Consider the following 72,089-nt stretch of genomic DNA (forward strand, 5'->3'; position numbering starts at 1 on the left):
GTCGCCCACTTACTGCTCGAACAATCACGCATTCTGATAAAATACAAAACCACATTGTTATGGCTTCAGTCGCTAATCTCGGAGCAATAGCAGATAACAAAGAAGTTGTATAAATATATAAGTATATGAGTAAAAGATACGCGACATATTGCCGGTCATTTACATTACGATGAGATGATGTTCTTCACAATGTCAGCATAACTTTATCATGATGTCATTCGGTACCAAGGTGAAACGATGACATTATCATTATGTTTAAAGTCAGGGGACCGGTGAGTCAATTAGGATGGAGTTTCAACCTCATTTCTAAGCAACCTTCCCTGGCCTTCCAAACCTTCTGATGATCAAAATAATTCCCAAAATTATATTTAATTGAGGGGTTACATGCCCAAAAATTATTCACCATCACTTTCGATCGTTTCAATTTGAAAAATCGTTCATTTTTTACTTCGTATTATGTGAGTAATGTAACCCTTAATACTCCAGTTAAATCAATTTCATATATTACGAAACTGAATCATGGAGTTTGAAGGCATGAGAGACGACCGGGCCAAAAAAAAGTTTCCTAAATTCGAGAATCCTTGCCGGCGGGTGTAAACAAAAGCCGTGCGGTTGTTTCCGTGTTGGGAGGTCTGTGACTCCTCGTTTTTAACTTATTTTTCTCGGAAATCCTTTGTTACAGACCGTACGTGAGTATTTGATTTGTCGTAATGGATTTAATTGTTATTTTTAATTATCTAGGGCTGGCACTGTAATGTATTGGGCATTTTGAAATTGGGTTTGAAAGGGCCAGGTCATAGTCTAGGTCTAATTTGTTTGTTGTGTAGGATTTGTTTTGAAAACAAAATACCTTTACTGTAATTTTGCAGTTTTTCTATTAAAAGAGTTAAGTACGAACACCAAGGTCTAAAGGACACAGGCAATAAAACCTTGTTTTTCATTTGTAGGCCTAAGTGATTTGAGGTGCACTGTAGGCATTAATAAAGGTGATTTTCTGCGTTCATTTGTTCCTTAGTTACACCAGTCTCTATATTTTTTTTTTTTAGCCCTTTATTTGCCCTTGTTTCCGGCATTCTTTCATCCATCTACCATTCAACCACTCAAACTCCTCCTTGCCACTGTCATAAGCACAATCGTTCATTTCATAGCCTGATTATCATCAGTCAGATCATTAACACTGGGTAGGATGTTTTATGGCAAATCAAAGTGTCACTAGTGATCAAGGGGTTAACTATATACTAGTTTATCCTATTGGCTTGATAATATAGCCCAGGCTAACCTATTGGTATCCCCCCTTGACCCTGAACTTGAGCTGACACTAAAAGTGTGATTGTACAACAGAGTGGTATGTATGGTGTTGTATAACAGGATAGGCAAATATTTATGGTGGAAACTAATCTTAGCATTGTCAGCATCATAAACTATAAGAAAATCCTTTGGCAATCTATGGTCGTTAACGTGCATGTAGTTATCGGAAGGTTGGGGTAACCCTCATCGTGGCACTGAATAAGTTGTATAATGTATTGGCTTCAATAAGAAGGTTTTAGGGTAGGTTCCCTTTCACATTGTGTAAGATTGAATGCATAAAACAATTATAAAGAAACCTCCAAAAACTTCACGATGCCACCTGATATGACATTTTGCTTATACACTACGCAATGAAACCCCCTCCTAGTTGGTGTCTGTGGGCCAAACTGAAGAAAATCAATAAACCAACCTAAATTGTAGGTTGCCATCTTGTTTGTGTATAGCTTATTGAAATGGCCAATCCAAGGAACTTGAATGTCAATTTCCTAGTGGTAGTGCTAATTGTATTTTAGGCAAGCTTCAAATTGATCTTGAGTTTTAAGTCAATTAGTCTTCGTTACAGGTCAGCATGAACCTTTCAAGCTCGATTAGTATTTGGTCTGACTGAAATAACTCCATGAAGTGTAATGATTACCTAAAAAATCAGTGATGAAGTACTCTTGCCCCGTTTTTGAGGTTTAGAATGTATTCTTAGTATTATATTATTAGGTTCAAGAGGAAGTGGCTTTGGTTTTTCTTTTCCATAAGATGGCTTAAAATGCCTTGCCAGTCATCTTTGACCTGGGTAAAAAATTTAGTAACATTTTTTGTTCTTTGACATAAGATAGTCATTTCTTTGTGGGTTAGTTGTGTTAGCTATGGCAAGCCCTTGACCTTTGAAAACTACAGTAAACCCCCCGTATTTGCGGGGGATGTGTACCGCAACCCCCCCCCCGTGAATAGCTAAAATCCACGAATACTTGAAACCCCTCTAAAATCACTTAGAACTGCCTATTTTGATAGCTTAAACACAAGAAAAACCCTATAAGAATGCTTATATCTGAGTATTTTAATAGTTTTATCACAAAAAGTGCAGTCGTGAAAGTATGAAAATACAGTAATTAGTGATTATTTCTCAGTGAAAAATACCGCGAATGGGTGAATTTTCCACGATTGTGTAGATACGTTCCACAGAGAAATCCGTGAATCATGAGAACGCGAATACAGGGGTTTTATTGTATGGTGAGTTTTTGAAAGTGGGAAATTAGACCATGTCAAAACAAATTTAGGCAAAGTGACCCACTGTACTTCTAATCATTTTGGATGTGTAATAGCTAGGAATACGAGCAGCCTGCTTAGGAGGGAAGTGATTTTAAATATTAAATAGACTAAAGCTTGGGATTTTGACCATCTTCACAGGAAAAGTATGTTGTATTTGGATACGTTTAGGTTCTGAAATTGACCAAGTCAGTGGTTGTAGATGTTTTAATAGATTGGTTAAGGTTTTCACAGATTTTGACACTCATTTTTGTGAGACATGGTTTGTGTATTACAGCCCCCATCTCTAGGTCAGGTTAGGACTGCAGTGTACTCATTGTGGTTACTATGTACTGTATTCATATATAGTGCTCTCTTAGAGCATTGGAGGTCAGGTTAGATAGAGGCAGTCCGGGATAGCTTACCCCTCCCCCCCCCCAGCATGGTAAGTACCTGGCATGCTGGCTTAGGGTAGGATCCATCATTGTAACAGTCCTTGTTGTTTTTTCAGGCATTATAAAATTGTATCTTGTAATATTCAAATAGCCATCAAGTTTGAGCCCTTGCATAATTTTGTTTCAGAAAGCTTATGTTTACAGTTGTATACTATGTGGTTTATTGTTTTTTTTCCTTTGTTTTGTCAGATCACCATTTTAATGTTTTTCAAGTTTACCTTTCAAAAATAGTGGAAGATATATCTGGTTGTGAGAAAATAGCTCCCTTTTAATGTTTACTTTTACTCTTGCAAATAAACAACCACCTATTCTAGGAGACTGCCCTAAGGTACCACTTCTTGTTCTAGCTAAATGTACCCTTACTGAACTTTGTAGGATGCTGAGTCTTAATCAAAGCATTCTAACCTGGGATTTCTTTTCATGTAGTGGCCTCAGCTGGGCTTTTCCCCCAGGATTTCACAAACACGGCCTTACAGTACCACTTACAGGTACAGTACTTAGGAGTTTTAAATTAGAGGTTTAAAGTTCCCTCTTTATGAAACACAAGTTATCTTTTGCTAGAAAATTGAAACTGCAGTTGAAAGCGCTACTGTTTTTAATTTTGAGAAGAATCATGAAATCTTCATTTGTAGATGTACATTTGGCTGAAAGGACCTAACATAGACTATTGCATGATGGGAAGCAGTACTCCGCTATGTGCACGTTCAAAAATGAGACCAGAGTTAGGGACGGGGTCGAGTGTTTTTTCTTAAAAGTCAGGTTTCTTGCAATTTCATAAGAGTGCCATAAGAAGGTAAAATATAGACAGTATAATGAATATTTTATCAGTCTTGAATGTACAAAGGAGACTCTAAGTTAGTGTAAGCTAAGTAGCACATGAGATTAGGTACATCTGAAAGTATGAGGAGTATTGAAGCCTCTAAAAGTGTGCAAGATTATTCTTTATTAAGTTACGGGAATGTGATGTAGTCTAGGTAGCATGATTGAAAGGGAACATAAAATTGCTAAATACAGTACAGGCCCAAACAGAAAGCCTAAAGGGAAAATGTAATATATTTTAACATCATTGGGTTGAGTAATGCCAGTAATATGGAATTAGCTTAGAATGTAAAGGTGAGGATTCTTAGCTAACAACAGCTGATTGAGGGCAGTAGGTGGTTGTGCTAAGTTGACTGGCATATGCACCAAGGCCAAGTCATGAGGAAGAGGCTCATGGTTTAGGAGCCGTCATTGTTGAACAAAACAAACTTGGGCATGGGCCAGTGATTAAATGGGTATTAAACTGTTGCTGGAACCAGATATTTTGGCCAAAAAATCCAACACCAGAATTTTTAGCTCTCGAGACGACAAAAGGTGGCCTTTCTAATCAAAGTGTGTCCGTACGTAAAATTTCATACTTTTCACATCACTAGAACTGCAAGATTATTTTGAGCCGAACTTGATGCATAGGAATAACGTTTGTTTGATGCTACTCTCTCCCTCCCTAACCCTTCCAAGGCAAGAAAATTTTTAGTGAAAATAGGCATTCATATAAGTAACTTACCAAGTACTGTAATTACATAGCTAGAGTTTCTAAATAGCACGGCAGCCTTTATTTAAAAATCCCGTTATATAGTTTAGTGTAGGTGACAAGCCCTGCAGTGAAGTATTATAGCTTATTTGAGTAGCCTTCAAGCTTTAATAGCTTTCAGGATACTGTAGTTATTGTCTTCTTTCAAGCGCCCATCTCCTCAAGGGCACCCGACGCCAGCTTCTTAGTGTCCTCTGCCAGTTTCTGAGCGCCCATGCCAGCTCCCAAGCACTCGGCACCAGTTGCCAAGCACCCGGCGTCACCTCTTCAGTATCAGTCTGCTGCTTGGAGCTCCAAGCACCCGTTTCCGACTGCGGATCTCTTAGCCTATGCAGCTCTCCTTCAATATTTGTGGGCGAGCTTTCCACCCCCTTTTTGGCTCCAGCTAGCCCCTGGTCTCGCCTACCCTGACCTTTTTGATGATTAGCCATCCATATGACAGACCTAGGCTGTCCACAATGGTTCTTTCCTCATCTTCAAGGAAGGCACACGAGAAAGCAGTTTGGTTTCCTGCTAAGAGGGAGCAAGGTAAGGCTTCCTTCGTCTTTCCACCCTCGCGCTTACTCCATAGGAGGTTTCTTGCGTACACCACTGGGGAAGCTCCTTCCTGACACTCTGCGTTTTTGTTGGCGAAAAATGTTTTTTGTCGCCAGAACTTGACCTCCTTTTCAAAGACCTTTATGAGTTGTTTGAAGCTTTCAGTTTCTTGGACTGAATGGTGAGAGTGCTACCCAAGAAGATTGAAGATTGCATGATTTAATTGGAGACTTCGCATCGGACTGGATAGGAGTCCTCTCTCGTGCATACAAGACCATCAGGGATGGCTCTCTTGAACTTGTGGCTCTTTTCTCTTTTGGGGGTTTTGAAGAAAAGAGATTTTTTGGTGTTCCCGTTCCGCTAAAGGAGTCACTCGGGTCCAGAAGTTGGACTCCCAGTAGAAGTCAACTTACGATCTTCTGGTGCATTCTTCCAAGTGCATTCTTCCAAGCGTCTCAAGGATTTGTCCACATTTGTTCGTAAGACACTCTCCTCACCAGTAGCAGCCCTTTTGTGGGAGTAAGCCTAACTGGGACCTGCTCCAGTGTCTGCTTCTTGGCTAGAACTATCAAGAGGAGCTCAAGTCCTTGCCCAAGAAATGAGGAAGAAGTCCTCCATTCACAAATAGATGCCAGTCTTCTCGAGTTTTGGGAGAAGTGGAGTATTAGATGGACAGAACAGTGGATTGTTAAGGTTCTGAGGGAGGGCTACTCCATTCCGTTCATGGAGACCCCTCACCCCCTTTGGTCCCTTCTATCGTTTTGATGACTTACTTAAGTTCGGCCCTTTCAGAAGAGATCTCCTCTGTCCTTTGAAAGAGCCATAGAAGAACTTGAGGACATCAACTCAGAGGGTGTCTACTACCATCTGTTTGTGGCCCTCAAATCATCGGGGTTTGCAGACCAATCCTCAACGTAAGTGCCCTCATTCTCTTCGTCCAATAGATGAAGCTCAGATGAGACGAACCAGTCAGTCTGTTCATCCATTCACCAGGGTGAGTGAATGATAACCTTAGATATGCAGGACACATGCTTCCACTTCTCCATCCATCCGGACACCAGGAAGTATCTAAGGTTAGTCTTTCAGGAGACACTCAGGCGCTCCATGTCAGCATTTAAATGCCTGTCTCCTCTTGGAGCACCTGGATCCGCCTGAGTGCCCAGTGCCAGCTAAATCTTCCAGTTTTGGGCTCTCTGCTTCGGCCTCTCTACAGCACCTCAAGTGTTCACTCGAGTCCTTGCTCCTGTAGCTAAAAGACTTCAATAAATAGGCATAAATGTCAGTCTGTATCTAGAGGTAAAGAACTTTAACATTTCCTTCCTCAGGAACTGGGAGTTATCCTCTACCTTCAGAAGTCCTAGTTGGCCCCGTTGCAAGAGTTCCTCTATTTGGGGAGGAGTCTCAACTCTCAGACTTTTTGGGCTTTTCAGTCTGCCAAGAGAATCACCAGCTGCCTTCAGACAGTCAACAAGTTTCTAGCCCCTTCATCTTGTTGAGAGTTTTGCAATTCTTCCTCAGGGCCAACTGGGACAGCTGGACACCTACGCATTTCCCATAAACCCAAAGATCAAGTTGGATCGGCATATTAGCAGTGTGTTGTCCTTCTTCGTCAAAGACTTCATTTCTGAGACGTGCACTCAGATTCAGGGGACATTTTGCCTCCATTTAAAGTGAAAGCTCTTGACGTCAGGGCAGTCTCTACCTTATCAGCTGTCAGGTACATACGTGCCTCACTTCCATTCTGCAGTCAGCGTACTGTAAGTTTTGAAAGAAGTTGAAACAATGTTTGAAAATTGCAGTACTTTGGGGTCATTCTCAGTGGCTGGCATGGTATTCGGGGAGGAAGCATGGGAATCTCCCTTTTTCTTCAACTCTCTTCGCCTTGAAGTAAGGTGTCAAGTTTTCGGGAGCCAGGGTGTACAGTGTACATGGAGTACCCACCAGTCTCGGCAGATGGGTTGTGGTGTTTTCATTTTAGGTGAAATCATTGTCTGGTTGTTTTTTATTTTGGTACTGCGCCCAGGGCAAGGGCCTTGTGTATGTTTTGCCGGTGATCAGACCTATCCTCTGCTGCAAAGCTCCCACTTGAGGAGAGGCGACCCACGGCTGAACCGCCACGCCATTACAGGTTAAGATGAGCACCACCAGAGGCAGTATTCACCTGCAGTAGCTCTCTTACCACGTATGGAAACGACAAGCATTGTTTCAATGCTAGTAATTTTTCTGTTTCAAAGTCATTACCATGCCTTAATATTTTGGAATAGAAAATGTCCCTGTATCCCACCCCCATTCAATGTGGGATTCAGCTATGTAGTTACTTGGTAAGTTACTTACAATGATATTTTCATAATAAAGTTGTGTCATATATACTTACCAAGTAATTACAGAATCAGAGCCCTCCCTCCTCCCCTCTCACAGACATATGGGCACTAACAGAAATGAGGTTTTCTGCCAAGTCATTTCCAGTACTTCCGAGAGTGGGTGGGCCTTGTCACCTACACTAAACTATCGAGGTACTACTGTGATTTATTAAGTAAAGGCTACCGCGTTAATTAGAAACTATAGCTATGTAATTACTTGTTAAGTATATATGAAACTTAATTTTATTATGAAAATATCATTTTGGACCATTTGTGAAAGAAAATCTGCGATTCTCATCAGAAATGACAATTAGTGAAGGTTTCATTGTCTAGTGTAGATCAAACTTTGTTCAAACCTTGGCCCTTAGTACCAGGTTGGTCTCTCTCTCTCTCTCTCTCTCTCTCTCTCTCTCTCTCTCTCTCTCTCTCTCTCTCTCTCTCTCTCTCTCTCTCTCTCTCTCTCTCTCTAGTAAGCTAAGTGAACCCTTTATCTTATCAAAGGCATTACTCTTCAAGTATAGTTTATAGTCATGGGTGGTATTGACTTGCGATATTCCATGTAATTTACAGTAAATAACCATACTGCTATACTATTTTAAAGAAAAGTGTTATTATGATAGAGCTGTTGCAAAGTATTTTCATGTTCCTACATTAGCAAGTTTTACCTTTGATGACATTATACTTGGAAGTACAGTCATTTTATTTTTATATCTGCAATGCTTTTCTTATAAATTTTGGTAATGTGTGGTGTTTGTTTCATTGTTCTTTGTCAAATAAAATATTATTCTCATTTACAGCACGATGCCAGCTTATTTCATAACTTCGATGTTCATGTTAACGCTGGTTTCAGCTACAAGGCCATTGGTGTAAGTGGTTTTATCTCTGTAATTTGTCTTTTGTAGGGATTTGAGGGATCGGTTTTATCTCCAGTGTTGGCTTCTGGAAGGTCAACTATATCAAATGAATTTGAAAAGGATTGAGCTAAACATTGGAGACCAAGATAAAATGTACGGTTGTCTCAGAATGTTAGAATGTGTTTAAAGTTGAAGCTTGTTTCTTCTTATGAATTGTTTCTCTTAGTTTTTGGTAATTTAATGATAGATTTCTGTCGCTTTTTTGACAGGTTAAGAGAGTTGAAATAGAAACTTTGTCCTCACAAGTTTGAAATATTCCTTTCCCATAAGCCTGTCAACACTGGTAAACACATTCTGGGAACTCAAAGGGCAGTAATTATATCTACATAACTGTAACACCCTTCATTCTTTTTCTTTTGTAAATATTAAAATGCTCTCCTAAGTAGGGTCTAGCTCTCCGAAGTACAGTCTACTCCTCTGGATTAAAACGAGTGAACTCATACGGTGCTGTGATATTGAGTATAAAAGGAAAATTAAAGTTGGAAGGGCATTACAACTTCCACCAAAGTTGTCTTTCCATTTTAGGAAATAAGGTAATAATTCCAGACAATATTCCTTAGTATTGTGCATCAAAGTTACATTACTTATAGCCATTGAACACAGTACAGGTAGTTGTTTCTGAATGGTGCCATTTATCAAAACCGCCTGAGTAACTTATATCAAACACACGCATGCTGCAGTATGTAGCCTGCAAGAAAAAAAAATAATAATAAGGTTTTGTGGTGAGGTCATGTACCTAAAGCAAAACTGCTGTTGCATATAAACCTATAAACACACACATACTGTACATTGTACGTTTATTTATGGCTTGTCACTATGCAGAAAAAAAAGCTTTATACCCGGCTAAAAATAGCTCCTTACCCCTCCAGATAAATGGTGAAATCAGTGCTTCTCTCTATGTAAGCAGTTGTAAGTACAGTACACTTTCTCACTCTAAAATGAAACGGGAAGCCTGAATACTAATATGTAGGCCTAGTTATTCAGGGCAAAATTAAAAGTTGTATAAAAATTGGTTGGCTTGCAGTTTTTGGAAAGTAGAAGAAGATGGAGTGTATTCAAGATCATCTATTAAGGGGTCAGAATTTTTCATTAGAGGTTGCTGGGTCCATGGCAGATAAACTGACTGACTCTCTCTCTCTCTCTCTCTCTCTCTCTCTCTCTCTCTCTCTCTCTCTCTCTCTCTCTCTCTCTCTCTCTCAGATACTGTATTCATTGTACTGTAGTTGATGAAACCCTCTCTCTCTCTCTCTCTCTCTCTCTCTCTCTCTCTCTCTCTCTCTCTCTCTCTCTCTCTCTCTCTCTCTCTCTCTCTCTCTCCTCAGATACTGTATTCATTGTACTGTAGTTGATGAAAAACCTCTCTCTCTCTCTCTCTCTCTCTCTCTCTCTCTCTCTCTCTCTCTCTCTCTCTCTCTCTCTCTCTCTCCTCTCAGATACTGTATTCATTGTACGGTAGTTGATGAAACCCTCTCTCTCTCTCTCTCTCTCTCTCTCTCTCTCTCTCTCTCTCTCTCTCTCTCTCTCTCTCTCTCCTCAGATACTGTATTCATTGTACTGTAGTTGATGAAACCCACTCTCTCTCTCTCTCTCTCTCTCTCTCTCTCTCTCTCTCTCTCTCTCTCTCTCTCTCTCTCTCTCTCTCTCTCTCTCTCTCCTCAGATACTGTATTCATTGTACTGTAGTTGATGAAACCCTCTCTCTCTCTCTCTCTCTCTCTCTCTCTCTCTCTCTCTCTCTCTCTCTCTCTCAGTATTCATTGTACTGTAGTAGAAGAAAGTACTGTACATACATTAAGTCTTCTGTAATTAGTGGTGTGTCTTAGCGTAACTTAGCATACAATAAAAAAAAGTTCTTGTATCACTCAGGGACCAAAGTGGAGGAGGGAGGTTTGGAAAAGTTGTCGCACCACCCGAGCCAAAGAAAGAAGTACCTGTGCCAACAGCTGATGAGGAAGTTCACGAAACATCCCTCGAGGAGGAGGTTGATGAAGTTGTGAGTTAGATTTTCCTTCATGTTGGCTGAAGATGTATTGCTCAAGTAAAGGGTTGTTCTTAATTTAAAGCTGATTGATAAGAAAAAGAGTTCAGATGGTTTGTTCTAAATAAAAAGCTTGAAAAGTTAAACTTGAGGTTTTAACCATGGAATGTTTCTCTCTAGTTAATTGATGTACTGTAGTTAATTGAATATTGAATCGATGAATATAAAATCTTGCATGTCTTTCATGGATTCCTTAGATTTTCTATCTATTCAAAAACTATGCATATATCCCAAAATATAAGCAACATGCAATAGTATACAGGCAGTCCCCGGTTATTGGCAGCTTCGGTTATCGGCGATCCACTTTTACTGCACTTGTCTAGCGACAATGATAACTGGATTTTTGGCACCGATATGCGCCAATCCCCAGCCGGTTATCGGCACGCCATCGGGAATGGAACCCCCGCCGATAACCAGGGCTTTCCTGTATAAGATTGAAAGGTCCATAGAATGCAGTCTATGCAAAGGGATTCAGTATGAGATCGGTTTTCTGCAGTATTGTTTAGAATTAAAAGCCAGTTGTCAGACCCAGTAATGGTTGTTTTCATGCAAAAGTTGTTTACAAGATAGTCAGCAGTTGATAATTGAGAACATGCCACCTCAGATATTTTAGTTTTCATTGTCTCGAGAGGTATTTTAGAAGCCCTTCAAAATTATCATAAAAATCCCTCTGTTCAACATTTAATTTTTCATGCCATAAATTGTATGAAACTAATATAAACATTGAAATATGTTGGGTTCCTGCATGTTCAGGCAGTAAAGAAAAGTGTTGATAAGGCAGCCAGATCTGCAGTCAATATGACCAGATCAAAACTGTTGTATGTATATATATTCTTGTTTGTGATTTGCTATTAAAATAGTATACAGTATTTATAACCCATCAGTTAATGGCTGTCGTTATGGAATAATGAGTCTGAAAATAACAAATTACAATATAAACAAACTGCTATGTTGTGGTCTTCATACCTAAAGGAAAGCCACACTGAAGTAATATTATCCAGACTTTGGATAGGTCACACACAACTGACTTTGATGAATAACTTCATATGACCCAACCCTGAATGCAGAAAATTGATAACACACAGTCTAAAATATTTTGTGATTGTCCAGTTTTCAACCAGCAATGTATATAGAGTATGAGAAACAAATATGTGAAATATTTTGTCATTCCTGATTTTCATTTTATCCGTTCATTAAGAAGTTAAATAAGGTTTCGTATCATAAGAACAAATTCTTTAGGCCTGGCCTATGAAAGTTGAGATTGGGGACTGTGCTCTCATTAAATGAATTATCATAGTAATATGGCCATCGGGGATTTTTTAAATTGTTAGACTTAATTCTTTTGTATTTGTTAATTAAAATAACTGTATTATCAGCATTTTATATACTGTATTCATATTGCATTTTTACAGCCTGTCGAAACTAAGGGCAAACCAGCAAGGTCGTGGGACACTCGCGTGAGAGAAATAAGCGGAAAACTCTTGAACCGCTTCACTTCAGACTTTGGCTCAACTACAAGCACAGTTGCAAAGGCCCTTGGTAGAGCATCAGCTGCTGTGCAGGGCATACCACTTCCAGGAGCAACTTTCTTCAGTACTGTGTTAGCTGTTGTCATAGGCTCCAGCCCAATTGCCAGAACGGTATGTATTATTCCTTTACTTATTTTGTACACTCCTAAGAATTTTTTCTGTTCTGTGAAGAACAGATTTTCAGGAAACTCATATGGGTTCTAGAAAGGGATCCTAGATCATCATCATGCCAGCTTAGTCCCATTTCTATGCAGGGTAGTAATTTTGGATGAGGCGCCCCCTTTTACCTCTGTGGTGCGCTTCTTCTTCGTCAAGTCCCTTTTCTCTCAAGTCCTCCAACTCTTTCTTGGTCTTCCTCATCTTCTTCTACACTGCACTTCCATCTCCATAGCATGCCTTCCAATATGGTCTTCCTCCCTTCTTAGTAGGTGTCCATGCCATCTCAGTCTCCCCTCCTGCACTTCCTTTGATATTTCAACCACCTTTGTTGACCCTCTGATGTACTTATTCCCAATCCTATCCTCCCTTGTTATGCTAGACATCCATCTTAACATTCTCATCTCTGCTACGTCCATTTTCTTCTCCTCTCTTTGTCGTACTTGCCTTTTCTGTACCATGTGTAGCATAGCTGGTCTTACCACTCCCTTATAGTAGAACTTTCCCTTTAGTCTTAATGGCGCACTTTTGTCACAAAGGACTCCAGAGGCAGCCCTCCAATTGTTCCAACCTGCTTGTATCTGATGTTTTATCCATTTTTCCAACCATCTCTACTATAGACCCCAAGTCTTTGAACTTGTCTGCTCTCTTTATTTCTTCTCCATTCAACCTTATACTCTCCCTGCCATCCCCCTCAATAGTGGTACACACACATTCTATTTTTGACCTTATCTTCGTTCCTCTATCCTCGAGTGCTACTCTCCACTTCTCCAACTTTCCTTCCAGAACCTCCCTCCTCTATGTACACAACACAATGTTATCAGCAAACATGCTCCATGGCACTGTCTCACTTGCCTCCCCCGTCATGCTATCCATCAAGATGTTGAAAATAAATTGCTAAGGGTTGATCCCTGGTGTAATCCAACCCTCACCTCAAATCTTTCAGCCTCTCCAAAACTGCTCCTCACTCTTGTATACGCATTCCGATATGTCTCCTGTACATACTTCTGTGGGACCATCTTCCCCCTCAAACTCCTCCAAAGTTCCTGTCTTGGAATGATGTCATAGTCCTTTTCAAGGTCTCAAGTGTAAGACCCTCAGCTTCTCTTTAAATTAGAAAGTGAATCTAGATCTGATGTGTTAATTGGCTGAATCCTTCAGCCTGTAAACGTGGCAGATACTGAACCTTCAGTAAATAAGGCTTTTGACATTACAAATTCATTCCTTGGTTGGCGATAGTATCTTAATTGCATACAGAACTATTTGGCCATTTTTATTTTCCTCTTTTACAAGGTTGAATTTGAAAAGATGTTAAAGCAACACAATAGTAAATAGGTAGGTGCAAACAAATCTTCGCTTAGTTCTCCATGGCTTAAGCTGTTTAAAAGTTGAAATGCATCACATAAGAGGCTTGAAGTATGGTACACAGATCAGCCAATCTTTGATCAAGTTATTAATCAGCAAAAAATAAATATTATGTAGGTATAGTTTTTCAAGTTTATATAATCATACAAAGGTCAACCCATTTACATTAAACAATGGACACACACACACACACACACACACACACACACACACACACACACACACACACACACACAACAGGTCAACCCATTTACATTAAACAATGGCACACACACACACACACACACACACACACACACACACACACACTAGCTTGAGTGGAAAGTAAAGTGAGAGATTACAAGACCAATTTAAGTAGGGAAAAGTCACTCTGAATTCTACTAGTTCCGAGAAATACGTTTCCTCCCAGGAAGTAAGTGTATTTTGGAAGTAGGCCAAAGGAAGAGAACAGTTTTCCTGCCTGAAAGTGTTACCTGGCCTTGTAGACAGGGCAGTGCCGTCTGGTCTACAGGCAGGATTAAGAAGTACGGTAGTTAGGGAAGCATGCAAGGCACTGACTTATCTCTGGGAGTGGCAGAACTACTCTCCAAATGATTTTATCTTGTTTCCTAATCTGCCTGATAAATAAAAGTATATGTACAAAAACCGGGAAAAATGTGCCCTGTTTGAGGAAGTGAGATGGTCCATGTTTTCCCCCAAAACTGATGGTTTTTCTTTGGGGAACCTCACTTGCCTTTCCTAGGCAGGTGGTAAAGCATTGGTTTGAAGCTATGGTTTGTAGCTGTGAAATATTGTGATATTTTTTAAGGGAATTTTTTGTATGAATGAAATTCAGTGAAGATAACTTTATATTGGAAGGAAATTTTTATAATACCCATTGAAATAATTGAAATTCCTGTAATTACTTATACTTAATAATTTGTATTACAAACTGCTCTCTGAATTTTCCAAAAGGTAGGGTGTATAAATTAGGTGCCAATATTTTTGTCGTAGATGGCTCAGGAAAATATAGTAATTTTCAAATCTTTTCCCAGTCGGGTATGTACTTCTTGGGCAGACTCTTTGGGGTTGTGGAAGACATTTTAGCGTACTTTGGAGGTTACGGATTGAATGACAGGTATAATCCTCTTATAGGCGACCCACAGACAGGTTACCCAGTGTACAGACAGAGAAGAATTGAGGCAGGAATTGAAAATGTCACAGATTATAAAAAGCCATTAAATTTCTCTGAGGCAGAAGAATTCAATGCTACCTCATATAATGATACTTCATTCAATGATACCTCATTCAGTGATGCCTCTCCTGACCATTCATAATGTTCAATGTAAAATTTATGTTTCAAGTTTAAAATACATTTTGTTTTTCTTGAAGGCTTTAATGGTAGCCTCAATAACTGTGTAAATGTATTAAGTGAAAGTAAAACTGAAATGTGAGGTGTTCATAGAAGTTTAGCAGTGAATTTTTTGTCAATAAGTTTTCATTCTTTGACAAAGACTAATAGTAAAAGATTGACAAAAATAATTTAGCAAGTTCACTTTTGAAAAAAGTTTTGCTTTAAGAAAAATGCTACAAGTCACACAGCACATGGGGAGTTTAAATTTTCACAACGTACATTGCAAAATTAAGCTGTAAATAGTCAAGATTACATTGAATGGGTATGATTTGCTTTGCATATAGCATTGAGTAAAAAATGCCCTCATTTTAATGCTCAGTAATATACTTGGAAATGCTGTTAACATTCACTGCTATACTTAAATTCTTATAAAGAGTGCAATGGTGTTTTATTGACGTAAGCAGTTGAGGTGTAAAAGTTTGTTATTGTACTCTGGCAGTAGGATTAAATTTGTGACTGATCCTTTTTAGTTTTACTAACCCTTCTTTATTGACTTGTATACATCCTCATACATTGGCTTGAATCTGCATTTAGTAAGTGCTGGTCAGCCCTGGCTTAAAAATGCGTCTAGTAAGTGCTGGTCAGCACGGCATTTCCCATGCCATAAATTTACTGGAGCATTGTATTTCAGTTAAGGTTTTAAGGAACTTTTAAAAGATAACCAACTGAGAGAAGTAAGCTGTAAATGGCAGTGTTTGAATGATTATATAACAATCTCAAGTTAGCCTTACAATTTTATGAAGGTCACTTGTCGCGAAGCATCCCTTTCTGAGGACCTCATGTGGTGTTTATACAAAGATTGTCACAGTCAATAGATGTAGAAGTACTCTCCTTGACATTCAAGTGTGGAATTAAACCATAACTATATCTTGTAATGGTGGTATTGGCGATTGAAGCTTTCCTTTTGTTTTCTCAGGTAGGTGATGGTATTGGATCAGTCGTAGCAGATGTTGTGAGAGGCGTTATGAGTGTGTTTACAGGAAGTGGTGGCTCCCAGGATGATGAAGCTCTCGATAAAGATTACCCGGTATTTTACCAGAGTAGATACAAAAGGGATATAGTTGATGAGAGTGTCATCCAGGATTTCATGAATTTTGTGTCCGAATTGGCTGGATATGCTTTGGATATTGTCGAGGAGAAATTAGTGTAGTATTTAAAATTTTAATAGAGATGAATTAGTTTTGAAAAATATAGCATTCAGTTCTTTTTCATGTTCTAATATAAAGTAAAGTTTAAGAAATCTGTAGTAATTCTGAAAAGATGGAATAGAGTAATTTTTATTTTGTAAAAATGAATTCTGAATTTTAATTGATATTTCCCATAAAGGAATTTTAATCACCAAATGTAAAAACTATTGAAGTGAATATTAATTCCAGTGTCACATGTACGGAACTGTCTTTGTTAATTATGACCTGACGTAAGAAGTTTTGATATGAATGCTGGCCTAATGCAGCTTCCTTATATACATATTTAGATTGTTTCAGGATATATATGGTAATGCATTGTAGATATTTTCTGATAAACATAAAACCATTTTAAAAAAAGTGCATGAAGCTTCATGTATTCTTTATTATACTTTAATAACATTAGGTAGCATTTAAAAACTACTGCTTGGTTAACGTACCATAGGGAATGTGTGAGCAGTCTGAAATACAATGGTCATTAACTTTCGAGTAGGGCTTGCATAAATACAGTTGTATTATATTGGCCACAGATCATGTAATTAAAGTGACCTCTAAGTTTGGTTAGGTGTAAACGGGACAAGTAGATATGTAGTATAAAAGTAGAGAGTAAAGCTGTCAAAACTCACCACAAAAATGGACTGAAGATCAGGTTGTAGGTTAAGGCTTTCACAATCACTCGCCCTCATCTAAATCTGCACATACTAAATGCTAATATTTGTAAGGAGTAAACCAAAATATTACGACTGTAATGAAGAAACCCCAATTCTAGAAATGTGTTTCAGAACTCTGGTTTACAGAGTCCCAGCTCCAAATAGACTTGGGGAACTAATTCCAATTCCACAAGTTAAACCTCTTGATGACCCAATTGTGTTGAGTACTTCTGACAGGAAATTGTTTTAAGGGGATTGCACTGAATTCAAGTTATTCACATCTTACCCCAAAGTATTGCACGTACAAAACTCAATGCCGGAAAAGGTCATGATATTACCAAGGATACATTTGAACAATTTCTGTAAATTAAACCACCTTTTATCCAGAAATACTTTATTTTACCAACCTATGTTATAAATGAACTTCATAAAATACAAACTAAGAGTAACTGGTGTTTAAAATATTACATCGATGTATATACAGTAACAACGTTAAACCAAATGCAACACGGGTGTTTCTATATCCAGGTACTTGGCTCTGGGAACTTTTCACTTGAAATCACTTTATGCCTTCGAGGAATTTTTAAAAATCTTTGAGCTTAAATGAATGTCCAATAAGAACTTAAAAGAGATAAACATTTGAATAGCTGCTAGCCTCACACTCATGAAACATACAAAATGAAAACTCACTTCACTTGAATTTTTTATAGTATACTTTTAATCTAATTTTATTTCCCGTTGTCTTGAACCACACAAAACAATCTTGTGAAACTTCATTACCTTTTGGTGCAAGAACTAAAGAGTTAGTCATCCATCCACCTTAATCTTCAAAACTTAATATTCATGAAAAAAAAAAGCTGGAAATATACGTTTTAGAAATTTAAAGTTCCCCTAAACCTATTTTCAGATCACAAGCACTTGACTCATGTTACAAAAAAGTCTGTAAAAATATAAGGCATGTTTTTAAGCATGTTCATAAAAAAAAAATCCAGCATCAATAAAGATATACATAAAACTTATCATTCACGTTTATTTCGTGAAATGTTACGCCGACTATTTCAAAAAATTAAAATCTCATACAACTAAACTTGTCCATTACACTACACGTACAGGAGCCTAAACAAACGAAAGGAACTTCAGCCTCTGATGAAACACGTATTCATGAAAGATCCTATATCACTAGGCATGGCAATATTGCTTAACAAAAATTTACGATCTACTGTCTTCAGCATTTTAAAAACCAAGGCCACAACAGCAATGGTCACATTACTCTAAAATGAAATGCTGGATTAAAATGAACTATGACAAAATGCAAGAATAATTACCAATGCACTTGAAAACAAGTGAAAAAAATATGTACTGCATCACTTCAATACCATATACTGGAGCATTTGGGATTACACAACAACTGCGGGGAAGACAAAATTGTATGGGAGCGCTACTTATGAGTCTACTTTTCATCAATTTCGTTAAAGCAGAATCAGAAAAAAAAACCTCAGGAATGGTATAATTTTGACTACTATAGTATTTTAAATCATAGTATCAAACAACAAAGCAAAAAAAAAACCTGTGAAGAGGGAGACGAATAAAAATATTAATAATGAAACTAATAAACTTGTCTACAATCTATGAGTAAACATTTTCTGAAATATAATTGAAAGTAGGAATCTGTAGAAATATAATTTGAAAGTAGGAATCTGTAGTTTTTTCCTGTCTTTTGATATATGTTGACCTTCGTACAACATACTTTAATGCTGATAAAATTATTTTTGCTTCTGATGCTTACCAAAAACAAAAATGCTAAAAAGTTTACTGTGGCCATGGCTGGAAGTTAGAACCGGGTTGACCAGGGTACCTGTGGAGAGAGAGAAAGATTAAACTGCAATGCACGACCACTGTTTAAACCAATACTTGCTCCAATTCTCACTAATTTACACACACAACTTTTGGGCTGGCCATATTTTACTTTGTAATAATAATAATAACCATTAAAATGACTTGTAAAATATGATAGAACATCCAGTAAATCAGCTAACTACCATAAAAGGTACATATGAATATCTCGTGGATATTTATTACACCATATACGACAAAAACTACCTTAACCCCCTTTCATGGCAGACGTTCTAAAGGGTGTTGACAGTGACCCTTTGTTCCGCATCCACATTTCAGCCTTTTACTTTACCTCCGTTCCTACTTCCTTTCTTCAGTCTTGCTGTTCAATATCTCTTAACTATAAACTTAGCACACGTGCAGGGTTTTCTCCGTTTCACCTTCAGATCCTTGTATTTCGTCTCGCTTGCTATCTGGATCTGTGTACATTTCTGTTCATACACTATAACTCCCTCTTTGCACTCTCTTTTAAGAGCTGAATGGCAACAATTGCTTGGTTTGACAGTCTAAATTTCATAAAATCAAATCAACTGGAAAACTAAACTATTGTAAAAGCCCACCTCTTACACCCAAAAGGCCTTAAGAACAGCTGTCTGGTATTTTCTTTACCATAAAAATTTAAATTTTGATTATGTATAGGGCATAAACTACAGTATAAACCTTAATTAAACAAATAAAGACAAGAGATTGTTGAAAAATAAGCAGACTATCAATTATAAATACCAAGTTAAGATGGGTGCCTATGCCGTTAAGGTGGGTGCCTATGCCACGAGTCCCCAATGTAATGTTTGTGAGCACTGTGACTTTACGTTCCAATCACAGAATGACATTTTTATGATAAAGTTTTCACTCGCTGGCAGCTTAAAAATGTTAAAATTCACAGTGGTGCTTGTGTTGGTGTAGGTGACTAGTCCCTGCCCACTTTCGGGGTACGAGAGGAGCGACTTCAACAGTGTGATTCAGTTGTTTTTTGCCCTTCTTTCCATATGAGGGGAGGAGGGAGGGCTTGATTCATAATTACTTGCTAAGTATATATAAAACTATTTTATCATAAAAATTTAATTTTTATAATCCCATTACACCAAAGTATATCCTGTTATGAACAAAATACATCCTTAATAATGTCTTCTGTTTCACAACACAGACTACAGTAACAAGCAATGCATAAAAAACTAATAGTGTTATTACATCCTAATAGTGCTCACCAAAAGATTTAAAGTGTTATTACATACTAATAGTGCTCACCAAAAGATTTCTTAAATATGTGAAAGATGGCGCAAAGTAATGTCAAGAAGTTGGACAGTTGAACAGAAAGAGACCAACAATCAACACATTATCAAGGTGTACTCCCTACAGTGTGCATTACATGGTGCACTACCTACAGTGGCTGTGATCAGGCGCATGACCTTTGGCTGCACTATCCTTTTTCCTCTCCCATTTCCTTTGCTCCATCACCACCTGGCTACGCCTTCTCCAACTCAACTGCTGCCTGCTCTGATTTTAGATCAATCACTCGGGCCATAGCAACAGCATATAATCTGACTCAGCGGTCAGGATATACAACAATATTCACCTATTGACTGCCGACTGTGGTCCAGCTGGGACCTGTGAAGACTGGGACACTGCAACTTGTGATGGGGCCCCACCTCGAGGTCCAGCTTGGCTGAAATTTCCAGGATAAGGCTGGCCTGGGTATGCCTGCGGGAAGCCAGCACCAGGACTCCCACTCACACCGAACCTGAAATTTATACTTTCAGTAAATGAGGGGACCCAAGAGATGAGAAAACATCTTACAAACACCACTTAGGGAAATAGGAATGAACAAAAAAAGTCATTTGCATGAAGTTACGCTAACTGAGCAGATGCTGAACATCCCATAGCACTCAAGAGTGATAGTTAACATAATCTCGAAGACCCATAAAAGTGACCGAACTTCACTAAGATAAGAAAGAAGACCCATCCCTGGAACCTTGCCTAATACCTGTAGAGGCTTTACTGGAAATCTGAAGACAGTCTGCTTCTGAATACTGTATTTATGAAGCTATGTGAATACATTACCTGTCTGAAAGACTACATAGTTACACTACTTTGATACATGTTGAACTAGTATATACCTTCAAGCAAAAAGATAAGTAGATAATTACAAAAGAAATGAAAAGGATAATTTCTTTGCACATCTGAATGGCTGAAGAGCGGTCACTTGCCATGATTTAAATTATAATCTCTTAGATAGAGAATCTTATTACGAGACAGAAAACATCACAAATGTGGCAAGGTGTAAGGCAGATATAACAAAATATACAAGTCTATTTTTTAACAAACTTCAAGTCTACTATAAAAAAGAAAAGAAGATACCAAGCTGTGAAGCAACTAGATTTTAATTTCAAATCTAATCATACATTTAACAAACTTGGAGGTTTTATCCAACTACATAACACAGCACCAATTTTTTCATAATTTAATAATGCAGTGACATCGAATATGTGACTTGGTCCCATTGATAGTTTATACAATAATAAATATTCTGTGGCATGAATACAAAATCCCATAACAATTACAGGAGTAACTGAAAACCTATTCTGCCTCCACTGCTACTGTGACACAGGTTCGTAAAGAGCGGCAACAAATTTTACCCAACAAACTGTGTATTAGGGTAAGGCCTAAACCCATTATGGTTAAAGAAGTTAATTTTTAATTTTCAATATTTTTGACAGTTCATGTCTAGATAAACATCTTACAGTGCCTATACTAGAGCTCAAAGAAATTCTCTGGCAAGTTTCTAGACAATTTTCTGAGCCTACATCCAATTTTGTGACCTGTCAAGAGTTGTCAACTGAGATTTCACACAAGTTACCTTCTTAATAGAGTTGTGGTAACTGTCTATGTTAAAGAAAAAGAAAGACCTTGATATTGTGACAGGACTATCAAAAAATCTTTTTTCTTAAAACACAAAATTCTGTACCAAACTTCTGAAAAAATTAATATATATGACTATGACCTACATACACTGAATAACAATAATTATATGTAATCTGACAAAGAAATATATTTCTTCTCTAACCAGTTTGTCAAAACACTTATCTTGATGAATCAAAACTACTTTTCTCAGGCATGAGAACGAAATTCAATCAAACTTTTCATCACTTAATAAAACTATTCAATTTACACAAATGATAAGGAGAGCATTTCAGAGCAGTAAGTTTCATAATTAAAAAATAAATTTTAGACTTTTAAAATGTACTTACATGTCTTAAAGTTATCAAGGTCAAACTTTGGGGTTTCCTTATCTATATAAGCTACGTATGGGTGGAATTATATTTTTAAAAATTTGAAGCAAATCCTTCCAACCATATACTCAAAACTTAACTTATATTACTCTATAATGGACCCCATATTATGGGACTTACCTCACTCCAACAAACTTATCTATGGCTAAAGATTAACCAAAACATCTTTTTTGATGCAAGATTCAAACGAAATAAGAAAACCACTACTGAAACCGCTAAGTTACTGACCCTGCGTACTGAGGATACCCATAAGCTTGGTAATGCTGTGGTTGTTGACCAGCTTGTACTGGTCCGGCACCCATCGACACCGACGTGGATCCAGCTGGGATGCTGGTGGGAGGCATGCTCCCCCTGGGAGCGCCACCAGCAGACCCATCGCCTGGGGAAGTTCCGTACGGTTGCCCTGGAACAGACAACATTTATCAAGGAACCTGGGTGGCTGATTTTACGACAGATGTTGAACCAAGTCTCCGTTCTTTAGGTTTGAAGCATGCACCAAGAACGTAAGCTTACAGAGAAAGAGAGAGGGCTTTTCACTTCAGTTTTAAGATGCATACTCAAATGCATTTGCGTAAAGTTTATTTTTCACAATTAAGAGTCTCCTCAGAATTACATGGTACCTGCATTTTTTACCGTTTAAACTGCCCTTTGACCTACTTAGCTTACAAGTGAGGTTGGAAGACCACAAAACTGCAATAACCTTGTTTTCCCATACTTCTAACTATTTACCCATTTACCCTATAACCCAACACAATTTATCTACCTACATCTTTTAAACTCCCAAAAACAATAACCTTATTGCACTAGTTGCAGTTACTGACCGATAACTGATGAATCTAACAGACTCATATGGTAATGTCTATAAATCTGCTTATAAAAAATGCTTCCATGATATTTAATATCTGTCATTAATTTTTTTCATGCCCTTAATAGTCATCTCATTCTTTAAGACAATATAGTTCATGAATTTCCAGCCCCACTGCTTACCTGTAGAATTAAGGAGGTTGGTTAGCAGTGCAAGGTAGTCAACACAATGTAAAATATTACGTACTGCAGCATTTAGTAACTCACATTTTACTCCATGTTTTTAGAAATGTTGCAATAACAGCTTTTGTATTAAATATCTCAAAATAAAAATATTCTGATGACTGAGGAGACTGGGGAGGATTAATTTAATGTCTAATGTTAAGGTGAAAGATGCCATTTACTAGAGCAAAACCAGAAGAAACCTTCACACAAAATGTCAGTCACACCTAGTGTTAAATTAACAAACTGTGCTTCAAAGTCACAAAATGTCTCTGCTAATACAGTAGTAGAACTCCTCAAAGATACTCTACAATTGCAATTTGTAATCAACTGTCTCTCAAGTCTTTAATGAGATGGCAGAAACATACTCAGCAAGTGAAATTTGGCAAGTGAAATTTGGCAACATCACAAAACAATAATTCCTCTGACTACACTCTTAACAGCTTGAAGATTTCCAAGAGGTGAGTATAGTTAGTGCAAAACACACTGTCGGTGTGCATGAATGAAATTTCTGGAATAAAATTTCTCTGAGTGCTATTACTGCTTTGCTCAACAAAAGGCCAACCACAATAAACAAAAATGTTCTCTGTGAAGCAAAACAGAGTGCTTTTATAAGGCTATTCTGATTTCAAATTCCCAAGCTGACTACAATATTGCTGACAGCAATCCATCTCAAACTCTAGAGGTATGTATTCCACGCTTTCCACTTTTTTTATTCAAAATAGAGAGCTTTGATCTGAAGCCTGTACGACTCGCTCATTTTTCAAGGGTTTCTGGGATTCTAAACTTTCTGATGCCTTCACCTGATTGAAAAAATAAAATCTGTCCTTCACTTGATACAGTAATTCAGTCAAATTAATTGCTCAGGACAGAATGTGGATAATAAGATTTAGTTTTGACACTAAGATTTAATGAAATGGTACTGCGCCTTCCTCTATTCAAAGGACGACTGTGATTTGTCATCATGCATGTTTACTGCTGTTAATATACAAATGATGACAATTACTGTGAGGGTTTGCAAACATTTGTGGTCAAAATTTAGACAGGGACTGTTAGTATTAACATGCAAGAAAGTGTCAACTCTACCTTACATACTGTTTAGATGCTTATGAAGCCAGAACGACATATACTTATGCATATCTGTTAAGCTTATACCTATGCATATCTGTTAAGATTAACGTGCATAACTGCTGCAAGATAAAAGGCTTGGAAACCGAGCTAAACAGAAACGTTCTTCATGCCTAGCCTCATCTACGTAACGTTAGGAAACCATCACTTAAGGCCAACACCATTTAGAACACAGTGTGTAGAAATGGAGTCCAGATTTACAATGATTTACACGTAAACAGCCACTCTATGTCTACCAACGAGAGACAAAACGAGACGTTGGGTTTACCTGGGTAGGCCATATAGGGACCTCGCTGAGGGACAGGCACTCCAGCTGAAGGGGAAATTTAACACAAATAGCATAAAAAAAAGGGTTCCACCAAGAATGTGCACAATTTACCTAAGCGGCCAAGCAAGGATAAATAACGCTTACATGGCACGTAACTTCGTCAACTTTCACTTACGCATTGCTGATAAAATTAACAAATCTGAGGTGAATCTGTAATGAACTATGCACATTCTTTTCATGATGGGAAAAAGGAAAATGTTTTGAAATGAACTCTAACAGGTACAGTATTCAAGTCTGTAAAAAACATATCTATACAAACTCTTATATGTAATTAACTAAGGGAAATCATATTGAAGAATAACTCTAAAAAACAAGTTATCAACATAATTTTGAAATTAACATCTCACAAACAAGGAAAATTATTTGAAAAATAAAATACTGGATAATACAAGTAGCATGTCAATGATCTAGAAGAAGCCACACTAACGTAAACACAACTACTGTACAGGAAAACAACTATGCCATCAAACACTTCAATAAATAATAAACTTATGACAAGAGCAGAGGCTAAAAAAATAAAACATGTCATTTATAGGCAAAAATAAAGTAAAGTATCCATTATCAAAGAAGATTTTTGTTGGCTAAGGAAAGTCTGACATTACTTGTAAGAAACAAATATGAAAACATACACTGGAGGAAAGTTATAAAATATTTTCCTGAAACAGAAGATCTTAATCATCAAACCTACTGCTTCACTGTAAAAACATAAACTCCCAACTAAGGAAAAAACAAAGAACTTATCAAAATGTTTATCAGACTTCAAGTCATATAAATATTAATCAATTAGGTGACTGACAAAATATTACTAGCCTTAAATTTCAACAAAAAGGGCAAAACTTAGAGTTTAAAAGTAAAGTCTGACATCAAAATATCTTACAGCAACCATGGTGGGTCATGTACACAGGGCTCAAATTAGGTAGGTTCTTTTTCTTACAGCACAAATGTTGTTATGGAACGCCCACGAAGATGAATAGTTTTGGCTTGTACCTGACTCTTTACTATAAATCTACCCTAGAGCTGCCCAAAAACTCTCATGGTTAGGTTATCACACTGTAATCAACTGAGTTTATATCCCCAGCAAACTGGACAATATAATAAAACTAAATTTCAAAGCAGCCACTTAATTGCCCCACAAGCTTAACACCACAGCCTTCTGCTGATCAATGTGGTAGCCGTATATTGGTCAGTTTGTATCCATTAAATTTAATCTGTATCCATAAATCAAATGATTAAATTTTATTGTCAAACTAATTAAATGCTTTAAAAAAGTAACTGTAAAATCTTTTTTTATTTTTGAGGTCCTTGTTTCTCTCATTAACAATAATGGTAACTCCATCTCATTGCAGGTTTGATGTGGTGGGTGGGATTACTATTACTTTAATGTAATGACTGGTTGCACTGTCAGAAAAATACAGTCTTAGCCTCTGGAACCATGGAGCTGTTGGCCAATAGTTGTGAGAGACTAGCAGAGTGGTGCATGCACGAAGATTATACATAGTAGTGTATGTCATGCTTGGCCTCTGCTTGTAGCAATGTTTGTGATTGTTAAACACTGAAATATCTCCAGAACCCAATATGATTGTAGTATGATACATATGCTGCCTGTACATTCCTGTTTGTTTTTTCTGTCTAAACACACAATCCATTGGTACCTCTGTGCAAGACTTAGTCTGCAAGGGAAATAAGCATCTTCAACTGTGTGTTGGTGCAACAGAAGTTATTGGTGAAATAAATGTGTATTTACATGATGTGTTGAATTCACAGGTAGGTTCAGGTTTTACAAATGGTGATGCACAAGAGCATAATGGAGTTAGTGGTTTCAAAGGGAAATATATCACATTGATAATCGATATAAGCAATGATAATTCTCTAAATCCTTCCTATTAGTCTTTCACATTAATGTTGTCACAGCTAATGCATACTGTCTAACCTTTCAACTGCATCTTGCTAAATAATGTGTTGACTCAGTTTAAAATATGTGCAAACAGCATTAAGTGTAAAGTGTAATGTCCTGTTACAATTTTCCCCACAATATTTATTTAGCAATACAGTGACACCAAAATATTCAAGTTCTAGATATTACAACAACAACCAATGTATGGAAGAAATAATCCAAATGCTTTGTAGCTCACATGGGTGGGGTAAGTGTTACAAATAAATTATTGGGTGTTTATGAGTATTACTAGAAATTGCTTGAATTGAAAAAACTATTTCCGACCTGCCCCTTGACAGGTTACAGTAGGTCAAGTCAGTCATGGGGGAAATTTGAGAAATTTGGCAGCTTAGTGGAGAATGAGGTGAAAATTTCGACCTCATGGATAGAGAGGCCTGCTACTGTGTACATAGAAGTTTACAAAACAATAGACACTAGCCACAAATCAAAGATGAATTTCAACACTGAATATAAATACATGCTACAATACTTTCTTACATCAGTGATACCAAACATACAGCACTACTTTCTGCTAAATTCATTACATAAAAATTCACAACATGACTTGCAGATGAAACAGTGGATGAAACTTGCACTAGACAATTACAACTGACTACTAGTGACCCTCAACTGAGGTAGCCCTCCTTATCCGCCCTTCTGGACGGACAAGCGACGGCCAAAAGCCCCGTGATCACATTGAGGGCATTCCAAATATGCAAAGGGATCAAGCACAAACTGATGGAAGTCTGCTGAGAAGCTCAGAAAACGCTTACCTAAAGCGACACAGAGACAGCCTCGTCTTGTTTAACTGAAAGTTGATGGAAAAAATTCCAAACTACAAACCGCCACTGGTTTCAAGATTGCTTTACCTGTTGGAGGGTAACCCTGATAACCAGGATGAGGCTGCTGTTGGGGTTGCTGTGGAGGCTGCTGTTGCTGCTGCTGGGGCTGTGCTGGTTGCTGTGGATACGCAGCTGGAGTTGACTTGCCCGATGCACTTGAGGCTCCGTCGACAGGAGCAGCTGCAGCAGCGGCTGCTGTTCCTGCAGCATCTGCACCTGCAATGACCATATTTGAATGCATTCTTAGATTGTATGTATTAATAATTTCAGGTAAAACAATTTTCCAAATTTCATCAAATGTTTATCAAGTAACGACTCAACTTACGTCCTAAACTTAGCAGACTTCTATACTTATCAGCTACAAAACTGATTATTTTTTCTTGTGCTACCATTTCAGAATGATACCATTTTAGATAAATCTCTTAAATTGAATGGTAAGTGTAAAGTACAGGTTAGTTGAACTTAGGAACTATGTGGAATTGCTGGTAGCTTGAAGATATCTTCAAAATATCACGTGGAGGCTTTAATATAGGGTCTTTGTACTTATCAGTTCGAGGTTATAATGGTCTTTAGTTAAAAGTACAGTAGCACCTCAACTTAATAGAAACTCTGGGGTCTAGCTTTCTGATTAGTAACAGTCTGTTAAATTACAAAGTCTATATTATGGCCTGCACTTGAATATTTTCTAGATATCTAACAGTTAACAGCAATTCCATATAGAACTTAGCCTAAACTAACATGAATTTTACTTTTAACATTTAATTAACAATTCATTTTAAATGTATCACATCTCAAGTGGCAGTATCACCAAAAATAACCATAAAATGTAGCTGGTAAGTGTAAAAGTCTTAAGTTGTGGTCCACTACACTGAGGTGTTACTTATTTAAGTAACTGTTTTCTTATTCAATGTAGCTTAGGTTCCTAGTACTGATAAACTGTCCATAAAATTTTAACAATATAACACAAATAATGTTCATTAAACATGCATGGGGTTACATGTTAAGACTGTCATACAATATGAAATTTCCATTTCTGTTCAAGACATGAAATCTGACAACCAACAGCATGAAACACAGGTTGGTAAGTCACTTTAAACAGACCTGAGAAAAGGTTTCAGTGTTAAGGATAAAATACAAAAATGAAAAAGACTATAAACACAAACCATAACCTTAGATAATCTTGCACTTTAGTTTAGTACTCAGTGAGAAATTCTGGTCCCGCACTTTCCCCCAAAGCAAAAGGCTATCTAAGGGTATGTTTTGTACTAAACACATCAAAGGTGAGATTCAAAAGTACAAGGGGCTGCTCAGACAGAGGTACAAAAAAGTTATTGAAGACCCTGGCATAAAGTTCTCAAACTGATAAGTCTAGATTAGTATAACAAACTCATGCATTCGCCACTGGCTCAACTTATTAATAAATACATCTGAAGCTGTTATGCCATTGGACCATTAAAGGTGTGTAGTCATTGAAAAATGTTAATATGCACAGATTACTTTAAAAGTTGCTGCAGGTATTAGAAATTAGATGTAAGTTTACAACACAAGTATTAATACTCCAGTTTATTGTTATTAGTTTTATTAGTATATAAAGCTTATATTTCATTCTTATTACTGGCCTTTATAATGCTACATAATTCTTCTTGGGAACAACAGCCCTATCATTCCTACAGTTTCACAGAAATGGCTTATATAATGGGTATCCCTTTAGATACCTTTTTAATAGAGGCCACAAAGTTCAAATTTATTTCTCAGCTGCTTAGAAAAATTACTTATCAGGCTTTGATACTGCTTTTGCATATGGGACAATGTCTTTGGATTTTTGTCAGCACTTTTATTGTCCCTATAATTCTTATATCATCATCAACATTAAACCAAGTTTTTCTTTTAAATGGTCAGATATCTTTCTGCCACAATATCAATCTGAATCAAGTCTTCATCCATGTATTTACATCAATTACATCTGGATCTTCTAACAGATCATTGTCCTGTGTTTCTGCATCTTACAACCACTCCTCACCCAAATCAGTACATGCCGTGTAAAAATAAGTCTAGTCCTTTGGGCCAGCCCTAGGAGAGCTGTTAATCAGCTCAGTGGTCTGGTAAAACTAAGGTATACCTACTTTTAGCATACGCTCTTAATGACTATACCAAAATAGAAATAGCATATTCAACTGCTTATGGAAATTTCACCTCCTTACATTTTGTGGAGTTAAGTATACCTTAGTTTAACCAGACCACTGAGCTGATTAACAGCTCTCCTAGAGAGGGCTGGCCCGAAGGATAGACTTATTTTATGTGGCTAAGAACCAATTGGTTACCTAGCAATGGGACCTACAGCTTACTGTGGAATTAACATTCATAGCTGTGCAGATGAGTATATTACCTAACCAAAGTCACAATCCTTTACATAAACCCTTACTGCTACATGCTACACAAAAAACCTTTTAATATACTATACAATTCATGCAATCCTTCTAAACCACACTTGATAATCGGTAGAAAACAAAAGTAATGCCTTTAAATCTATTTATAGCAGATTTTCATAGAGCACACTTTCCTGCTGGTCTTAGATAAACCTAATTAGCAATGCTGATGACCTCAGAACAAAATTGGAAAACCAATACCTATTCCATCTAACTGTGAGAGTTAAATAATAATTTGAATTACGTAGTGCTCATAAGATTGAAGGTCTAAATCTAAAAGAATGTAATGGTAATCTAATTCCGTAGGGAACCTGTGAAAATTGAAAAATCAGAGAAATAACTGTCTTGACACATTTCATGACAGAGGAACATTCCTAGTCATATTCATAGCAGCATTTGTCTTGTACCTTGAAAAATTCAAGTTACTTTTTAATACCTTAGGTTAGTTACAAGAGCACAGCGTCAATCTGAACTAAGCTTTCCAGACACACTGTATACAACAGACTGTAGAGTATTTGACTAAATTAAAAACAAAGATGCATTTTTAGTAAATGGCATGCAATACCACTTGCTAACTGCAACGCAATACCTTCTGTAAGACCAAACGAGGAGAGCACTTCCTGGTATGCACTACTTTCATCGCATTTTGTTGGAACTAAAAAGATTGATTTTCAAATAAGGTACACGAGAAACTTAAAAGTGTGTAAGAAAACATCTATTATATGATTAATCCATATCAACATTTTGCCATCAAATACAGCCAATGTTTTTTCAACAAAACGTTAGGCTTATATATTACTACTCATTTTAATGTGATGTATCTATTAAGTGATCTAAGGCAACTAATGTATATGTACTGTATCACACAAAAGTTCCCTGTGAGTATGTTCTGATATAAAGTCTGTTAAAGAAGCATCTTAATATTCAAATTAACATATGTGGCTTCTGTAAAGGCAACAGCCATTCATATCTCTTTTCAAAGAACTTTAGATGTTGAACCTACTTAATATCATAGACATCTTTGAAAATTACTAGTTTCCGAGCATTTAACAGTATTGCAGGCTAAGCACAATAATGTGAAGATTATCACAACACGATGTTTCCTCTTCAATACACACAAAAACTTTCAGTTGAGCAAACTTTGTTATCTTATGGCAAGCTCCCCAAACCACTGTCAGCCTTTTAGACCAAAACAAAAGACCTAAAGCTCATGTCACTATCAAAGTAGAAAAGGTGAAAATGTTTTCGCAAACATTCCTATGGGTTACCAATGAAAAACCCAAATGCTAATCACCAAAGCGTCACATGAAAGTATTTGAGTAAGAAGCTCCTACAGAAAAGGCACATAAAGTCAATTTTAAAATGACAAATTCACTGCAATACTGGTACATAAGACTGAAGACTGTATACATCTGTAAATCCTACCTTCGCTTGGGGCAGATGTTGAGGAAGCAGGTGCTGGAGTGCCTGCTGCCGGTGGAGCCTGTGTCGCCCCAGGGGCGAGGTGTGTCGGCTGCTGGCCCGCCTGCTGTTGCGGCTGTTGCTGCAGAAATTATCATAATTATTATGTAACAGAGATAGATACAAAAATTGGCATATTGACTGAATCAAAAATGATATACCATATATGCTTGCATATCATGTGATTTTTGAAGACCTAATTTTGAAGCTAATTTTAAGAGGGTCACACATACACAAGATTTAAAAGGAGCTTATGTAATACAGTATTCACAAATTAATAACGTATTATAAAATACAAACATAATATGCATCTTTTTCATGGATCTTTTAAAAAGTTATGCTTTACTTCTCTGTATCCAATAACATTGTTTGTATTCCCATATTACTATTGTATTATAAAATTTAAAATACAAACACAGCGATCAATGTTTTAGTTTGGAAATCAGCTGAGGACAATTATGAGGTAAGTTTATTTTGCTGTATTTAACTCAATTCAGAGCAATTTTTCTCTTTTGGTTAGAGTAAATGAATCTCTAGATACTCTTTTTATAAGAAACAAGGTTATTTTTTGTTATACGAAGTGTTTTAAGTTGAAATATTTAAATATGTCTCATTGTGAACTAAATTGCTATTTTTTTCGTTAAAGAGATGTTGTTAGGGGTATGTTTTTTATGTAAAAAAATTAACAGATTCCATTTGCTATTTTCACTTGATTTCATCATAATATGAGCTTTATCAGCAAGAAAACAACAGTAAAATGTGTTCTTTCATGCCCAGTGGTTTTGATTAAAATACTTTTCTCTCTAATTTTATTTATGGTTGAGTTTCATCCATGTTGCCGATGAACAAAAATTTATAGTCATTAGCAGCTTGAACATTGTTTTCTCAGCTTCAGCTACAACTTGCAGCTTAAATTTAGCAATATATTTCCTTGCAGATCTTTTCTCTAAATCGAATAAGGGTATAATGTAAAAATATATCAGTCTTATTCTACTTAACATCATTTGTAACATAACTACAGTAATTGTTTACTATCATACAATGGTTGAAATCCAAGCGAAACAACTGTTATCCAATTTCAGTTGTTCATAGCAAAACAGCTGTTTCTCATTCAGCTGTTTATGGCTGTACACGTTTACGCAACATGTATAGCGTTACTAACGATACTTTTATCATTCTCTTTTACTTTTTTTAACTTATTTAACTAGAAGATGGGATAGATAAAGAGACAGAGGAAAAGAGGTTAGTCTATTGTAATTTGGTCTCTCAAAAAAGGAACTCACATGATACACGAGACACGTGATAAAATAATTTTTTAAGGGTGAAAATTTGGGGTCACATAATATGCAAGATCGCAAGTTACACGAGTATATACAATAAACAAAATATCAGAAAACTGATGCAAAGAGATTTCCCACCTATTAGAAACTGTTTTTTATAACATAATCTATAACAACTCAAGAAACTTATCCTATTTCAGTATAGTGCCATTATGTTGCCCATTTTGCTTTCAATACTTTAGTATTATATTATTTTGTAATTTTGATTTAAGCCGTTTAGGCAGTAATTTGTAACTTCTCTTGTCTCCTCCTCGGCTGTTGGCTTGTTTGACATTTGTATTAACAACAATGGTTTGTTTTCCCCCGTGTAGAGGGGTGGTCAGAAGTTCTTTTACAGCTAATCTGCTGTTGTTAATAAACATGGATTTCTTCCTTCTGAAATTGTTGCTTTCTGTTGCATTTAATACAGATTACAGCTGTCCTCCTTCTAATTATCCCTTTTTGGGTATTTAATCAGCATTGTTGCTTAGTGTAATCTGTGTTTTTGGATGTTTGAAGTCATCAACAAGGTTCAGGCATTACTGCTGCCTTCTGTCTTACCTGGGTTTTGCTCCAGATGTGAGTTTAACACTGACATTATTAAATGTTGAAGCCCTTATTTGTATGGTTTTTCTCTTTGTTTAATTTTGGCCCCTGTGTAAGCGTGGATGTGTTGTTTTCTGTATTCAATAGTGTAATTGTTTTGGGTATTAATTTGTAAGGGTAACTGTGTTTTTGGGTGTTTATTTCAAAACGGTGTTATTTCTGTCACTGAGTGGTTTTTTTCTCTGTTTGTTTGTTCCCCTTGAATCAATTTTCACACACTGGTATTTGTATGCACGACTCCACCCACTGTGGACTTTGTTGCTGTATGGTGAATAATGGTGTTTAAAGATTTAGAAGTGTTTTTGGTGTGTTGGCTAAAGAGGCAATTACATAAACATCATACATGTAAGTTTCAAAGATTTCAATAACCACATTACTTCACAACATCGATGTATCATTGATTCACTTGTTCTGCAAATGTTTGTTGTGGGGGAAAACATTGCTCATAATAGCAAACTGTGAAACTAACTTCACATACGATGAAACTACATAACAATTCATACCTGTTGGAGAGGATCAAATTCCCTGGAATTGACATTCAATTGCATATTTGAAGGCGTGGCTGCAGCAGCTGCACCTCCAGCATTATTACCACTCACATCTGAAACATAAAAGGTGAAAGATGGAATTTATCAAAGGCAACTTTATTTGCTAGTTATGGTAGCTAAGTGTAACTGTGTTTGCGTTCAATCTTGTTACCATTCTGACTCCATACAGATCATTACAGAAATGGTTAGTGCTCTAAACAAACAGCCGACATCTCAAAGGAAAGGAGAATACACTTGTCCCCTTGGCTTTAAATATAATACACAAAAATGGTTTGTCTTCTATGCTAATGATGGTTAATTTGATGTGGAAAACTACTGATTGGGCTCAACCTGAACATTATACTTCTGTATGTTCATAGTGCAACACTAAGCTTCCATCTATATTTCACTTAATCAGAATTATTGGAGACTAAACTAAGGGATTTTTCATCACTTAAGAGTCTCTAAGTTGTGAATTGTATTTTTAAAGTGTTTATTGTACCTACTTGAGCTATTTCTCCAAATTTAAGTTTCAAAACTATATAAAATAAGAAAAATCTTAAAATCTTTTTCTTAAAACTTATCTGAAGTTTAACTATAGGACTTTTTACTGACATAATCTCCTATGGAAGTAGTAATAATTGCTGTTAAGCACTGCATGGCGGCAATGACAGCATTCCTTCCTAACATACCATGAACTTTTACTTGTATAAGTGACAACTGATGCTGCAACTCCCCCTCACATCAATAAACCCGTTCAATCGGGAAGATTCACTTTAGCAAAGCAATAGTCACGGACGTATAAAATCTAAAACTGAAGTACATTTCAGTTGTATTTTAAAATATAAATCTCAATCTACATTTACAACAGGGCTAAACTGAAGCAAAAAAAAAAAGCTTTTACACCTAGCATCAGATGAAAGGCTTCTGAAATTCATTTCTTGCTATAATGTGGTTCGGATTCCACAAAAGCTGTAGGTCCCGTTGCTAAGTAACCAACTGGTTCTTGGCCGTGTCAAATAAGTCTAATCCTTTGGGCCAGTCCTAGGAGAGCTGTTATTCAGCTCAGTGGTCTGGTAAAACTAAGATATACTTTTTTTGCCTACAATATCGAAATACAGTATGGAAAAGGCTGGAGTACCACTAACCTGCATCTGCAACTGGAACAGAAGTGGGCAGAGGAACTTCTAGACCATCAATCAACGATGTTAGACGATTTCGAATCTCCTGGAGTTCTTTCTTGATGGCATATGTCTGTAAAGACAAGATGTGATATTCATCCTATGTACAAGCAATAACAAAAATTAGACCAACAATATCTGGTTATTAGGAAATTAAATTTGATGGCTTTATGTTGTATTACAGAAATACTGCATCACTAGAAAAGTTAAAATGCTGACCTGATGAAAATAAGAATCACTGACAAAAAATCGGTTATTTTTGATGTTCTATACACAGAACTGGCGGTACTAAGGTTATTATACTCTAACTTTTAGTTATCTACTCAAATATTTTTATAGTTTCCCTTTGCTTATATCCCTTTAGCAGGAAACAACAGAACAGAAAATATCAAAACCGTACGTGCTGACACAAATCTTGACAGATTCTCCAAAACTGACAAATTTTTAATTACCATATTTTTCATAGCTAGCAAACCTACGGTCTTAATGATAGGTTAAAATCTTCTAGCACCAGCTGGAAACCAGTAAAAAACATATAAAATTGTAGAACACACAGCTTGACGTTCATTAAACAACTGATTAACTCAACAACTGCTTGACAGATCCTGTTTCCCTGAAATTCTGATAAAACTTTATCCATGAATTGAGCTTTAAAAATCATGGTGCGAATCAAATTGCGAGTGTGTGTGTATAATTACACACCAAAAAATACATTCCTTAATCTTTGTACACCCAATTCAATACTGACATCAACAAACAGAAAGCAAGAATTTGACAAACTCACTGTCATATCAGGTCGGCGTGGTTTTGATTTTGAGTTGCCTGAGAGCAAAATGGTTAGTCGTAAAATACGGCTGCACTGGATGGCAAATGATAGATCCGATGTGTCGAAGATAGTCACCAAATCTCCATCTTCATCCTGAAAGACACTCGTGAATATTACTGACAGACCGTAAAAAAATTTGTTCCATCTCATGAAAACTAGAAATGGATTGAAATAAATACTTTTCAAAACATGGTGGTGTAAGTTTAACTGTACATTGCATTTTGATAACAATGACATTTGGTACATATTTTAATGATAAGGTTTTGTCAGATCATTAAGTCTATTTCTGGACCCTCACTGCACTGGCCTGTGGGATTTGTCAAACAACAGTTGTGGGGCAAGATAAAAGCAGGAAACAACGCAGCTGTGATTGAACACACTGCAAAAAATCTATGGCAATTCCTACAGTCCCCTACCATAGGCAGTTTCATCAAGTGAGTACTCTGCCTTTTCACATTCGAAACTACAAATGGATAAGATTGACCCCAGTCCTGACCTAAGTTAAACTTCATGTGGCATCATATTCACTGCAAAGGATAGACAGACTGTGATGTAATCTTCTACCTTATATTTAAGGGTGATTTCATCTTCTGGGTCCAATGAACACCTGAATACCCTCTGCATCATGAGGATCAGCTCGTCGTACGTCATGTCCTCATTATGAATGGGAATTCGTCTGATGTCATCACCCAGCTGAGCCTGTGGACGAAAAGAACGGTTATCAATTGTAAGTTACAACACACCTAGCACAGTGCTTTCTCGTAAACAATTCAAATAGGTTAATGACTGCATAATTGGCCATAAGAAAACACATATCACCAAAATTCCTATAACTGAGACTGACTTACCGTATTTTGTCGAAGCCCCTAACATCTTTATATCAGTAACCATATCAGTGAACACCCATACACACTGCAATAATTCTGTATGATGACAGTCATGGAGCTTAATTGTAAACTTTGGCAAGAGGACTTATGTTGAATTATGACATTTTTATGATAAAATAGTTTTATATATATTTACCAAGTAACTACATAGCTATTATGTGTCATTTATCGGCAGCTTAAATTTGAAAAATTGCGGTAGCATTCCAATATTTTGGTGTAAGTAACTTGCCCTATCCACCCAGGGAAAGATAGGTACAACACTACTAACGAGCCCAATTCATTTATGCCCTATGCGCATGTGAGGGGAGGAGGGAGGGCTCTGATCAAGTAGCTACTTGGTAAGTATATATAAAACTTTATAAAAAAATGTCATTTTTATATAAGTAATTTACCATATAACTACATAGCTGAATCCCACATTTACAGGAGGTGGGATGCACTGGCACATACTACTTAAAAAACACTCATAGATGGAGATGAATTTTGAAATAGCAAGTAGTTAACATTGATAAAATGTTAGAAACTACCTGGTGAGAGCACTACAGCAGAAAAGTACTGCCTCTGACAAGATCATCTCGACCGTAGTGGCGTGGCAGTAGAGCCTAAGGCACCTCCACATCAGCGGGGCTTTGCAGCCGAAGAGTACTCCGATGGCTGCCAAAGCATACAATAAAAAACAAAAGCCCTTACCTGGCTCTCTCTTCTCCGTCATTCACGGCCTTCCTTGAATAGGAGAAAAGAACCATATTAGGGAGCCTGGAACTATCGTCAGGCTGGTTCCTCTCACGAAGGCCTAGGCAGGGGCAGCTGGAGAAAAGAAGGCATGAAAGCTCAAGAGAAAGTACTTCAGAAGTGCTGCGTACGCTGTGGTACCAGCTGCCTGGTCTAAGACTTCACTGCCCAATGAGACCGGGGAAAGAGACAAGTCTGAAGGAGCCTTAGCTGCAGTGGGTGTTTTCTATAGTTTTATGTGCAGGGTTAACCACTCATAAAATGGCCAAACCCCTGCAAATGAAGTGCAAATGGCTGCCCACATAGCATATTTCTCTCATTTTGTTCTTCCTATATCTTTCCTCCTCTGCCCCCAAAATGTCTCGTGTTCCAGGTTGCCACGAGAGAGCCGCTAAAAAGATTGGAACAAGCTACTTGAAGCAGCAACCATACTGGACCCTGAGGTGCTCTGGCCTCCCAAGTTCGGCCACATGCACCTGGGTTTGTCCTCAGAAGTGTTTTGGCTCTGGTAGCGAACAGACTTCCATTGTTCTCACTCGCCCATTCCATAGGTCTGCCAACCCTTGCCCATGTGCGACAGACCTCAGTTCAGGATACCCCTATGTTGGATCGTTGCTTTGGGCTCCTACGAGGGATACCTTTACTGTGAGTGACCAGGTAACTCTCGGCTTGCCCTTGCACTCATCACCCATCCACGTGTGACTAGGAATCTCATCTTTACGGCACCGCCATATCTTTATAATCAACTTATTTATTGTTATTCACATGTGCCCCTAGTATTAATTTGTAAACTATTGTTATCAATTGTTGAGTAAATGTAATTAATCGTTAACTGCGGACAATTATGCCTTGCAGTAACTTGACTAAAAATAGTACCAAAGGTTAGTAATCTTTCCATTTTCCTCTCAGTTTTCTGTATTACTGTCAGCCATTTTATAGCGTTCCATAAGCCCAAAATGTCATTAGTTGGAGCTGAACGGGCACCAGAGATGGATCAAGCATCAAAGGCACAGGCAGACGCGAAGCAGGCAGCTGATGAGGCGGCGCTGGGCACACGGAAGCTGGCACCAGGCGCTTGGAAACAGGCGCCGAACACTTGGGAGTTGGCACCAGAGGCTCCGGAGAAGTAGATGGGCACTCATGAGCCGATGGGCACTTAGAGGAGGACAATGGGCGCTTGCGAGAACTAGACAGGTGCTCAGGTGCCAAATACTGGCACTCTACAACAGAGCGCTGGGGTAAAAAGCACTCTGGACTGTCCCAAGTGCTGCAGGAAGGTTGCAGGCTGCGAAAAGGCTCTTTGAACCGTTTACAGGGCAGCAGAGAAGAGTGGTCAGCATGGGCTGCGCACCTCTTCAAAGGCCGAGACTTGTCCGGAAAGCACCACAGGTGCCTCTTATTAGGAATGGAATCTTCAGAACCAGAGGACAATTGATGCACTTCCACACTGACGCCTTTCCAATGACTGTCTGTCGAAGCCTGAGGTCGATCAACAGGCTCAACTACACATGGGTAAACCCCACCGACCTCCCTTAGACCTCCAGTATGACCCCTCCCAAGTTTAGAGGAGTATGACAGGGACCTTCACCTAAGAGAATCGCCAGGACAAGTAGCCACCTCCTCCGCTAGCACTGCACTATCACTAGAAACTTTGTCTACACACACACACTTTGTCCATCAGGACTTGTAGGGACGACCCTAATTCGGCCCGAGTGTTCACTACCAGGTTAATTTTCTGGTCAAATCTGGATTCAAGACTGGGAAGAGATCAGGGTCGGAAGCATGGGAGTTAGGCAGAGGAGTAGGTGGTACAGTAGGAGGGCTGGTGATGGGAGACAAGACAGGCACAGGAGAAGAGATAATAGGTACATTATCAACCATAATAGACTTAGGCGTAGTCTCTGTGCTAGCTAAAGTCCTACTTTCTGCCCTAGAAGCCGCCTTTCTCTTTCTGTCTCAAGCTGATCTAAATGTGATCTTTAAACCTCCCATTTTCTCTCTTTCCAGTCCCTGCATTCAGTACAAGTCCTCTACAGTTGGTACAAATGGATGAACTAGAGTCCGAAAAAATCAGTTCAAAAAACCTAAACTAGCACTAACTAGCTCGAAGGCTACCAAAGATAAGAATACTTCACCAATCTTGGAGAAAGGCAATAAGAAGTCAAAATAAGCTACTGCATACAACCGATGTTCAGTCGTAAGCCGGCAGAAACGAACTAAGGTCTTCAGCTGTTCCTCTTGTTCCGCGATAGCGGGTGGGGCTAGTCACCTACACAAAAACAAAAGAAGTTCTACTGCTATTTTTAAAATTTAAGCTGCCACATGAGTTGAAACTATAGCTATGTAATTACTTGGTAAGTTACTTATATGAATCTTACATTTATATTAATTAAATTATTGCAATATTTACCTTGATGATCAACTTGCCCGACAAGTCCAGGCCACTATCACTGCTGCCAGCCCCACTCATGTTGCTGGCTTCGAAGTTGATCTCCTCCTACTTGAAAAGAAGCCCAAACCACCGTAGTTCCAAACTTCATGTATTCTGTAAAAGGAAGAACAGAAAGAATATCAGGCATCAATGGTGCGAACAATACAATTCTTTAACAAAAGATGCTATAATTCTATCAAATCTTCCCATTTTTTATGTCAATGGTTTACTGTGCTGAAACATCTAAAACTGACCAATGTGTCTGTGTCTGTCTGTCACTTTCAGCCTGCCTGTCAGCTAAGACTTTAGTGTTTTAAAGCAATATAATTTTACTGCAGTATCTTTGGGGATTAGACTTCAAAACTTCATATACCTGTACTCTGTCACCTCCAGGCGATATGAATTCAACATTTTCTGTGGTGAATCCAAGGGTAATTCATTAAGCCCAAGATATCTCCCCTGCTTTTTTAAAAGACTAAACACACAAATGTTAGGCAAGTACAGTATTCATAAAAACCAAGTTTCAGCTTAAAAAAACTCCGTAAAAAAAATCTTGGCTAATCTGTGAGGATAAGGAAGAAATTGTTTAGGTAAAAACATCAGCACTATCTGACACCTTTGTGAGCTCTCACCCAGACTGGATGACCATCCTCCTTGTAAGATAAACCACAGGCCACTTGATCTCTTCACAAAATCAGAAAGAAAGGGTGTTCTCTGACAACTTCTTGTGCCTGCTGGTACTAAAGGTAAGAGGCAGTCTCTGTTCTGGAGTAATTATATCCTTGAGGGTGATGAAGTCAGCAAGTCGTCAAGATAACGCAGAAGACATGTCCCATGCTAATGGGGGCAAGCAAGTACTAAAGTGAACATGAAACAAACACCCGAGGGGCTGTTGCTAATCGATAGCACAAGGCTCTGAACTGGTATGGTCCCTTTACAGACAAAAGTGGAAGTACTTCTGGAGTGATGGATGACTACCTAAGATTTACATCCTTAAGGTTCCACTAAAAGCATGAAGTCACCCTCTCTAGTGAGATCAAACAAGGAATGACTTGTTTCCAGCTTCATCCAAGTCTGTAGCACTAACTCATTCAATAGTTTTACGTGCAAGGTTAACCATCGCTCGTAAAATGGCCGCCCCTGTGCAAACGAAGCGCAAATGGCTGCCCACATATCATATTTCTCTCGTTTTTGTACTTCCGGTATCTTTCCTCCTCTGCCGCCCAAATGTCTCGTGTTCCAGGTTGCCACAAGAGAGCCACTTCAAAGATTGGAAGGAGCTACCTGAAACAGCAGCCATATTACATCTGACCAGCCTCCCAAGCTCGGCTGCATATGCCCGGATTCGTCCTCAGAAGTGTTTTGGCCCTGGTAGTGAATGGATGTCCATTGTTCTCACTTGCCCATTCCACAGGTCCGCCAACCATTGTCCTATGTGCAATGGACCTAATTTCTCGACTTTTAACAAACCACCCCAAGTACTGTGTCCTACGCTCACCACGTGTATTTCTCTCTCTCCATTCATCAGTAAACCCTCCTTTTGTTCCCTTAGCCGATCCTTTTCTCAGCCTGCCACCCATCGTTTGCATGCTAGTTTCATTCAAATTTGTGAACAGTGCAATATAAGGGAGTTTCGACTGGCTGTGCCACTCATTGGCATGTTGATAGTTAGGGAATCCTTATCGTTTCAATTGCATGATATTAGGGCTTCAATTCTCACCACTCCCATTGTTAGTTTGACACTTCTCTCTTTCAGAGGGATGCCTCTATTGTGAGTGACCAAGGAAACCTCAGCTCACCCTTGCATTTGTCGTGTTGGACCCCTCCACATGTGACAAGGAATTTTATCTTGTACAGCACTGGCGAATCTTTATAATAACAGTTTATTTATTATTATTCACGTGTGCCCCTAGTATTGATTTGTAAACACTGTTGTTAATTGTTGAGTAAAGGTAATTAATCATTAACTGCGTACAATTGCGATTTGCAGTAACTTGACTAAAAAGAGTACCAAAGGTTAGTAAGTAATCTACTTTCCAATTCCCTCTCAGTATTTTGTATTACCATCAGCCATCTTATAGCGTTCCGTTGCTTGGCCAAGGCTTGAGAGTAACATATAGCAATAGGATGCCTACAGCGTTGAACGCATTCTTTTCCACCAACAGCCTCCCCCCTGTCAACAGACTCAAAAGCTTTGGGCGATCCTAAAGGGTAGATCACAAATGGGATCAGTCTCCAAGAAAGGGGAGGGCTGAGATCCTTGAATGGTAGTCTGAAATCATCCTGAAGGACACCAACTACCCAGGGCTTCAGCTCCTGATGATGCTACATCCCCTGCTTCCACAACATCCCCCCCATCATCTTGTTTCCCTTGCCGCTGCTTTGAGCTAGAGCTGGAGGGAGGGAGGGATAGAAAGGGCTATAGAGACTCCTAGCCCCGTCACAGTACTGAGGCACAATACTGGACACAGAAGGCATCGGTCACTCCCAAAAGCTTGGCCAAAATGCCCTTCAATGCCAAAGAGCACCAGAAGAAGACTGCAGCAAAAGATAGGCTACTCAGAATACCAAGGGATGGCCAGATATTCCGCAAATACTCCTGCAAAACTGCCATCAAAACAGGGGTTGGCAGTGGTGAACTACAAGTATGCGCCACTGACTTCAATCAATGTTGACCAAAACCCCAAACAATTTATACAATAAAAAGATTAAAGAAACTTCAACTTGACTGGCCATCATAGGGCACCCAGAGGTCCTAATTAACCAAAGCTGATGAGAAAGTGCTGGCTGGCAGGTGAATGGGAGACTCTCCCGACTAGTCACTAATAAACCACCTAATTACGTAAGTTCAATGATTCTTTCCAGGATAATTCTAAGAAAGAGCTCTGAATGGAGATATCGTTTATTAATTAAATTTTTTGACAGAACAATATAGAAAAGAGTTATGAGGCAGTGCACGTGATATAACTTAAAATCTTACTAAAATAACGAGAAATTTACTGTCTGATGTTTATGTTTTTAAGCGGATAAGCTCTGCGGGACACCAAGTTTAGTACCAGCCCCTCAGACATAAGCATACAAACATGAACAACAGACACTGAATTTCTCACTTTATTTCAGCACAGTTGTCTAGTTATCTCACCTGTACTGCATCATACACACCCTTTGCTACACATTTGTCAAAAAATTTCATTAGCAAACAATATCTCCATGCGGAGCTCTTCCTTAGCATTTCCGTTTCCAGTTTAAACTGAAGAATATACCTACATAAATGGCTCTGATTTGTATAACTATTAGAACAAAAGTTCACTCAGCATAATGCTGTAGATCCAATAGGCTATCCCCCTGCAATGCCAAAAATAGCAAGCTATACTAGGCCTCTGCTATGGTAAGCACAGTTCAATTTGGAACAGACATACCTAACCTAAAGTAGGGTTTAGTTGTGAACGCACGTTTTTTAGGCATGGCTTAACCTAAATTATTTATAGTGTTACATCACTGCTTATAGCAAAATAGCAATGGCTTATATGGTGGCGAGTTTTCTTAAATTCTTGTCTGCAAAATTTTGTCAGAAATTAGTATTTGAGATAACTTGAAAAATTTACCATCTTTTGTTTGTGTTTTTACGCAGAAAAGCTCAGCACGATGCCACATTCAGTACTACTTTTTGATAAATCTAAAAAAAAAAATGAGCCGTCTATCTGCTTACAGAAGTAAAGATTTACGATTTTCTTAAAATTCTATGGATCCTTGTCCCCCAAGACATGCTTTTTTTATTTACAATCCCCTTATTTCTTTTTTTTTTTTTTACAATCTCTGCTTCTGCCCTTTGTCTTTTTACAATCTCTGCTTCTGCCCTTTGGTTTTTTTTTTACAATCTCTGCTTCTGCTGTTTGTTTTTTATATAATCTCTGCTTCTGCTGTTTGTTTTTTATATAATCTCTGCTTCTGCTGTTTGTTTTTTATATAATCTCTGCTTCTGCTGTTTGTTTTTTATATAATCTCTGCTTCTGTTTGTTTTTTATACAATCTCTGCTTCTGCCCTTTGTCTTTTTACAATCTCTGCTTCCGCCCTTTGTTTTTTTTTTTACAATCTCTGCTTCTGCCCTTTTTTTTTTATCTCTGCTTCTGCTGTTTGTTTTTTTTATACAATCTCTGCTTCTGCCTGCCCTTTGTTTTTAACAATCTCTGCTTCTGCTGTTTGTTTTTTATACAATCTCTGCTTCCGCCCTTTGTTTTTTTTACAATCTCTGCTTCTGCCCCTTGGTTTTTATACAATCTCTGCTTCTGCCCCTTGGTTTTTTTTTACAATCTCTGCTTCTGACCTTAGTTTTTTTTACAATCTCTGCTACTTCAGGCAGACAAACTGCTAATTTTTTTCACTGTTTTCCATGTTTCGATAAATATTTAATAACTCCGTGTGCTGAATTTGGATGACCCCTACACTGCAGAGTACCACGTAACCTTGACCTTACATGACCACCCTAAGGGTATGTCAGCCATAACCTAACCTAAGTCAAGGTCTACCGTAAGACTTTACGGAAACAAAAAACTAGAAATCAAAATTACTTTAAAATAAGAACAAATAAAGAACTGAAGTCCCAGAACAGCCAAAGCCCCCAAACATAAACAAAGCCGGTCAAGACAAATCGAGGCTGGCTTAAGCCTGGATCGGGCTTTGGCAGGAGTCTATTAAAGGCTTGTTTTTCTTCATTTCTCAATTACATTTAGACTGTAACTGGTGTTTTTCAATAATTAATCGTTTATGTAGCGACTCCCTCTCGAAATAAGAGATTAACTTACTGATTTCTCCGTCTCTTTTGTTGTTTTAAGTCAAATGTCAAACGAAAACTGGTGAGGATGAGTTGGCTCGGCCATCTTTTCCACTCGACTGGATATGTCGTAATTGAGTCAAGTAATAACTCTAACATTTTAGCCTTGTTTTTATAATTTTTTCCTTCAGTTTACATTTTCGGGTTTTAAGAAATTTAATCTACTATTTAAATAACAGGATGTGATCTACTATCATTAAATTGTGGCTGTTATTTGTACAATATAATGAAGGTGTCATAAAGATTTACACCTGATGGCAATTAAAGAGAATTGTATTCATGGCTTACAAAAAAATAGACTCAAATTCCTTTTAAATTTAATCGTCTGTTTCTATATTCTTAAGTCATTGCATTTCAATCCTCGACAGGATATGAATTTTTAACATTAAATCCCAGTGTTCTTTTGTTCGCCAAAGCCGCGAATCCAGTGTATGGTAAAAAAAATTATGGCTAAATTAAGGTTATTTTGTTGTAAATATAAGGCATGAGATTTTATTTATTTTTTATGTAATTACGGGTCAAAGTAAAGATGCCCGATAACGAATAATGAGTGGAGTACTTCATACATTAACGTCATTACCAAAAAATGTTTGTTTTCCCACTTCCAGTTATTTGCAACTCTCGTTTATGATATATGTTTCATTGTGCAGAGCCACAGTAATTTAATCTTATCGCCATATAATCGATATTGGCATATATTCTTTTAAATTCATAGCAGATATCATAACAGATCTTCTTCTTGACACAGTACCTACTAGCAAAGTTCGCTCTCATTCAGCGAGGTAGAATCGCGTTCCCTTAATGTATTCTCCAAATGACAACAAACAATCCAATGGACCTTGACAATCTATTAAAAAAATAAATAAATAAAAGTTCATCGCATTTACAAACAAGATTATATATTTATATATATATATATATATATATATATATATATATATATATATATATATATATATATATATATATATATATATATAGGCCTTTTCTCTTTTAACAGAATGTCTCTAGACGAACTTTCCTCTTCTCAATAATTATTTTGCGATGGAGTTGCGAGCCCTGTGGACCTTCTCTCTCAGAACTGACTGCAACCCACAACAATCGACTGATTACTAAGTCAGTAAAACAATGCTTTTTGTATAGGACGTTCATCAATACAGGATGGACAAAAGAGGGATTGTTCTATCTGTCATTCATTCAAAGACATTATCCATTCATAGAGGGGGGGTCTGAACCTCTCTCTCTCTCTCTTTCTTTTCTCTCTCTCTCTCTCTCTCTCTCTCTCTCTCTCTCTCTCTCTCTCTCTCTCTCTCTCTCACACACACACACACACACACACACACACACACACACACCACTCTTCCGTCACTCTACCGTTTTTAGAACAATCCCAGTTACCTAATAACGCCTCACAAGTGCTTGGTACAATGACGCGTGAGCAAAGCCCTTCTCATGACTTTATCTTCTAAGAAAAAACTTTAGTCGTACACTTATTTTTCTTAACAGTCTTTTTTCAATGAAAACGTAATATTGGAAAGCTAAGTAAATGTTAGTTTATTTTTTCTTTAATATTTATGGTGTACAGTACTGTTTTAAACCTAACCGAACGTATTATTATTATTATTATTATTATTATTATTATTATTATTATTATTATTATTATTATTATTATTATTATTATTATTGCTAAGAGATTCACAATTTCGTGAAAATAATCTGTGTAATAAAATCCACAATTATATAGTAAACGTATTACTATGTAAAAATAAATCAACAAACAAAGCATATTGTTCCTTGCCTCACATATTCTGTTATTTCAATATATATATATATATATATATATATATATATATATATATATATATATATATATATATATATATATATATATATATATATATATATATATATATATATATATATGCATGACTAAAGGGGCAACTTTCACTATGAAAATAAATAGCCCCAAGTTTCTTCAGTTTCAAAAAATTGTCATTTTGTTTTTAGGATGGTTTTTACAAACTAGAATTGGAAAACAAGAGAGGGATATTCATTATTAGCAATGTAAGCAAGGTATTTGAAAAAGTGAGGATGGAAATAACGAAGGAAAGGAAAACCAGAAGATAAGCCGGTTCCAATGTGGTGGCACTGAAGGATGATCCACAGTCGATCCTGAACGCAGTGATTTGCTACAATACATTGTTAGGCGCAGCAACGCACATAGGCCTATATGGTTTGGGGATACGTATAAATGCTTTGGTAAACTAGACCTGAAGGATTGCATCAAGTAGACAGGGAAAATGATAGGATGGAAAGAAGCGCTGTTGATAAGAATGATGAATTAAAACGGCAGGGCTGTTATAGGCTACCATGCCCTCCGGGAGAAACAGATAGGCCTACCATTGCAATAGCAGAAAATGTGAGGAGGCAAGGAACAATACATGGCCCAAAAGCTATGCAGCATAGTGACAGATAGAGTAAATGAGTTAAGCAGGAAGAACGTAAAACTCGTAAGAAATATAGAAATGGTCCCTATTATTTGTCAATGGCATGTTCCCCACCAGCAGGAGGAATAGAAATGGCAACTGGCAACTGCCCTGGCCTGGAGCAGCTTAAGAAATTTGCATCTAATACTAAGCCAAGTCAGCAGTGCTGGTAACAGACAAAAAAAAAAAAAAAAAAGAGAACAGATGTCCACATAAGAACAGAAGTTGAAGATGGTCCAATTATTGTAAAGGAATACAAATACCTAGGAGAATGGTACACACTAAATGGCTCACGGGAAGCGAGTATCAAAACAAGAAATTAAAAGGTAGAGTACCTATTAAGAGAAATTAGAAAACATGGGGACATTAAGAAAGTAGGAAATATAAGTAAGGAAAAAGATCTGTGAATCAGTAGCGGTACCAACATTATTTGCTAACGCAGAGACATGGAGTAACACCACGGAAAACGAGCTGAATGCCCTAGAGAAAATGCAATACAGGATCCTCCGAGGAATGTACGAATAACCAACTAGGCACACCGTATTGGGAAATTATAGGGGAGTCCGGCATGTGGCCAGTAGCCTACAGAATGGAATATAAAAGATAATGTTTTTTCCACAACATTATAAACTCGGAGGATAAAAAATCAATTGAAGGAATAAGAAAAGATCAATTAAGATCCCCCTATGGACTGTGCTGGACAAAAAAGCTTAGAAACCATATGTACTAAATATAATAGAGATTAATAGAATGAGAGAATATGCCAAAAAAGCACTGAAAAAGGAAATAAAGATAAGAATTAAGCAAGATATCGAAGAGACCTTGAAAGCAAAGAGGAAATAAACGAAGAAGCTGAAGTTCACAGAAAACTTCGGGGGAAATGAGTAGGCCTACATAAGAGAACGGGAAACAAAGGACGCGCGTATGATAATGAAAGCCAGCCTGAGAACGGGGTCTGTGATATCTGCATAGTAGAGAAGGAGGAGGACAGCGTCGAACATTTGTTCAGGTGTAAAACCATACTTAAGAGACTCTAAAATTCCCTAACAGAAAACTGTGGGAACATATAAGGTTAGCCCTGGTCAGAAGTAAAGTGGAAATATTTTGTAATATCTGCTTTAAAAACGTCTTTAATTTTTCGGGGTTATTGTTGCTGAAAAGGGTAATTGACAAGAATTAAATTAAACATTTTGAAGTACTGTAAAGTAAAAATAAAGACGATTCAAATGGTAAACAACAAGGAACCTCACGTGAATGTTGTAGTGTGCCCGCAACTGTGTTTATGGCGTCGGCGTTTAGGAGCCATAAGAACCTTGTATAAGAAGTAGCTTCACCTCAATCATTATGAAACCATTCATTTTACTTATTCAGAATTAAAAAAAAAAGATGGAACTACTTGCATTACCTCATCTAAAATATCGGGGAAAAGAAACACAACTGATATACACCATTAAACGTGAATGCCCTTTATTTCACCTCACCCAAAACATGAAAAGAATAAGGAACCCATTTTTCCGACCTCGTCAGAAATATATATGAAAATATTAAAATATAAGTGTGACCACCAGGTTTTCCCCCATAGGCACAGACAAGGTCACAGTTAGGACGGACTCCTCGAACTTCCAGCTGGAAGACTGGAGACTCTCCCCATTGACTGTGATGCCGGTGGGGTCAGTGGCAACGCCGAAGATGACCACGGTTTCCAAGTTGAGACCCTCCACGGGTGTCATGCTGTCGTAAACGTTCATCGTGAGTATGTCCTGGGAAAGGGGAAAAAATTCTGGTCAGTTTACCCTCGGGTAGTAAAGGGTCAAAGTAATTTAGAAGACGTGGCACAAAGGTAATTCTATTCTTCTTCTTTTTTTTTTTTTTTTTTTTTGCTATAACACGAAGGGCGGGGAGTGTGACTGTTTTGGAAAATGGTCAGATGAGGGACAGTGTATAGGATATGTTAATTTCATGCAAGAAATTAACGGAGGATATAAAAAACAAAAGCAAGAAAAGAGAGAGAGAGAGAGAGAGAGAGAGAGAGAGAGAGAGAGAGAGAGAGAGAGAGAGAGAGAGAGAGAGAGTTGGAAAATGGATCAATGCTCATATTTACTCACATCTAGATATTCGAACTCAGCGAAATACGTTCCCTCGTGTTCCATAGTGTGGACAATTTCTCCATCGTCCCAGAAAAGCTCTCCAGCTGCCCTCGAGTTAGTGTCGAGGGCTACAGTCAAGCAGAATGGGTTCTGTCGGCTGGAAATATAGAAAAGATTAATAAAATACTTAAATATTACAGATGATGTATCACACAGTGTACATCCCGGCCAATGTTCTGATGAGCTCTAATTCTCTGGCTCTGTTCTGCATTAGATCATGCCACTTTAGGATATATTTAGAGCAGCTTTTCATACACGTACCTATCTTTAGTGGTGAGAGCTGGTTCTTGACACGGCATGATGATTCCTCCTTGGGCATAAACCGGAATTACTTCTAGAGGAACATCTACATATAGGGTCAGAGGTCCTATGGCTACTAAGAGACCTGTTTCCAGGTCATACCACTTTCCCTGCGGACAGAAATTATGATCAGTAAGCTAGCATAGTGTTCCTTTAGGGTAGGACTTCGTACACTCGTTTAATAATAACGCAAAATGCTTCTGTAAGCTCAAACAAATCACACAGGCTTATAACGGCCAACCATACCTCAGGGAGGTAAACTGCTCTAGGCTTTTGTAGGCTTAAACAACTCACATAGGCCTATAACGGCCAAGCATACCTCAGGGAGGTAAACTGCTCTAGGCTTTTGTGGGCTTAAACAACTCACACAGGCTTATAACGGCCAACCAAACCTCAGGGAGGTAAACTGCTCTAGGCTTTTGTAGGCTTAAACAACTCACATAGGCCTATAATGGCCAACCATACCTCAGGGAAGTAAACCGATCTCCTAGTGATGCCCTCTTCCATAACAGGGGCAACCATGATGCCCGTTCCCCACATGAACTGGTCGTCAATCACCAGGGCATCTGTGTCTGTCAGGTGTTCACTGAACAGGGGCCGAACTACGGAGTGGCCATGGTGATGAGCCTGGGTGAGTAAATGTATTGCGTTGTTAAATGAATTTAAATGAAGGTTAATCTTAGAATAAAGTTTATTATAAACTTTAAATAAGTTTAGCTAAATATAGAACTCGAGAATGAGCTGAATTGAAGGGTTGAAATTCTGCAAGTTGGTGAAAAAAAATGGTTGCTTTGCTGTTGCAAGATAAATTACTAAAACACCACTTTAACCTGCAGCAATAACAGCGTCTAGCTTTGTAGGCTATATTTAAACTGCATCTGTCATTCCTCGTTCTTCAAGTCTGGGCTGGACAAGGACACTAAGTAACCATCTAAATACGTGAACCATGCAAAAGAAAATCGAAATCGAAGGAATATACACTCACATCATGAAACAGGGTATAGAGGTAAGGTAAGTATTTGTAGCGCAACGTCAAAACTTCTTTCGAAATGGCAGCCACCTCCGGCCAATAGGCAGGATCCTGGGGGCTTTGATCTATGCTGTTGTGGTTGCGACTGAAATCGAGATTGTCACACTTTGTTACATCTGCTGACGAGATCCTGGGCATTCTTACAGAATTTGTCTGAGTGCTCAAGGTCTAGCATAGCAAGCTTCAGGATGATAGAATGCTTATATATAGTACACACAAAAAAAAAAAAAGGCGAAGAGGAGGTTTCAGGAAGGACAAGAAATGAACATAAATGAATTCGCCTTACTCAAAGGGATAGAAGGCTCCAACCTGCATCCATCGCGCACAGAGCTCCATCGTACTGTTGTCGAAGAACCCGCAGACATCGGCTCCAACCATAGGCACACTGAAAAGGTTGAATTCCAGCATTCCTGAAGAAGAAGAAGAAGAAGAAGAAGAAGAATATAAAGTAGAGGTTAAAAGTAAAGTAGAAATTTACTGACAAATATTTGGTAATAATTAGTTTGGAGATATCTCTAACTTTTTGGGGTTCTTGTTGCAGAAAAAGGGGAATGGTCCAGGATTGAAATAAACTATCTGCTGTACCATTAAATTAAATAAAGCTAAAGAAATTTAAAATTGTAAAAAACAAGGGAATGCGTGGTCGGTTTAAATAATGTAAAAAGTGTGAAAGAGAAAAGCAGTAAAGTAAAATTGTATCTAATTAAAAAGCTCTACATCTCTCACAAATAGTGTAACGTTTCTTCACCTGCGTTTGTGGAGTGAGCGCTTAGGAACCAGGAACCAGGCTAACTCTTAATTGATTGATTGATTATGGACACTGAAAGCATTAGTACCCAAAGGCCATATCAGATACCAAACCAGCAAGTCTGTCTAAACTTACCTACGACAGAATTCCTCAAGTGGTCCCACTTGGCTGCATTGTCACCCAGCCAGTGAGTCGCGTAATGGCCTGAACCCGGGAAGGTGGAACGGGAAAGTACGACTGGTCTCTTGCCTGGGAACAAGTCTTCTAGTCCCCTGAAGAGGAAAGTGGGATGTGAATCCTCCAGATAACAGCCCCACAAGCAGTCAAGTTTCATTATTTTGCAGAATAAATCTTGATCTTTCACAAGTAAGAAAAATTGCACACTAGGCCCAAACTAGTTTGTACACTGACTACATTTGTGGAAAATTAATTCTATAATCAAATTGGAGGTATTACATCATTCTTCATCTAAAACTGGGCATTGTCAGGTAAAGACATTGATTGTTCTACTATAAAAACTGGTACACTCCTGAAACAACCTGACATTACAAACGAAAATAGGGACAGTAGTCCTGAAAAACAAAATTTAACTAGCTGTTTTAACATGAAGGTTCTCCAGAATCTAACTAACTAGCCATCTTAACCAGGAGGTTCTCCAGAATTTAACTGGCCACCTTGATCACAAGGTTCTCTAGAACGTGACTAGCCATCCTGACATGAATGTTATTCTTACTCAAAGGTGGCGACAGTCTCCGACCATCCGTACAGGCTGTGGACATCGTAGTGCAGGTAAGTTTGGTTGCCATCCGTGTGGTTGCCTGACATGCATAGGGTCTTCTCACTGTAAGATAAGAATGCGCACATACTTATTTATGGTGGAGGCAGGTGGAATGGGCAACTTATTGGTCTTATCAAGCTCAGAATGAAGAGGAAATGCTGTAAGAGCTTTGAGGGGCATTGCAGAGACCTTTCAGAGTAAAATGATAGGCATAAACAGGTTCATCTTAGGAAGTTTCACATTAACTAAAACAAAATTGCCATTCTGCTGCCTGTGTCTATCATGTCCTTTCTCCATGATATTCTGGGCTTTTCAACAGGTTCCCTTCTTGCTACATCCAATCCTGGTACTTTTCTGACTAACAGCTTCTCTTCTTTTCTCATCACATGGTCAGACAATTTCAGTCTTTCAGCTCTCAGTCTCTTTGCCAGCCGTTGGGTACCATGTTTAGTAATGAAAGTTTGCATATTTTGATTAATCTCTATATAATAAAATACAATTTGTGCTGGTATATTTTTTCTCTGTGTAAAACTATAGTCTATGGATGACAAGCTTCAAAACATTAGCCCATATAACCTCCCTACTAACAGGAATTGCCATCTCGGCTTTCCCTTATGTCACCCTCAACTTTCCGGCACCAGCACACAAATAACAAAAACAAAATAAACTCGTATTACCTAATCCTTTGACTCTCACTGCCACCAACTCTGACCATCTTCGTAGGATAAGGAGGGCTGTCCCATTTGTTGTCAGGACACTTCAGGCTCCAGTCAGGCTTCTCAGGCGGCCAGTTCCAAGGGTGGGCCAGGTTGGTGCCGAAGTTTGCAGGCTCATTCATGTCTATCCATACAGCGTCATAACTGACCTCCTGTCATAGAGAAAATATTCTTCATATAAGGATTCATGAGATGCAGAACAGGCAGGAATGCTTTACTGGGGGTACTTGGATGAAACACGCACAAGACGGAGGTTTAATGAGGTCATTTTGGTTTGAGTAAGGTTTGATAAGTTTAGGTGAAGTTTGGAGGATTGAGGTGGGTAAGATCAATTTGAGGAAGGTTGGTTAGGAAATGTTTGGATAACTTAGCAAGGTTAAATAAGGTTGGCTTTGGTTAAATTATTTCTGGTAAAGTGCAGTCATGTAAGGTTAGGTTAGAGTAGAGAAAATGTTTCACATTACTGTTGAGCAAAACCATTTTCTTTCTGTAGCAGGAAATTGTTTGAGAAAAAGAAATACTCAGAGGAGGGTGGCATTTGATGAAGAAAGGTGAAACATGGCAATGACAACAAAAGAACACCGTGTCAAACAGACAATATTTCTACAACTTGTATGCTATAGGCTACCTTCTAAGCAACAGGAAAATTCTGAAATTCAAAAATTTCCTTAAAATATATACCCCAACTCAAATTTAGATTCTAAGTGATGTTTATTTTAGAACAAAGGAACAAAAAGCTCTCCTTGTGGTGTCATAATTACCCCAAAAATCTTGTGTAAGTTTGAAGGGACAACCTCCTCACCTTGTGGAATGTTTCAAATTCACTAGCCCACCATGTCTTCGTCTCTGGCTTGAAGAAGTCAGGGAAGATAGTCTTGGTGTCAGGCCAAACGTAACCAATCATGTAAGATTCACATCCAGGTTCCTGGTCTTCTGGAACCAAATCCTCCGACATCCACTTGATAAATACGTCGGCATCTTTCCCTCTCTGGCTAGGAGGGTAGTTTTCAAAGTCAATGACCAATGCTGGGTCCTGGAAAGAGGAAAGATGGCTTGGCTTGGCTTGATGGTTTCTAGTTAGGAATCCAAATGACGATACCAAGTGAAATATTTCTTACTCTACTCTGTTTTTGTGGTCTTTGCTATTATTCATATACTGAGCAATAGGCTCTGTATTCAGAGGTTTCTCAGATTCGGTACCAAAACTGAATGTTTTAAAAAATAACTCCCATCTTAACGGCCATTCTTTCTTGAGCTTCTCAACCACACCCAAGCAGAATGTCTTGGATATTCTGACAAGAAGAAGATTGAATGACATTTAGGAAAAGTGAGATTAGTCACCATCAGCTTAAAGACCCCAAGGCCATAAAACGCACCCAAATGAGAGTGAGCTTGATGTTGTCATTGTGAAGTTCCTCAGCAAGTTGCGGCAGTTCTGCCCAGCTTTCCGGGTCGTAGGTGAAGTCCCTGAACCGTAACATGTAGTCAATGTCGATGGTCTGACCATCCTGGTAAATGAACACATTGTATTAGCTATGAAGAACATTTGTATCTTTTCACCATTAACCTATAGGTTATTCCATGTGGGATCAGTCTTCTTAAACCTCCAGAATCTAACCCCAAATCTTGCTTACCTGGGGTATAGCCATGACCTTCATTCTTTCACGGACTTCCCGTACCTCTTCAACAGATGTGTAACCGTAACGAGAGAGCTGGAAGCCGAGCGTCCAATATTGCGGGAAAGCAGGAAGGCCAACCATCTGAAAGGTATCGTGGGTTATGTTATCCTTGCAAACGTGACTGTTAGGTTTGTGTTTACGGACATTTAACAAAACAAAGTCGTAATACGGATGGCAGAGTTGTTCAGGAATACTATAAACAATAACCAGGCCTACAGATCTGAGTCACCAAAATATTTAAGACAGAGTGGGCTTCAGTCTGTCCATTTTGGCCTCTTCCCACCTAGCTGTCAGACTTTTTTAGCTTTAGTTCAACGGAATTCCTTTGGATGAGCTGTGAGTCTAGAATGTGGCTCAGTGGTGTTCAACCACTTTAGAGTCGTGAATATTATAATGATATAATAATAATAGCAATAATTAGTAGTGTTATCTAAAAGCAAGCATCAACAGAAGTCAGGACGTACAGTAGAGTATTGAATGTTGACCTCCTCCAGAGATGGTCCCAGGAAGAAGTGTAGATCTATGATCCCTCCGATGCTACGGAACGTAAGGACAGGTTTCCCGTCACTGAGCAAGTAAGTTGAATACTCTGTAAATGAAAGCCCATACTTCAAGTTGATTTATATACTCTGAAATTATTATAAGGGCATATTCTTCTTACTCAAAATCAGTGAAATCAGGGCATAATCTTCTTCTTACCCATAGCATTGGAATTGAAGAACAAGACGGAATGCGCTGTGCCTGTCTCATGATTGACATTGACGTAGTATGGGTGCACGCCATAGTTGTTGACTTCAGTCTGTTGAGGAGAAATTCTTTTGATCTTCTCTGAGTTCATCTGTTTTTTATTACACAGCCCAGCTGGAGAAGCAATAGGTCATAATCATCTAACCCTAGGCTTAGGACAAACAGTAAGAGATTTGTGTCACAAAAATGAACCTCCACATGGTCTGTTGAGTAATGTTTCCACTTAAGGTCATAATTTTATGTCAGGAAAAAGAGAGGAAGAAAGAATACCTCAATTATTCATTAAAACAAGTGGATTTGCCCCTCTCCTATTTTACTGGATTCTATTTCCCATCTTCCCCTCGCTTCTAAATCAATAGTTCCTGTTACTCAGTAGACCAACTGGCTCTGTTCTGCTCTACCTGATATGCACTATTGTTCTGGATTAGCCTTAGACCTATATTGCCTTACATCTCCAACAGGTTGATCCTTAGCAAACAACGGCTTGGTTTCCCTCGATGCAAAGTCGTGCTTGAAAACGTGGTGCGTGTTCTCCCCAAGTCCATAGAGATATTCCGTAGGAAGGGAGCTGGTGAACTGCAGAAACTGGTCCTCAAAGATCAGGGCGCCTTCCAAGCTGAAACTTTTAGGATGAGCTGGGTATTAGGACCTGTAGCTAGGAAAATGTTTTGAAACTTTTAGGCTATGTAGTCAAAGTCTAAAGTTGCTTTTAAACTGCTAGGGTCTATTTCTGAAATCCACTGGTAAATCTGGAACTGGTATACTAGTCTAAGACTAAGTCTGAAAAGAATAGCAGTTGAATGGGGGTAAAAATTGTGTAAAACCCCAAAGTTATCAAAGTTTAATTGCTCAATTTAAAATTTATAGTCTTTACATCAAAGTTGAGGCATAAAAATTTTATGCTCTGAAAACTGTCTAAACATTCTTTTATGAGGAGGTAAATGTGTCAGTGCATCTAAAACTCTACCATTTGATAAGAAGTTAAAACTCTCTTCATTAAACGTCTGTCTGAAGGGGACATCTGTAACAGCCTTTAAAATCTCAGGTTCAACTCACAGCGGTCCCTCGGTAGATGACTCGCGCGAGACAGAGAACCAGAAAGGTTCGCCATCCTGGGTGGTGTTGACGACATATTGTGGAAGGTCGCCTTCCTTCTCAGGTAAGTCCAGAGGCACTGGGACCTCGTACCTCTCTTCAATTGGGTCGTAAATCTTAAGAATAAAAGAAGAAGAAGGAAAATGCCAAAGCAGTTAACTAGTGGTTTGGTTCTGACAAGGGGGAATTGCCTACAATTTTAGTTTGTTTATGCATTGTCCTCCCAAGTCTTCCCACTTACTGGTTGTGACTCACTACAGTCAACCAACTATTGAGTACCCAGTCAACTGGGGTATCAAGGGGTTTATAACAAACTGACTTCACCTGAAATAGCCTGGTTGTCTTGCAGATCGAGCCCGGGCTACAAAGGTAGCCCTGTAGATATGTGACTGTCTGCATCAGCTGGCCACTAGTTCACAGAATATGACTAGCTTATTTTTTTCAAGATTTGAACTTTCAACTCTTCCACAGAATCGTGTGGCTTGCGTAATGATCGCTGCTTGCGCCTTTGTTCTAAAGTGAAATGTGTTAGTATTATTGGTATTATTATTACTATTGCTATTTGTGTTATTAGTCTTAGTGCTTTCTTGAGTTAATGATATTCGTGAACTTGGCACTGAAATTCAACTATGTCTAACTGTTGTTGGTCTTAAATTGTAATGTCTGTTTCTAATAGTATTCAACAGTTCGTTAAACGAACCCTGCATATTACAACAGTATTCTAAAAATCATATGAATATTTATACAAAAATACACAACAGTATTCAAAATATATTTCATCAAAAGAATGTTATGTTATTAAAGATTCCTATCTATCACACATCAAAAAAAATAGCAAGATAAACATTATTTAGAGAGAATTATAAAATTTTTATTCCTTCTAAGAGAGAGAACATAAAAAAAATTTCATACACTCATACAGAGAGAGAATAATTAAAATAACTTTCCAATCACGACTTACTTATTTGTTGTGGTTCGGTTTTAACCGTTTCACTTTTCTTTTCGCGACCAACACTGTAGCAGAGTGTGGTTCTCTCTGACTGTAGTTTGCTGTAGGCACGTCTATCCTGCGCGTCTTGACTAAACCTTTCCCCTTCTTGTTTCGCCGACCATCAGGGATTCGTCTTCTTCTTAGATTTCACCAGTAATGTTGATTTTTAATGGGAATGTTTTGTCGTACGTGTGAAATGCACTCGTCCGTTTTAACAGATTGTGTATAGAAATCTGTTGTGGGTGTGTCGATAGCCACCAGCACACAGGCGTCGTTGCTACTGTCGTTGAATACTTGTTCAATTGTTATTTTATCTTCGGGGAATAATGTTTCTTAGTTGTGGGTTTTTTTTTTTAAAGCGCTAATGTTTATAATTCTTATTTCCTTCGTTCTGCTTCGGCCGTTGACGTTTGCAAAGGGAATGCTTTTGTCGTCGTTATGATTTACTTCGTCGCCTGTTATTAAATCATTGAGTGTGTACTTGTTCGTTCTCCACACTGCATTTCCTTGGAACCCACCACTGCCACCATTTGTAGTGAAATCACCAAATGTTATGATGTTCTTTTCTTTATCGTTGTTACCCATGTAAAGAAGTTTATTATTGTAACGTTTGTTGCCTCTTCTTATTTGAAGACACAGTGCAGCTTTCTTACTTCATTAACACACTAATAAAATATACAGTATTTATACAAGGTAAGTGAATTGAAGTACGAGCCTTCCTTTCTTCTCAACCCACAACTGGTGAGGCTCTCGACCTCACGCCTCTAAGGCTCTCTGCTTCTCTATCTCCTCTCTATCTCTCTGCTTTTCTCTCCCTTCAAACTTGCTTTTTGAAGGTTCTTCAAAGGAAAATGTCCATCCCGAAGTAGGCGGACCATTGCTTCTGTTCCGCCTTGTAGTCGTCCTTTGGTGGTTGGAGATTATCAAACGTCGTCCCTTTGGGTGTGATTAAATGACTTAATTCCCTCCTTTGTGGGTGGGACTAATAACGTCACCAGAAGTCTTCAGGTTCCGGAGAAAGTTGAAAGGTCAGCTCGCAGGTGAGACGGGTAAGCTTTCTTTAATGATTGAGCTTAGATTACCCTCACGCCAATGTTTTGGCTACGTAATCATGAAACAGGTGTCGTTACGCTCTCTCTCATTTCTTTATTATTCATTCTCTCTCTCTCTCTCTCTCTCTCTCTCTCTCTCTCTCTCTCTCTCTCTCTCTCTTTCTCTATCATTTGTCTATTACTGGTTCTCTCTCATTTCTTTTTCTCTCTTTATATTTATGCTATTCCTAACTAATATTCCCCTAGCTATCATTACATCTATATATATACATACATACATACACATTATATACACATATATATATATATATATATATATATATATATATATATATATATATATATATATATATATATATATATATATATATAAAATTTCAACTTCACAAACCCTCCTCAACCTTGATTATGACCAACCCCAGTTAGCTAACCACCAGGTATTCCCCTTACCTTGATTTGCAAGTGGTAATCCTCATGGTTGATGACCTCAAACACAAGTTCCTGGATGTCACTGTTAAACAGTGTCAAACTCGGGTCAATTTTCTTCAGGTTCAGCTTTGGAGAGAAAAAATATTGGTTTGACTAAAACGCACTTTTATCAATCTATATCAACTAACAGCTTTGAATGATCGATCAATAACAATTCAAAATTGAAAAAATAATAAAAAAACTTTCATTTTGTAAATCAGTCTTTAGGTAATTCTTCAGTAATTTTGCGCGAAGTGACTCATTCGCGCAGGATCGGATAGACTGTATAGTCTGTCTTCCAAACCAGCTACCAATAAATAATCTTTGCTTTCTCTCTCTCTCTCTAAATCTAATAGGGTTCCAATGGGGAATCAGCCTTCAGAGAGAGAAAGAGAGAGACAAGTCATAGGAAAATGTGGAAAATTAATAAATATGAGGGAGTCACAAGTTACAGGAAAAGGTGATGAATAAATACTTGGGAATAGAAAATAAAAACCGAGACACCTGACTTCAGGGGCCGTCAGCAGTAGCAGAGAGCAGAAATGAATTTGCTCCTCGCCTAAACATCTGGAGATCAGGTGATTCCACAACTGGGCCAGGGCAAACTATTCCACATTTTAGTCGTAGCCAAGATAAAACTACTAGGAAACTGAGTAGTAATAAACTCAGTGCTGAAAAACTGATTAGTGTTAAACCTAGTACTAGATGGACAGAGTAGAATTAAACCTAGTACTAGAAAAACTAAGTTAAATTAAACCTAGTACTAGAAAAACTGAGTAGAATTAAATCTGGTACTAGAAAAAATTATTAATATTAAACCTAGTACTAGAAAAACTGATTAGCATTAAACGTAGTACTAGAAAAACTTATTAGTATTAAACCTAGTGAAAGAAAAACTGAATACAATTAAATCTGGTACTAGGAAAAACTGATTAGTATTAAACCTAGTACTAGAAAAACTTATTAAGCCTAGTACTAGAAAAACGGATTCGTACTATAGGCCTAAACTTAGTACTAGAAAAACTTATTAGTATTTTAGTGCCAATCAGTTTTTCTAGTACTAAATTTAATACTAGTACTAGAAAAATTGATTAAGCCTAGTACTAGAAAAACGGATTAGTACTTAGGCCTAAACTTAGCACTAGAAAAACTGATTAGTATTTTAATGCCAATCAGTTTTTCTAGTACTAAATTTAATACTAGTACTAGAAAAACCGACCAGAATTAAACTTAATACTAGAAAAACAGAGTACAATTAAATCTTGTACCAGAAAAACCTAGTAGAGTTAAACCCGGTACTAGAAATACCAACTACCTTACCTTGTAACCCCTTGGCGTGGGCTCGGGAGCTCCTTCGACAACATACCCAGCCTCCGAATTGGCCTTGAGGTGGCACAGGGTACCTGCCCACTCGCAAGCTGAGTATTCGGCGCATTTCTCCTCCGAGGACACCTCTTGACCCTCTGTTGGTCGAGGTCTTATGTTACTTTAAGGGCATTTATTAATGTTTCAGATTCACTATTGGTCCACCGGGGTATTTATTCGTGCCCGAGGTCATGTTCATCAATTCTGGGTATTTACTTTGATTTTAATTTCATTATTGATAAGTAAGGGGGTTATTAGGATAATAATAACAGGGGTTATATTATTATAGGATAATAATAACAGTAATAAAAAATAATAATGTATGTGTGTGTGTGTGTGTGTGTGTGTGTGTGTGTATTATATATTATTATAAGTAAAAATAATAATAAAAGCATACTGAGATAATATAAATTATAAATATTTAGTAAAGAATATTTATCTGCTCATTTATTCATATATCTGTATATCTATAATACATATATGTACATATATATATATATATATATATATATATATATATATATATATATATATATATATATATGTGTGTGTGTGTTTTGTGTGTGTGTGTTTTTATCAATGCAACACTTTAACCTCAATCGTGTACCTTTACTGTAAATAGACGGCCCTTATCAGGGGTCGATAAACTGCAGCCTAAAAAAGCGACAGTGAATTGGACTGTAATATAAAAAGTTATGAAAGAAGTGACTAATTTTTTTCATTTCCCGTGAGAAATTCCACAGGTGGCGTTTGGGAAGACGTGGAACCATGCGCCCACGTGAGAGAGAGAGAGAGAGAGAGAGAGAGAGAGAGAGTTTTCACACCTTGTATGACCGTCACATACTCCAAAATTAGTAAATTGGTTGGTTTCAACTACAGAATCAGCTGGTTGTTTGGTCGGTGTCAGATGCAGAATCTGTAGATTTGGTCGATATCAGCTGCAGAGTCAGCTGGTTTGGTCGGTGTCAGCTGAAGAATCAGCTGGTTTGGTCGGTGTCAGCTGCAGAGTCCGTAGATTTGGTCGGTGTCAGCTGCAAAATCAGTAGATTAGGTCGGTGTCAGCTCCAGAATCAGTAGATTCGGTTTGTGTCAGCCCCAGGATCAGCTGATTGCTCTAGTGTCAGCTAAAGAATCAGCTGATTTGGTCTGTGTCAGCCCCAGAATATGCTAGTTTGGTTGCTGTCCATCTCAGAAACAACTGACTTTCTTGGTGTCAGCTCCAGAATCAGCTGATTGCTTTAGTGTCAGCTAAAGAATCAGCTGGTTTGGTCTGTGTCACCTCCAAAATCAGCTGAATTGGATGGTGTCAGTTACAGAACCAACTGACTTCCCTGGTCTATGCCCCAGAATCAAGTGATTTAACTGGTGTCAGTTACAGAATCAGTGTATTCGCATGAACAGCTGTTGGCCAAGTCCGCACCTGCTCCCGAAGGCACAGCAGATGCACAGAAGCACTGATTTCTGGCTAAACTAGAACACTTGTTTTACACCAAGGAACATTGAAAGGTTGTAGCCTTAGCCAGAAATCAGTGCTGCTATGCATCTGCCGTGCCTTTGGGAACAGGTGCACACTTGGCTAACAGCTGTTCATATGAATCTACTGACTCATATTCTTATGTACAGTACTATAGAAATATTAGCATTAATATTTAATTATCATTAATATTCTTGTATATGTGGTCTTTGTACTTATTGTGGGCCACTTTTTGGGGGGTTCTCTGTTACAGCTGCATCAATTTTAACATTATTAGCATCAGTATTTAATTATTATTAATATATATTCTTCTCTTGAGGTCTCCAGCACGTAATTATTATTGCTAAATGGTTAAACCAGAGCTCGACAAAGATTACCAGTGGGTCTAGGCCTATTCTCTCTGGCGTTATGCAACACAGTGCAGCAGAAGCTTGTCATTTCACGGGCTTGCAGTTGAGGGGCCTTTCAAAAATTACGTTACGCCTTAGGGGCGGAGGTGGGGGTATTGGGAAGTGTTGAGTGTGACAATGGGGGGGAGAGGGGTTCAGCCATAAATTACATAACATTTTCAGATTTTTTTTCCTTTGTTTCTTTTGAAAAGATGTAATTGTAGAAGGACAAAAGAGAGATAGCGAAGATTCTGCAATAGACTCATATTATATTTTAATAACATTGAGAATATGGTATTTAATGTTTTTTGCTTAATTATATGTTTAAAAAATATCACAAACTCAACCCTTGTTTTGACTTCAACATTTTCTGCTATATGTATTGCATGACATTGAATAACATCACAAACTCATCCCTTTTCTGAGCTCCGACATTCTCTACTTTATGCATAAATATGACTTAGAAAAATATCACAAACTAAATTAATCCCCTCCTAAACATGGCTTAAGAGAACATTTCCATTTCAAATTTGCCTGTGATTCTTTAATACCATAACATAAAAGTATTAAGAAAAACCTAAAGGTAATCATTTCCAGTATTAGGCTAGAATTTAATATAATTATTGCGTTAAAAAGGAAACATACTAATTCGGGGGCTGGTACATACTTTTCTAGGGGTCTGGACGTGTTATGAGGCGTGACATGGGGGGAGGGGGTCAAAAATTACCAAAAAAAAAAAATGCTAAGTAATTTTTGAACGGCCCCTTACAAGTATTTACAAGTTGCAAAACAATTTTAGAAAAGAGTAAAGCAAATTAATTCACTGAATGTAAGGGCAGGTCTGCAGCCCAAGAGAGCTTTACAGAGTAACTGATTAAGAAGAATAATCACTGGAGCAATATGCCTAGGTCCGACCATTCAACTACCAAACAATTCATTATTCACTGATAATAATGAATTTAATGATTTATAAGTGTATTTGGTTTCGTTTTTAGTTCTTATACTGCAGTAGGATGTATCAACTGAAATGATGGTGTGCAGTACAGCTCTCTTCTTGTAAAGCTGTTCGAAAATTTTCGACTCTCTGGACCCAAGGAGCATCCCAAAATACTTATCCTCTGAACATATTTACTTAAACTAGTGGTTTACGCTTAATTATGGCGGAATTGCATAAGCAAAGTCCTATTTTAGTAGCTGAGAAGCCTGCTTAAAGTGCCTCCTGTAATGACAGTCGTGGCTTCTTTCATAGACCAAGTTTAAAATGCGGGTATCATTTGGTCGCCTGTGACAATAATTAAGACATGATCCTTTTCAAAATGATTCGATGTACTGTAGATTTGTTAAAAGAAGAATAGTTTTAACTGAATCATGTCAAGATTAGTGAACCCAATGGTCTCCATGTAAAGAATGGTCAACCCTTTCCGGTCCGAACTCAAATTCCACATGAGGGCTAGTACTAAACACGGCAAAACAGTGATGCATCTACACTGTTTTGCCGTGTTTAGTACTAGACCCTGGGGGGTCAAATGTATTTCGCCTTGTTTAGTACTAGCCCCTTCCGGATCAAATGTCTGGTACCGAACTGTTCACGTCTATACTAAAACCAAAATGAAATAAGCTCTCGGGTGGAGCTGTTTGGTCCTCTCCACGTGTGTTTAATCTCTGCATATCTGCCAAATCTATAACACAACGAGATAACACCATTTCTCCCATTACAGATATCAAATATCATCTTTTTCGTTGTGCAGAGTTCTAAGTTAATTACATAGGTTCACGACTGATAAAGTTTTATTATGCAATAACAAGAAACGGAATCAGATTTTCCATCAACATGGCATCTCATTTTGGCGCCCTTGCCAATATTTCAAACAGCTCAACGTGCGTGTTTGGGGGTATTTCCCCTTTCTACAAATATCTTGATTTCTTAATATCATAGTTAAAGAATAAATTCGTAATTCGAAAAATTAACAAGAAATATATCTCCTGTTTCTACAGCATTAATTAACTACTTTTAAGTATCTAATTTTGTAATAATGATAAATGTACATCTACAAGTACTGACAAAATATTTAAGATTGAGGTGGCCTTGTGCCAGCACGGGATCTTAGAGAGAGCGCCAATTCATTATACAAACAACTTAACCCTTGCAGTGACTTAGATGTAAATACTGTATGATGTTTCTTGTCTAGACGAAAATGTTAAATATTTATAAATGGGCTATACATAGAGTGGTAAATCTTTGTTAAAAAATAAGAAAAATGTTATTGTTCATAGGCTGTGGAGAAGAAATGGAGTTAAGACAAGTCCTAAGCAGGGCGGAGTAGGAAAGAGATTAAAATACCTGAAAATGAAAAACAACCCCTGTAACCTTATTGTTATAGCCTAAGGGTTTGTCTCAAAGATATTCGTAGGTCTGTCAAGTTGCTGTTTTGTAAAATCTGCAACGGGGCAGATCTTTGACCGCCACGTCAGAGAGGTCTCTTCTTCGTGGGTCGAGTATAGGACAGCGAACCCGATTATTCCCATGTAAAGAAAAACGAACCCAACAATATTCTTGTAAAGAATAACGAACCCAATAATCTTCTTGTAAAGAATAGCGAACCCTACTGCGAGTGGGTTCGCTAATCTTGACTTGATCCTTTTAATTTAAAAAGAGAATAACGGTTCAGAAATGTCAGATGAAGAATGGGGAATGTCTACCAGAGAACAGCATAGTAGGAAAGCATCGTATTTGGACGGTACATCTGTCAAAAAAGACTTTTTTGGCGCAACCCTTAAGTAGCAAAGCTCTACGGAACTGCAGAAATAGCAGTGGAACATTTCACCACCCACCTGGGAAGGGACACTCGATGTTTACGTCGCCACCTTGAGCAGAGACCGCAAATACTGAGGATAGGAAGAAGAAGAAGACCACGGTAAGTGACCGTAGCAACGCCATGGCTGTTGCTTTCAACCCTGTGCACTCGGATGCAATTGCAAGCTGAATTAACCTAGTTTTATGCAGACTGTTCGTTGGTTATCACTTCTTATCACTTGCGATGCTATCAACGCTTTTTAGTGTATTTTTTATTCATTGTGGGACCTGTTTCTCGTTGTACGCATCCATTTTTAATGGGTTTTCCCGATACGATTGTATAAATATTCTCTTTTTTTCTTTTTAACTGTTTCCAAGTTGTTTTCTGCTACGTGGAAGTTGACAAGTTGGCAAGGTAACCTAAGGACATTTTGCTGATATGAATTTTTAAATTTATTTTCTTTTTTTGTGAATTACCGTCATGCACATTGGACCAGAACAGTTCTTTTTACAGACAAAATTATTTTTCGCTTTCACATCTCTCTTAAATTCATGATTTTCATTTAATGGTGTCTAGAATATTATTTTGACACGAGTCTGTAATTGTTTAAGTGATTCATTTCCTCCTCTGTAAGTGTCATGTGCAATATATTGTGCGAAAATAACAAACGCACTTCTGAATTCAATACAATTATTTTCTGTAACAAATATGGAATGTAACAGATGTATAGGAATATTTATATCAAGTATAAAATCTTATTCATTTAAAGAATTTAATATTTGTTTCACCAAGCATAAAAATAACCCTTTTACTCTGTACAAAAGTGATATAAAAATGAAAATAAACATTATTCATTTTCTCACTGATCATGAGAGGTGATCTCTAACGGTTGCACAGTACCAATACAAAACTAAAACGAGTGTAGTTGAATTACTTAATCAAAGCAAACAAATATGAAAATACAGGCATCAGTGTACAATTTAATATAATTCGAAGAGTATGGATTATTAAACGCTTTGGTTCACTGAGTATTTCGAATCCTGAGGATCAGACTACCAAAACAATCTCCTCAGTAGATCTTCATTAGATTTTATTCGGGATTTTTCCGTGTGACAGATTCCCTAAACTTTTTGAGTTCCTTATTTTTGGCCTCCTGTGCCTCCCCCGATAACATGCCAATTGGCAGATTAAAGTCGTGGATTACTGAAGCACCATGAATTAGTATTCGATGTAACCTCTGGGGCATTGCAGTAGTACCAGCTGTTTTCTTGCGCAGACACCTTGGGGGCTGGTTCTAAGCAACAAATCCTCAAATTTGTCAGCATCAGTGTAAAGACCAGATGACAGTGTTGATGCAATTACACAAAGCTTCTGAACAGTGGCGTAAAAGTTAAGTATTCCTTAGTTTAGCTAGACCACTGAGCTGCTTAACAACTCTCCTAGGGCTGGCCCGAAGGATTAGACTTATTGTACGTGGCTAAGAACCAATTGGTTACCTAGCAACGGGACTTACAGCTTATTGTGGAATCCGAACCACATTATACCGAGAAATGTGGCGTAGCTGGCATTCCATCAGTTGAGGGGCCTAGGTGGGGGCAAGATATTTTTTGGGGGGCGAAAGAAAATTACACAAAACTAATGTACCAGTGTTGTCTTAGTAAAATATATTATTCTCGAATGTATATCTCCATGTGAATGAAGGGAAATAATAGTATTAGTAATTGGTAAACCTGTATTTGAAATTATAGAGCTCAATTTTCAATTAATTTTCAACTCTTACTATATGCAAATGTATCAAATACTGTAATGTAAATTTTCTCACAACCTTGTATTCAACACTAGTCTCATTTCTACTATCAAGTTTTAATGTTCAACTATAGTATAGTAATATTCTTGTCATGTTAATATAACAAAATGGCGCATATCATCAGTAACACAAAAGACTTGTGACCCTCCAAAGTCTCTTCAAAATTTCAACCTTTCCATTCACTCTTCTTCATCTTCTCTCCCTGGAAATTAGCTCTAAGCAACAGTAGCAAATTGCATTGCAATTATTCAAAACTGTAACTATAGTTTCAATCACTTCATAAATAAGCTGATAACATTAACTTGGATCAAAATATGAACAAACGTGTCATCTGTGTTAAAAATCTGTAACTATAATTCTGATTTTAACCACAACAGGGTTAAAGTTTAGCTGCAAAGGGAATTCCAACTGGGGCCACGCATCTGACTTGGGGGGGGCGGGGGTTCCGGCCCCCTGTAGAGATGCCACAGCGACCAGGACTAGCAGACGCACATTTTTTTGCATTCATATGCGATGTTACTTTACCAATCGGAATGTTTCTCTTTGAAATGAGTCTTATTCCTAGTCACAGGAAATATTCAAGAAAAGTAACCATTACAGACTCTGAAACGTCACTATAACTCATTACACTGAAAAAGTAGACTTTCAGAAGGCTTTTTGGCGTTTTGGTCGCTGGCGCTTTTTATTTTTTGAGTCTTGACAGCATCGAGGAGCTGTTTAAGTAAGTCTGGGGAAGAATGTTAACAGTCGAATCCATTCTATGAATTTTGGAACTCTAATTTTTTGGATCAGTAATTTCAAGTCTGAAAATCAAGAGAAAAATATAATTTTAAAAATTTCACATTCTGTCAATAAAGATTTTATCTATAAAATATCTGAGCCCCAGGCTCCTTTTGAAAGGTTTATCGTATTTCTTTGTTTAACCAAAGCTGATTCCACCATCTGGCTTTTGAGCCGACAATTGCTGCTATGAATTATACAGGAACAAATTAACAAAAAATCCCTCCAAAACGCCCCCACAGAATTTTTTAGAAAAGTAAGATAAGTTGGCAAAGACAAAAAGAGCTTTGAACTACTGGAGAAATTTAAAGTCATTAACCCAAAACTAACTTACTTTTTCCCAAAACCCATAAAGGTAATCTTCCATTCAGACCTATCATCTCACGTGCCGGAGCTTTCAATTATAAAATTCCTAAGTGGTTAGCCAGCCTCCTTTCCCCTTTCTTAGGCACATTTTCTCCCAGTCACATTAAACATTCTGAAGATTTCTGTCACAGATTCAAAGATGCACATATACCACTTTACAACATAAAACATTTAAGCTTAGACGTAGATTCCCTATTCACAAAAGTTCCAGTACAGGACGTTCTACAGTTTTTGAGAGAAAAATTAACCCCCTATTCAGATCATTTCCCACTAGCCCTAGATAAAATAATAAAGTTAGTTGAATTATGTGTATCAAATAACGTCTTTTCATTCGGGAAGTCATTCTATAAACAAGAATTCGGGTGCAGCATGGGCAGCCCTTTAAGTCCTGCTTTAGAATATCTATGCATGGAACATTTTGAAACTATATTAATAAATGCAATAAAACCTAAAGACATGCTGCGGATGAGACATGTAGATGATATCTTAACATTCTGGAATAATAGGTGGGACAGTTTTAATTAATTTCTTTCAAAAATAATGCATTAGTGCCTAGCATCAAATTTAAAGCTGAATGGGAAATAGGCAACAAAATTCCTTTTCTTGACGTTTTAATAATTAGAGACACGACAGAATACAAATTTACCATATACAGAAAACCAACAATTTCACTCTCATACATCCACTTTTTTAGCTATCATGGCAGCTCTATCAAGATTGGCATAGCCAGCAATTTATTCTTGGGAGTCTTCTGGATTTGCTACCCGGATTTCCTGGAAAAGGAAATTGAACTAATCCGTAAACAGCTGTCATCTTTAAAGTACCCTGACCATATAACTGAGAAAGTGATCCACAAAATTAACATAATCTTCTACCAAGACGCCCAACAATAAAATCAAAATCCCACACCTGGACAGGATTAAGACGTTGACACAGACACGTAGAAACTCTAACCCTTTTGCTTTTACCTACCCAAATACCTTAGCCAAATCTCTGATTAATGTCCAACAAAAGCCAGTCCCCAAAGACACAGGAGTTTACAAAATCCCTTGTCTCAACTGTGAACAATCTTGTATCGGTTTTACAGGTAAATCACTCCCCCAGAGATTAATACAGCCTAAACATTCAGTTAGGTACAGACAATAGAGCTCAGCCATTTTTACCACACAAATAACCATAATCACAGAATAAACTGGAATTTGTTGCTTATAATTTATAGCAGCAATTGTTGGTTCAAAAGCCAGATGGTGGAATCAACTTTGATTAAACAAAGAAATACGATGAACCTTTCAAAAGGAGCCTGGGATTCATATATTATAGATAGAATCTTCCTCCAGCCAGCAATTAAGAAGATCAAAGACAAATTGTCAACTGGAGTAATGTAACAGCTCACCTATGGATCTTCCGGTACAAATACCACTTTTCTGTAACTTTTTCTCATTCAATACTTTGCCTGAGGAGGGAGACAGTTTGGTCCCTGAAAAAAAGCATTTATTTTCTACATTTTGCTGTTTTTATGGCTCCTTATATTTGATGGAATTCTGTTTTAACAGAAAATATTTCACAGTCACATATATATATATTTTCATGATGTTGCCTTGTAAAATGCATAAAATATGATTTTTCCTTATATGTCATGTATTCTGTGTAATGATAATAGTTGCTGAGTTATTGTATGCAGTGTAATGCCAGATCTCACGAGAATTAATAACATGCTTTTAATAATAACGTAGTATATAATCACACATTTTGTCTCCCAGCAACACGTGTGTTCTGCACTGATAGCGAATGATTTATTTTGCTTCAAGTGTCATTGCAAAAGATAACATGTTGACAGGTCAAGATAACAGTAGGCTGCTCCATTCTGAAAACCATCTTTGGGTCTTTGTCTTGTTTTAAAAAACATGCCAGTCATAATTAGCCAGCCACAGTCTGTTTTGACTGTGTTTAGATTTCGTTACAAGCTTTGTCCCATTCGATATTCTGGTAAAGACACGTGTGCCTTTTTGAGAAATACGAACAAGTTATTGCGCTAAAGTTCATGGCAATTGCGTCTTGTTTAAGATTACATTGCTCTAATCACGTATTGTTCTAATGCGTTAGTTCTGGCCCCAAGACGTTTTGCTCAGGAAGTGACATCATCTCCCTTTTCTAGAAATGTAATGACATAATTCTATGAGGGTTTTACCTGTAGCTGGAATCTTAAAAATTTGCCCATTCTGATTTCAGAGACCTTTTGTGTGATTCTCTCTCTCTCTATCTCTCTCTTCAAAAGAGAGAAGTTATTAACGTAAAATATTTGCATGGTCATTGATGTTAGTCTTAGCTTTTGAGATCTGATAATGATAGTAAAAAGTGTATATACTGGTAATGACACCTATCAAAAAAGTGTGTTTTATGAATCTCAAGCAGCTTCATTTGGGGTGATTTTGTGAAAGTTTTCACAAGCTTGTGTAAGGTAAAGTGACTTTTACTTATTATTACCATGGTATAATAAGGTTGATATATTAAGGGATTTTTCATGTTTTATGTGTTGTGAAATAGTGTGTTCTTAATGTCATTTGAATTGTTTGATTCTTTTTGTATTGTTTGTTTAGTTCTTTGTGAATTTAACACTTTTCCATATTTTATATGTTTGCTATCTCTTAATTTTCCACATTTTATGTAGCGATGATTTAACATTTATTTACCTAGCATTTCAAGTATTTCTTAATAATCTAAAATTGCATACTTGATTTAATTTTCACTTATATCTTTTTTCAAATCTTAAGTATTTCTGAATAGTTTAAATTTTGCTTGATTAATTCAATTTCTTGATAAATTAACCTTTGCAATTTAAGTCAAGAATTAATTACATTTTGTGTTGTTTTCAAGTAATAGTAAATCATTTAAAGATTGTGAATTCTGACCATAAATTTTGAATTAAAAAATAAATTTTTGTATTTAAAATTTTTACAAGTGTTTCATTTACTGACCACCAGTGATAGGATTAATTGTGTGCATAGGGCAGTGATAAACATGTTTTGTTCCTTTAGTTTTGCAGAAGAGAATTAAGACCAGGGAAACACTTAAAGTTGTTTAATGGAGTGATGCCCCTTTACTCTAGTATATTTCTTGTTTAATTGTTGATACCTCACACTTGTTTTGATAAACTTAGTCTGATTTCTCACATGATTAGTACATTTTTAAGGGATCGCTGTTGCGCTTAGAGTACTCAGTCGTAATATTATTGTTATGAGAGTTCAGGTCTCTGGCTGAAGCGAGGTAAAATTTACAAATCTATGGTTAACTGTGTAATAACCAGGTACTTGGAACACATCGTGACAATATATATAAGTATCTATATATATATATATATATATATATATATATATATATATATATATATATATATATATATATTTAGCCAAGGCCACAGGAAAAATAAAAGAAGGAGTACCAAGCGCTTTCGTGTTCTTTCAACACATTTTCAAGGTACGATGCTAAAAACACGGAGAATATCTAACAAAGTAAACATAAAAGTTGAAGAAATGTAGACACTAATATCCAAGATCAGATTAAAACTAGTACAGCAGGTATAGAACAGCTCAACAGGCGATTAAAAAGGAACAATCTTCCAAATCTCTTTGACAACAAATGCATCTTGTTCGTACATACCCCGGCTTACATTCAGTAAGTCACCGTGATATTAATCAAAGCGGATTCAATGACATTTCTACGAGGTACAATATAAAACAACTTTTGCCCCCTTCCAATGAATCATATGATTAAAATGATTAATGTGTAAAAATAAAGCATTCGACATTTGTCCCGTTCTCACGCTATTCCTGTGCTGTTTAATTCTTGTCTCCAGGCCCTTCCCAGACTGTCCTGTATAAAAACACTTGCAATGCATGCAAGGAGCCCTGTGAATGCAGCCCTGGGAAACTCTGGGAGAATTCCTTATTAATATATTTTTCAAGGTATTTGAAAATTTGAAAATTTAAAAACAACATTTATATTAAAATTCTTGCAAATATTTGGAACCCTACATAGGAAATCACTGTATGGTAAAATAACTACATTTTGATTGTTCAAAGCCATTCTGGTAGCTACCGAATAAAATGTTTTTCTGTGCTTTTTGCAAAGCACATTCAACAAAATATTTAGGGTATTTTAATTTTTCTGATATGTTAAGAATATTTCCAAACTCTTCCTGAAGAAATTCAGGGCTGCAGATACGTAAAGCTCTTAAAAACATGGAAGAGTGGCCTTCTTTACTTGATTGCTATGATTAGAGTCATAATGGATGTATGAATTCACATTTGTAGGTTTCCTATGAACTGAGTATTTAAGGCTTTTACGGTACGGTGAACATTAGCATCTAAAAATGAGAGACAACCATCACGTTCTTCTTCTTCCTAGGTAAAATTAATAGAAGGTACCAAAATGTCCAGTTTAAAAAAGAAAGGTATTCACATTTTCGGTTAGAGTCCATATATATACAAAAAATATCATCGAGATATCTAAACCACAGA

The 72,089-nt window shown here is 37.5% G+C and overlaps 3 protein-coding genes across 9 annotated transcripts; 1 reads left to right on the forward strand and 2 right to left on the reverse strand.

The window, feature by feature from the left end:
* The first annotated feature begins 554 nt into the window (after positions 1-554).
* On the forward strand, positions 555-17,143 carry LOC136855858 (uncharacterized). Of its 4 annotated transcripts, none has more exons than XM_067133246.1 (5): positions 555-689; positions 8,264-8,332; positions 10,246-10,372; positions 11,830-12,057; positions 15,777-17,143. In XM_067133246.1, exons 2-5 carry the CDS (start codon positions 8,268-8,270, stop codon positions 16,008-16,010), a joined length of 654 nt encoding a protein of 217 aa, XP_066989347.1. In that variant the 5' UTR covers positions 555-689; positions 8,264-8,267; the 3' UTR covers positions 16,011-17,143. The 4 variants fall into 4 exon arrangements, with proteins under 4 accessions (XP_066989347.1, XP_066989343.1, XP_066989346.1 ...); XM_067133242.1 differs by lacking the exon at positions 15,777-17,143 and adding an exon at positions 14,502-15,322; XM_067133245.1 differs by having other exon boundaries at positions 573-685.
* Positions 17,072-44,429, reverse strand: LOC136855857 (protein TFG-like). Of its 4 annotated transcripts, XM_067133237.1 has the most exons (13): positions 44,331-44,429; positions 39,507-39,641; positions 36,042-36,176; positions 35,436-35,570; positions 34,619-34,724; positions 33,447-33,544; positions 30,983-31,100; positions 30,147-30,212; positions 27,159-27,347; positions 24,297-24,341; positions 22,103-22,277; positions 20,161-20,325; positions 17,072-18,549 (listed from the first exon to the last, which is right to left on the reverse strand). In XM_067133237.1, exons 2-13 carry the CDS (start codon positions 39,564-39,566, stop codon positions 18,504-18,506), a joined length of 1,338 nt encoding a protein of 445 aa, XP_066989338.1. In that variant the 5' UTR covers positions 39,567-39,641; positions 44,331-44,429; the 3' UTR covers positions 17,072-18,503. The 4 variants fall into 4 exon arrangements, with proteins under 4 accessions (XP_066989338.1, XP_066989340.1, XP_066989339.1 ...); XM_067133239.1 differs by lacking the exon at positions 30,147-30,212; XM_067133238.1 differs by lacking the exon at positions 24,297-24,341.
* A 3,857-nt stretch (positions 44,430-48,286) lies between these two features.
* LOC136855859 (sucrase-isomaltase, intestinal-like) lies at positions 48,287-64,880 on the reverse strand. Its single transcript, XM_067133247.1, has 19 exons — positions 64,657-64,880; positions 59,917-60,059; positions 58,579-58,683; positions 56,047-56,201; positions 55,441-55,612; positions 54,943-55,042; positions 54,708-54,832; positions 54,199-54,324; positions 53,941-54,072; positions 53,367-53,597; positions 52,526-52,716; positions 51,804-51,911; positions 51,206-51,342; positions 50,609-50,732; positions 50,278-50,407; positions 49,758-49,919; positions 49,254-49,402; positions 48,951-49,089; positions 48,287-48,605 (listed from the first exon to the last, which is right to left on the reverse strand). Exons 1-19 carry the CDS (start codon positions 64,760-64,762, stop codon positions 48,390-48,392), a joined length of 2,751 nt encoding a protein of 916 aa, XP_066989348.1. The 5' UTR covers positions 64,763-64,880; the 3' UTR covers positions 48,287-48,389.
* Positions 64,881-72,089: the final 7,209 nt, after the last annotated feature.

Source organism: Macrobrachium rosenbergii, chromosome 33 (assembly GCF_040412425.1).
Source record: "Macrobrachium rosenbergii isolate ZJJX-2024 chromosome 33, ASM4041242v1, whole genome shotgun sequence".
Classification (NCBI taxonomy): Eukaryota; Metazoa; Arthropoda; class Malacostraca; order Decapoda; family Palaemonidae; genus Macrobrachium; species Macrobrachium rosenbergii.

What these genes read in the sequence shown, in the direction of transcription:
- LOC136855858 (XM_067133242.1), top strand. Translation starts at nt 8,268, where the DNA reads ATGCCAGCTTATTTCATAACTTCGATGTTCATGTTAACGCTGGTTTCA. An exon ending in TCAGCTACAAGGCCATTGGT is followed by an intron (nt 8,333 to 10,245) that starts GTAAGTGGTTTT and finishes TGTATCACTCAG; the next exon opens with GGACCAAAGTGGAGGAGGGA. An exon ending in CCAGCCCAATTGCCAGAACG is followed by an intron (nt 12,058 to 14,501) that starts GTATGTATTATT and finishes ATCTTTTCCCAG; the next exon opens with TCGGGTATGTACTTCTTGGG.
- LOC136855857 (XM_067133237.1), bottom strand. Translation starts at nt 39,566, where the DNA reads ATGAGTGGGGCTGGCAGCAGTGATAGTGGCCTGGACTTGTCGGGCAAG. An exon ending in CACGCCGACCTGATATGACA is followed by an intron (nt 34,725 to 35,435) that starts GTGAGTTTGTCA and finishes TTGTCTTTACAG; the next exon opens with ACATATGCCATCAAGAAAGA. An exon ending in AACATCTGCCCCAAGCGAAG is followed by an intron (nt 30,213 to 30,982) that starts GTAGGATTTACA and finishes CAATCTTTTTAG; the next exon opens with TTCCAACAAAATGCGATGAA.
- LOC136855859 (XM_067133247.1), bottom strand. Translation starts at nt 64,762, where the DNA reads ATGGCGTTGCTACGGTCACTTACCGTGGTCTTCTTCTTCTTCCTATCC. An exon ending in GAGACTGTCGCCACCTTTGA is followed by an intron (nt 51,343 to 51,803) that starts GTAAGAATAACA and finishes TTTCCTCTTCAG; the next exon opens with GGGACTAGAAGACTTGTTCC. An exon ending in CTTGAGGAATTCTGTCGTAG is followed by an intron (nt 50,733 to 51,205) that starts GTAAGTTTAGAC and finishes CTTCTTCTTCAG; the next exon opens with GAATGCTGGAATTCAACCTT.